Source organism: Caretta caretta, chromosome 3 (genome assembly GCF_965140235.1).
Source record: "Caretta caretta isolate rCarCar2 chromosome 3, rCarCar1.hap1, whole genome shotgun sequence".
Lineage (NCBI taxonomy): Eukaryota > Metazoa > Chordata > Testudines > Cheloniidae > Caretta > Caretta caretta.
The window spans coordinates 14,665,460-14,737,548 of record NC_134208.1 but is presented as its reverse complement, the minus strand read 5'-3'; the positions used below and the strand labels follow the sequence as shown (position 1 = coordinate 14,737,548).

The 72,089-nt window shown below is 43.6% G+C and overlaps 1 long non-coding RNA gene across 1 annotated transcript; it reads left to right on the top strand.

Moving 5' to 3' along the window:
- The first annotated feature begins 26,851 nt into the window (after positions 1-26,851).
- LOC142071380 (uncharacterized) lies at positions 26,852-58,210 on the top strand. Its single transcript, XR_012667412.1, has 3 exons — positions 26,852-26,959; positions 53,244-53,351; positions 58,016-58,210. It is a non-coding gene; the product is annotated as an uncharacterized LOC142071380 (long non-coding RNA).
- The last annotated feature ends 13,879 nt before the right edge of the window (positions 58,211-72,089 follow it).

Genomic DNA, 72,089 nt, shown 5'->3' with positions numbered 1-72,089 from the left:
GATATGCCGAATCAATGTGCAGTTTATGGCACTCACTTCAGTTGCTTATGTGGCTGGAAAAGCTAGTGACATAAATCATTGATGGATTTTTCACAGTCCGGGGCTTGTAGCTTGGCCTTGTACCCTGAAAGCTCCTGAGCATTCTCACCTCCCATTAACTTAGTTGAGCAGGGCTGAGGTGAAAGTCAATGAGTCCTTAGGAGAGGCTCAGTAAAGAGGTAGTTCCTCTTTCTGTCACAGAAAATTATATGTATGTTCATGTGAATGGGCCAGCTCTCACTGATTAAGCCCCAAATGCTCCTGCCTTTGAGTTCAACGCTTGGGAATTTTGCAAGAAGAACAGTTTACTATTAGCACTGTAATGGTCTGAGGGGCGATTTATCTTTCTAAACACTCTGTAACAATGTATCCAGATGGTGCCATTGTAGATAAGCTCTGTAGACTTATACTCCTGTTTATAGAATTCTATAGGTTGGTTGAAAAATCCTCTAGAAAGGAGCTCATTCACTATTCAATGTGACAGTGCTTTAGAGTAATTTTAGTCAAATTATATTGTATTAACCCCTTATCAAATTCTATGGAACTTTTAAGGAAAAGCCTAAATTTTTCCATATATAGGCACATATATAAACATACATAAGTACGTAAATCAAAATAGCCTGGTTTTCAGAGGTGCTCACTGAAGTCATGAAGTTAAAGACTGCAACGGGAGGGTGATGCCAGGCCACTTCTATATGGCTGCTGAAATTAAGGGCAATCCATATTACCCCACTGAGGGATCAGGACCTTAACATTTAAGGCCTTAGTGAGCTATATTCCTGGCATTCTTGAAGCCATAGGTTCAAATCCTGTCTGTGTCATCTTAGTCCTCACTCTTTCAAGATGAGCAAACAGACACGGCAATTTGGCACATGTCTGTCTGTCTGTCTGTCTGTCTTTCAAATAGAAGCATACGGTATTGCCTCCTTTCATGTAAAGAGGGATAATAATTATTCTCTCTTATCATCTTAGATCATGAGCTCTTTGGGGTAGTGATTGTCTCTTATTGTGTTTGTCTAGCACCTAGTGCAACCTCACATGGCTCTCCCTAGTGCTACTGTAATGCAAATAATAATAATTGCCCTCAAAGTTAGCTACTGAAAGAACAGGACAGATGGTATAAATTGGCATTTTTATCTTAAGGTCCTGATCTCTTCGGGTACATCTACACAGCCAGCTGCAGCCTGTGGCAGTGAGTCTCAGAGCCCAGGTCGACAGACTCCGTCTCATGGCGCTTGGGCTACCGTGTTAAAAATAGCTGTGTAGACATTGCGGGTTGGGCTGGAGCTCAGGCTCTGGAGCCTAGAGATGGGGGTGGTTTTCAGAGCTGAGTTCCAGCCAGAGCTAAAATGTCTGCCCAGCTATTTTTAGCCCTGTAGCCTGACCTGAGCTCTGAGACTTGTTACCATGGGCAGCCGCTTGCTGTGTAGATATACCATCAGTGGGGCTATATGAATTTGACTGCAAGATCAGGTCTTCATGATCATTGTCTGGGCAAGGAGACTACCATCTTTTATTATAGAGACTATGGGTCAATTCCATTGGTGTCACAAGTGTTGATGATTCCACTGAAATCAAGAACCAAACAACAGGTAACTGATGTTAGTCATATCACTTAATGTGGGAATTGTTTAGATACTGAGGTGATGAGGCCGGTATAAAAATCTATGTAGAATAGAATAAAATGGAGTTGAGTCCACTTATGTCAAATGTGAGCTAGGCCATGTGTATTTAAATGAGAACAGTTCTCTCATTGTTGCTGCTGTCTTTCTATTCCGATGGGTTAGTTAAACAACTCTTCCTCCCATTAATATTAGCTCACAGCAAAAGTACCAAGTAGTTTACCCCCAAAATAAACAAGTTTGCAACACTGTGGGTAAAAATAGATACTTGAATGTGACTGGTTAAGATTTGTGATGTCAAATTATGAAATTAATGCGACAGGTTTTTCTCTGGTTGATTAGTCTGAGAATAGTTTATATTCCTAAAACTGGTCTCAATTAGCTGTGTTTCTGGAGTAAGTGTCAAGTTTCTGGTAATAATCTTAAAATAATAAACAAAAAACCTCATTTAAAGAAAATATGTATTGTGTGTCCTGACAACTTGTCCTCTGTCCAGCCAGCATCACTAGGAAAATAACTTTTCTTGTGGTGAAGAAGAAAGGAGATTCATAGAGGTTAAGGGCAGAAGGAACCTTTAGTCTGACTCCTGTATGTCACAGGCCCTTGAATTTCACCCAGTTATCCCTGCACTGAACTCAATAATTTGTGTTTGACTAAAGCAAATCAAAGACTAAAGATAAGTCAAAGACTGTAAGCAAAGGCTAGCATGTGAAAAATACCACAGTGTGTGCAATCTCTGGTAGCTCTTGTGACAGACAGACCTGTGTCACACTCTAATGAGGGTAACAAAATGGAGGCTGAGTTTTTCAAAAGCAACCAGTGAATTCTGGGAGCCCCATTTGAGACAGCCTGAAGAGGGGGAACCTGACTTTCAAAGGTGTAGGCTCAGCACTTTCTGAAAATTGGAGACTCTTTAAGGTCTTTGAAATTGGATACCCAAAAGTCACTAGACACTTCTGAAAATCTTGACCAGCGTATTTTGGCAATACTGCATTAAATCATCATGTTATTTGTTCTTCTGTCTTTTCTTTCCCATCGTTGCTTACAGCCAATATATTCCTTTGCAAATAGAAGCTGACTTCCCTCTTCTCCGCTTACACCTCTTTCTGGTGCCTCCTATGGCCCAGTCCTGTGGGATACTGAGCTCCCCTAACTCTTGTTGAAGGCCATGTGAGACAAGGATGCTCACCACTCAAGCTCGCTGGGGAATAATCGTTTATTTCCCATGAAACTTTTAGACTAAAAAAAATCAGCAGGTTTAATTAAAAAACAGAACTCCCAAAAACTAAAAAATGTTGATCAGTCAGTCAATTTTTTTTGCTTCTCAATGAAAATAATGAAAAATGTTGTTGAAACCCCACGGTAATTTCTGTTTTGACAAAAAAGCCATTTTAATTAAAAACAAAAATATTTGGAAGGAAAAATCTCAACTAGCTCTATCCAGCACCTTGCAAGACTGAGCCCTTAATGCCATAACAGTGGTTTCACAATCACTTCCATGATGGTGAATAGTGATGTTAAAATTATGTCCTTTGTGATGAATTCTGATGTCATAGAAACCACAGCACTGAATTTTCCTCTATGAAAGGAGACAAAGTGGGCAAATACCATCCCTGAATTTCTCATGACATTGGTGGAGTTATCTCAGGGGTGAATTTGGTCCAGTATCTTTACACAACTTTTGTTAATCACATTTTCCTATTTTTCTCTCCCTGATGCTGTGCAAAAGAACCATTCATCCAACAAGAGAAACTGACATTATATGGTAAAGAAGGAAAGTGACTGGGCACAAAGAAAACTAATTTTTCTCCAGTCTTTTTCCATTATAGTAATCTTGGGTGTCACTAATAATAATAATAGGTGGAAAAAAATCTGTCAGGGGGATGTATGAGTTCTTAAATTGATGTCCTATTAAATAAAAAAAGTAAGAATGCAACGCTTGGTTACTCTTTCACTGCAAAGAAATCACTTTTAGGATTATAAACTTGTATTTTTTACTAATTTCCATGTCCAAACCTTGCACAAACTCTCTGATTAGACTTTAATCCTTTCACAGATATGGGGAGAGAAAAAAAATCATACTCAGGAGTTCTCCTTAATAACATTAGCTTTATAACTCATGCAGCTTGGGGATATAAAAAAATCTCTCACCTGGGGTTTTTGTTTGTTGTTTCAAATTTACTGCCAGAAACTTGACACTTACTCCAGAAACACAGTTGGCTGAAATGGGTTCCAGAGATGAAAAAACTGATTTTAGTCAAGCAGTTTAAACTTAAGATCTGGAGGCTGCTTTCTATTTTTTAACTTTCATTTTAAATGTAATTTATTTATGCCTATGCTCATGATTTAAATAGGGATCTTCTTGGTCAACAAAGTGGAATGTAGAAAACATCGATATGTTTATATCTTGGTTTAGAGACATTTAGGAACTTCTACTGATCTGTCTTACACTTGTGTCTATCAGGTCTAATTCCAATGCAGTTTCATCAGTGTAAAAATGGTGTAAAACTGGAATCAGACCCTGTTGTTCCCACCAAGAATAATCTTGCTTTTAATAAGAAAAGGCAAGAGGCAGTGTTGTGTATAGCTGTTATAACAAGGGCACTTGGTATCAGAACTTAACAGCTCAGGAATTTCTCAACTAAATTATTTTTTCATAAAATGTCAATTCGTCAAAACTGTTCACAGGAAAGGGTCGGCTGGAACAAATTTCCAGTTTCAAAAAAAAAAAAAATTGAACAGTTTTGAAATTCTTGAACATCCAGTTTTGACATGAATAAAGTTATGGGGGTTTTGAGGTTGAAACAACAGTTTGTTTTGAAATTTAAGTTAACTTTTTTTTAAAAAAAATGTAAATTAAGATGAAATCAAAACATTTTGAAGTTATCAGAACAAAAGGTTTTTGACTCTTCGTTCCCGTTCAAGATGGGAATTTTTTTCAAAATCTTGAAAATTCTCACAGGGCGCGCAAACCGTTTGCCATCCAGCTCTCGTTCCCAGCGATGCCACTGAGTTGCTGGATGCTCTTAGGCCAGTTTCTAAGATTAAAAAATTTCAAAAGTGGCACTTAGTTTGGGGTGCCTCAAACTTTTTGAGTGCCCAGTTTGAGACACTTATAAAATTGAGGCACCCAAAGCTAGTGTTAGTTTTCTAACCTCTCTGCTTCATTTCACTTGGGTGGTAATAATCCTCTCTCTCACTGGGTTAAAGCTGCTCATGTACCAACAAAGGGTGGTGAGGCCTAACTCAGCTCTGGGAGTTGTCGGTATGCCATAAATTATCATCCTCTTTGTAAGTAACTACCCAAAAGCAGGGGGATTTCTCCAAGTTGACTACAAATAGCTGTTCAAAATCCTCTCCAGTTCCAAGGAAGAAAGAGTTATGTCTGGAAGATTTCGTTTTGGCTTTGAGAGAATAATGTTGTGTATTCCTCCATGTGCGAGAGAGAGTCAGATGAATGGCAACAGCAGTTCAAACTGTTTATTCCTTTCTTAGCAACAATGTTTAGGTTCAAGAAAACCTTCCAAGATGTATAGAGTTCCTCATGCTGAGTCAGGGCTCCTTCGCTTATTGCTGCTGTTCACTATGGCCCATTATTATTATCCCTCCCTCCCATTTATACCACTATATTTAGGGGACTCAGTGCTGTCACTATAAGCCCCTTATTTTTCAAGGTGTATAATTCAGCTGTAAAAAATGGCCCTGAGCTGAAACTTGGCACATGAATACTGGAGAGGGGATTTTTGAGTTGGTTATTTTTTAAAGCAAGTTTTTAAAATATAATAATAATAATAATAAAATCAGTTCAGCCATATTATGTTGTAAAAATGCAGGAAAAAAATAGAAGTTAGTGGTTTCAGATGCGTTTTTCCAGGCTTCTCCTGTGTAACTCAAAGCCAGCTTTGTTTTTTAAACTAAAATTTTCCAGGCTATTAGTCCATAACATGAACTTGTGCCTTTCAGCTTTTCTGTTTAAAAGAAGAGCTGAGTTATTTCAGTTAGGAACGTGGGTTGCTGTAATTTATTTTGCATTAAGTTTTTCACAAGTTTTCTTTTTTTTTAAAGGACCCTGGAATTGATGAGTGTCTGTAACACCTGAACAATATTGGGTGATCTCACCAGTCCCCTCTCCATGCTTGATAGTGATTGTGTCTCTGCATGGGTCTGCTAGTTGTTCACTGACTTATCGAATGTGGGTTCTTTAGCTGCTCTGCTTCACCATACAGCATAAATGTTTAGTAAGCATTTCAGGTTCCCAGCCCAAAGGCAAAATTCCCAGTCGATTCCAAAGGGCAGCAAGCAGGTCCAAAACTTGGCTTATTAATAAATCCCAAACCAGGGATTTAAATCTCTAGTTTGGTCTCTGTTTCCGTTGTAGTTGAGTCACTCACTATGTAGTTATCCTCAGAAAATCCCTGTGAAATAGGGAAGCATTATTACCCTCATTTTACATATGGGGAACTAAAGCACGGAGGGATCAATTGACTCCCGAAGATTATACAGGAAATCTGTGGCAGAACCAGAACTGAACCCAGGTCTTCTGGATCCTGGTCCAATGTCTTAACCACAGATTCATCTTCCCTTCTCTGATGGGGATAGGCAATGCATAGGCTGGGTTCCTATTGGTCAAGTCAAGCACAGGGGAAGTTGAGCGTACTCAGAATTTCCAGGAACCCTTTCAGCTTTGTGCGCATGACTTTAAATCCTGCCTTAAATTACAACTTAAAATATGTTCAGTAGCTTCTGCCTACTCCCCAGTTTGTTCACGTTCACAAAATCACAAAGGCCTCTCTCTCTCTTTAAGAGAGCTCCAGGACTGGGCTAGCAGTGGGTGAGCATAGTGCATCGACAGAGCTGTGTGGAGAAAGCTTTCACGATATCTTTGAGCAGGGGGTTGGACGAGATGACCTCCTGAGGTCCCTTCCAACCCTGAGATTCTATGATTGTATGACATATCCTGCTCTGTGCCTGACTATTAGACCCTCACTTTCAATAGAACTCAACTCCCTTAGAAATTTAATAAAGGAAAAACTGTTCCAAAGACATACCAGATAGAGCTGGTCAAAAATAATTTTCTCTTGTTTAAATTTTTTTCCCCAATGGGGGAAAAAAATTCAGTGTTACTTTGTACCTTTTGCCACTTAAAGAGACAGTTAAAAATGAGTTACTTCTAAAAGTGAAAGTGTTTCTTTCTCTCAGTTTTAAACTTTTACTTTTTCCTCATTTTTTTTAATAGAAAAAGTCAGGAAAAGTTACAAACTGGAGAGAAGATGGGCATTTTCCAACAATTTTGAAATGGAAAATATTGAAAACCTGTTATTTTTCCTGAAATGTTTTGTTTAGAATTAGTTAAATATTTTTTTTTACAGAAAATACATTTTGAATGAAAATCCATTTTTGTACATGAAAGCTTTTTTCTCAAAAACAAATTCAATCTCCTCTAGTAGCATTTACACAACAGTACACAAAAGTAAAGGTGCTAAATACATACGGTGTTATCATCCTTTTAACAAACACCTTCAGAGGGATGTGCCTTCTGTTTGTTATAGCTAAGTACCCATTTACAGTGAAGCTCGGGCATGTGGGGTCTGCTCCTGCCTGGTTCATAGAGGTCGATCAGCAGTCGAGTGGGTTCTGTAATAAGCACAGCCAAACAGCTGCCAGAGCCAAAAGCCCAGTATATGAAACATGACATCTGAGCCATTAGCACTGTATGCCCTGTAAAAGTGGCTGCTGCCATATGAAAGAGGAAGAGAAGGTACTGAGAGGCTCCGCCATTGGGAGTCTTATACAGCAGCCCCTGCTACAGAAAGTGAATGGACTTTGGAGTGGGTAAGGGCACTTAATGTGCTGATGCTTCTTCAGTTGCTCACTGGAACATTGTTCTAGCTTGGTTATACCAGGACACAGTATTTATACTCATTAGCATCCAGTCTGTTGGGCCCAGTCTACACTACCACGGTAAATCGATCTAAGCAACGCTACTTCAGTTACGTGAATAACGTAACTGAAGTCGACATAGCTAGATCTACTTAGCATGGTGACTACATCACGCTGTGTTGATGGGAGACGCTCTCCTGCCGACTTACCTTATGTTTCTTGGGGAGATGGAACATGGTAAATCAATGCAGAACTTGGCAGAAAGAAACTTACCTTTCTTGTGTGTGTGTGAGGGGATGGGGGGAAAGGATCTCCACAATTGCCTCTCATCCTGTTGTGAACCCAACAGGATTGATCACAGATCCCAACCAAACCAATGAACAATATGTTACTGCAAAGTTAAGGTCTAAACACACAAGGGCTATGAAAGTCAGAGATGAATCTGAAGTTCACTCAGCCCTGGGCCTATGATGAAGTTACCCATGTGAATCAAAAGAAGAAAGGTTCCTCAATCCTTATTTTGCCTGCTTGTGCTTGCAGTACATGGGGTTATCTCTTCTCAGCTTTTAGTCCTGGGTGGTCTTAAGTATCATGTGCCTGGGCACATCAAAACAGTGAATTTTAAGGGTGGAGTTTTGATGGGTGGAATTTCCTTGACTTTGGATTTACTGGCTTGTGTTTAAATCAGTTAACATGGGCTTCAGGCAGGTTTTTCTTCCAAACCCTTAGTGAAGCCTTGAAAGTGTGGGTGTGCCATGCTCAGGCATGGGATCCTTCTTGCATTCCATGGTCCAGCCAGTTTTCCTTCAGGCAAGGAAACCTGGACTCCCTTGAGAGCCATCATACTCCTCCCTGAGTAGCTGGAAGGGTTCCTGCAGAGCAACGGGAATCACCGCTCCTCCATGGACTCTCCCCTGTGGGCACAGAGGACGCGGCGGGGGTGGTTTTTGGTGTGTGACTATATTTAGAATTTAAATCGTAACAGCAGCAAAGAAACCGAAGGGTCTAATATTGGGTCAAGCCAACGTCTATAAATCAGTGTCTGTGAATGCATAAACGGTTCATGAACGTAAGTGCTTTTTGGAGAGCTGTTTGTTATTATGTGAGGGCTGGGGGAGGGAGCGGGAAGTACTTATTCTCGCTTACTGTCTTCTGCTCCTGACTCATTCCTATATTGTTCAAGTAAGCAATAAAGAACAGAAAACATGAATCAGCAGGTTCAAATAAAACATCTGTGGGCTGATTGCTCCATTCTGCCCAAGAAGCCTTAGTACAATATCTCATGTGTGGATGGGGGTGAGGGAATGCAAGTGACCTTAAGCTATTTTGTGCCGGCTGTATAATAGGTCTGTTCAGTGGCTTCCCCAGTCGCCAGCAAGCTAGAGCAGCTCCAGTCTTCTTGTCGTGTCTTCATACTGCTTCCTGCCACATCTGTGCGCATGCAACTGCCTGATCATTGCCCCCAATCAGGGTAACTGGAAGAGCATTTATGCTCAAGCAGCTGGCATCACAGGAGATGCTTCATATTTTGAGGCTCTCTGGAGAAGTCACAGGTATTGGGGCCAATGATGTAGGCCCACTAGATCATTGCATCATGAGACTGGCCAACTCCAGTGCAGAGTTGATTAAGGCAGTACCACATAGTCCAGGGCTGATCTGCAACAAGTGGTAGTAGGCGTCCAAATGACAGGAACTGGAGCGCACAGGCTGTGGTTCTTCTCTACTTTTGTTTGCCGTAACTGAACCTTTGTCTGTTTAGGTGACAATGTGAGAGGTCTAAGGGTGGCAAGAGAACTTTGTTGTAACTTCCGTGAATTCAGTATTGGTGCTATATCATATAATAGATGTCTTGGATCCGTTCATTGCCCCATGTGCTCAATTCTACTAGCAACCTCCTGGCATATATCAGGAGGAGCAATATCTGCCAAGATAGAGAGGCTGTTGATATGGGTAGGCTTCAGGCATTGTGTAATATAGCAGCAGGGTCTAGCTTCTTTGGGTGAGGGGATCATGTCCACACTGCACAGCATATTCGGCAGAGGAGTAGCAAAGGGCCAGTGCTGCTGATCGTAGAGTGGATGGGTCTGCCCCCCACTTTGTTGTACTCAGCTTGCTGAGAATGCTGTTTTGTGTGCTACTCTTGGCTTTAGTTTCCTCTGCGTGGGCATTACAAGGGCGTGTATGGGTTGCGAGTAACACCACAGTATATGGGATTTATGAAATGAGTCTGTTTCATCCCGAGCAGCTCTGAAGAACAGCCGGGAATGCCTGGGTAAGAGTGCTCCAGCCAAAACCTCCGTCTTCACTAATGCGCCCTCTGTGCTGGGACTATGTGAAGAGTGGAATAGGGCCATCCTTGAAACTCTACATCCCCAGGACGTGTAGTTATAGTCCCCAGGGACTATTTCTGCAATGTTTACTGCCCCTTTTCAGCACTGGAACATGGGTAGGGACCGAATGGCTAGGCAGCAGTTCTGCGGAAAAGGACCTAGGGGTGACAGTGGACGAGAAGCTGGATATGAGTCAGCAGTGTGCCCTTGTTGCCAAGAAGGCCAATGGCATTTTGGGATGTATAAGTAGGGGCATAGCGAGCAGATCGAGGGACGTGATCGTTCCCCTCTATTCGACATTGGTGAGGCCTCATCTGGAGTACTGTGTCCAGTTTTGGGCCCCACACTACAAGAAGGATGTGGAAAAATTGGAGAGAGTCCAGCGAAGGGCAACAAAAATGATTAGGGGTCTGGAACACATGACTTATGAGGAGAGGCTGAGGGAGCTGGGATTGTTTAGCCTGCAGAAGAGAAGAATGAGGGGGGATTTGATAGCTGCTTTCAACTACCTGAAAGGGGGTTCCAAAGAGGATGGCTCTAGACTGTTCTCAATGGTAGCAGATGACAGAACGAGGAGTAATGGTCTCAAGTTGCAGTGGGGGAGGTTTAGATTGGATATTAGGAAAAACTTTTTCACTAAGAGGGTGGTGAAACACTGGAATGCGTTACCTAGGGAGGTGGTAGAATCTCCTTCCTTAGAGGTTTTTAAGGTCAGGCTTGACAAAGCCCTGGCTGGGATGATTTAACTGGGAATTGGTCCTGCTTCGAGCAGGGGGTTGGACTAGATGACCTTCTGGGGTCCCTTCCAACCCTGATATTCTATGATTCTAAGATTCTATGATTCTATGAAAATTAGGCCTAACATTTGTGACTAGGAACAGGTAAACTTACCCTCTGCACCTCTGAAACCTTTCCTGAGGTTCAAGTGTACTTGGATAATTTTCATTCCCAACTCTATTCATTGTTGTGCATTTCAGCACCTCCTGGTATTGCAATCAGGATAGGCAGGAAAAGAGCCACAAAGGGGGGCTTTTCCAGCCAGGGTAGAAACAGGAAGTAGTGTAAGCCAGTGTGTAGTCAATACCGAGTAGAGAATCCAGAGCTTGTAAAATTTCAGGTGCTTATTTCACTTTTATTCAATTTATCTGAGCCTCTTAAGACTGTAAAACTACCCTGGAAATTCATCTTGCTTCTGATCCATCTAAAAATACTATCAGAAGAACTTTCTTCTAGGAGCCTGGAAGCTTAAAGGTGGCTGCAGTGCAAATCAGTGTATTATATGAGGACAAGGGGAAATTAATCAAACATTTTCAAATCTCAAAAAAAAAAAAAAAAAAGTTCTGGTCGAGTAGTTTTGGTCAAAGGTTTGGGTTAGTTCCTACTTCATATGACCCTTACTTGAGGATAAAATTCTCAGTTCTGCATTTCATCCCCTGGGTTGACCTTTCTTCACTTACAGTACATTTCAAAGCGTAACAACTTTTAGATTCATTTTTTGTTGATGCCTGTTGTGGAGTTGACGTGCCAAGGCCAGTTGGGTGGTGTTTACACCATTTCTCTTTGTTACAGTGTTCATGTGACCGGATAGATGTGATTCCACCTTTCCATTAGGCATTTTGCAATTTGGGAATCCCTTTGTCAAAGTCACCAATCCATATGCAAATGACATTTTCTCTCAATTCAATAAAGGTTTTATTAATGTCATCACAGGATTTATAGTGGCTCTTTCACCAGCTGCACTTGCTGTTAGGCAATCTTGCCCTTCCTGGGTTTAAAAAGCATGGATTGGTTTTAGTCCGGTGCTGGGGATCTAGGTCTCAAAACAGGTGTTCACATCTCAAGAACTACCACCATGACTGACCCTAACTGGAACCACAGTTGGCACTTGCACTGGAAAGACCAAGGACTTGAATGAGGATGTAGATGGACCCACTTTTTCACCCTAGAGGAGGTCTCTCCAGGCTAGGACGAACGCATGTTGGTGGACAGTGTGGGGAAAAGTTGTCCCAGCTGCATATATTCATATAATACACCCCCCCCCTTCCCTGTCTCTGTCCTGTAGATAAAGTGAGGACCTTGCTGCTCTGTAACATGCTTGATTATTATACTGTACACAATAGGGGTGGATGCACTTGTAAACAGAAGAGAGCTAGGAAAGGACATGTTCCATTTGCTTATATGTGGGCTGCATCCACCACCCTGGTACATTATCCAGGGTTCTATGCCCACCCTCCAAGGACGTGCCCTTAGCCATGACCCTGCACTGTTGCCTTATCCCCTGCCCTGGCCTTACCCCTGCTGGGAGTGGGAATGGGCTACTCCCACAACATAAGTCATCTGCTCCCCTCTATGGACAGACTGAGGTCTCCCCAATCCCAAGAGCACTATATTGTCTCTTCAGAAGAGCTGTGTGTGGCAGGGTGACAGAAGGACTCCATACACATAGTCTTTTGATGGGGTGACATGGGTGAGGACTCTTGTGACAATTGGGCTATAATTTTTGCCTGCTCGGGAATTAACAATGGAAAGTAGGTCAAGTTGTTTTCAGTAACACATTATAAACAGGTGCAAGAGAATGAGACCGAGAGACTGAACAGCCCAGGGGGTTCTCAAACATAATTGCCCCGCAACTCCCTTCTGACAACAAAAATTAATACATGACACCAGAGGGGAGACTGAAGGTTGAGCCTGTCCCTGCCCCGCATCGCGAGGGGTGACCCAAAGCCCAAGCCTGAGCCCCACTGCCCCAGGGCAGTGGGGCCAAAGCCAAAGCCCAAGGGCTTCAGCCCCTGGAGGGGGGCCTGTATCCTGAGCCCCGCCACCCAGGGCTGAAGCCCTTTCGCTTCGGCCCTGGCCCTGGGTGGTGGGGCTCGGGCTTCAACCTTGGGCTCCCTCAAGCCTAACACCAGCCCTGGCGACCCCATTAAAACAGGGTGGCGACCCACTTTGGGGTCCTGACCCACAGTTTGAGAACGGCTGGAATAGTCCAAATGAAAAAGGCCTACTGACATAGCTCATGGACTGTGTTGAGGTTGGGCTTAATAAATAAGAAAATATGGGAATGAAGTCATTTATGCTAAGTCTGGCCTTACAGAAATGGGTTTAATTGGTGGACAAAATAATGAGGGGATGGGCTGTGCCAGCCACCATTCCCTTTGTGGGGCCTTAAAGAAAGAGACTTTCAAGGGAAAAGACGGAAGCTACTGAGGCAAGCTTTGCCATCATTGGTGCCTCCACCCCCATCTCCTGGGATCCCAGCCTTTGTCCTGACCTGACCAGACCATGCCAGAGATAGGGACCTAAATGACCCCCATCCCCCCGCCAACAGCTTCAGCTGAATCCCAAATGCAGCCTGAGATTAAATGGAATTGGACTTTAACAACAGCAGCAGCTACAATCCATCTCAACTAACTTATTCTCTTTTACCCAAAAGTTATTACCATACTTGATACCATCTAAGAGACCAGCAAAGAAGGGATTTTTCCTTCTAAAACTCTCTCAAGAGAAAAGGAACAAAGGATGTTGGTAAAATGAAAGCCTTATTTAATACTTTGCATATCAAATACTTTAACTGTTTGTCTGTATCTTTAATAAAAAGGTTAAAATGATGTTTAAGGATGTGTTTGCCATGGTGTTAAGCAGGCTGAGGTCTCTGTAAACCCAAATCCTGGACCTTGTTAAATGCTGTTTCACGTTGGACAGTGAGTATGTTAACACCTTTGGCTCATTTATTCTATCTAGATTAGTACCATAGGACCCATCCAGAGCAGTGGGTTTCCCAGAGTTAAGTGGAGTCCAACTGAGATGAATGGGACAGTTCACTCCCCTCAGAACTATTGTTTCCTGCTGTCTGCAGACTCAGGTAGACGTCACTGTCTCAGTCATACCCGAGTCTCATTTTCAAACTTCTTTTAACAGGATGGCTAGAAACATTTTCATTTCAATGAAAAGGGAGATTCTTATGTTATGACATGAATCCTGGAGCCAAGGCACTACGTCTGTGTCTATAATATCTGTGCTTTAATCCATTCTGGTGATATCATCACAGCTTGAGAGGCAACGGCAGATACTGATTTCATGTCATTTAAACAGTCCCATGGAAGTCTGAAAAATGCAGGCCGGAATTAAGGCACTTCTGGTAGATTCCCACTTCTGATAGATAGATTCTGCTACTGGCTTAACTAGTAACACACGACAGTGCATGATTTTTCATTAAATAGCTGCCTGTAAACTAAGTAGAAAGTGGCTTGAGGCAAAGACAGAGAGACAGCTGTTTACAGGGATTTCCGAGTGACACTAACATCTAGTGAATATATCCAAGGAGATAATATTTAAAAAGTATAAAGCTCCTGACCACTAAGTGCATTTCCGTGCAATCTTATTTGCTAAGCACAGTCATTACTAACTTCCACTGGAATAAAAGGTGAGTCAAGAGAAAATGGTGTCCAGAAGTTTGAAGCAACCAGACAGCTTTAACCACATGACAGAGCCAGAGGGAAGTCTTGAGCCACCCACCCAATGGCTTCAGAAGCTTGCCAAGAAGTTGGATCTCTTAGCTGGGGAAAAATAGCTTGCATCTGGATCTTGTGTTTGAAGCCCATTGTAGAGGAAGAGGAGAATGAGGAGGAGGAGTGAGAAATGTGTTCTCCGCAGACCAGATTGCATTTTGATTTGAAGCATAAAAGCAAGGAGTTTATTTTTATAACAGTAATACGTTATTTCTCCTTACAAACATAGTAGAGTTTTCCACAACCAGCCGATCAGCCAAAAACAGAACTAGGGACATTCCTACTTCTGTGTCAATCCAGCCTGCTTTTTATTTTTAAAAGAAACAAATACAGCTCAGTGTTTATTTGACTGGCTAGAGAAGAGGAGGAGGAGGAGTTCATTGACTCCTAATCACTGGGGATAAAAGAACAGAATACTTGGAAACCAAGACGGATACAGGGGGATAGCCTGTGAAATGAGGTAGGCTTCTAAACGCAGTGGACTGGGGTCTACATACAATGTGGAGCCAAGGGGGGGCTACCCAGGCCACAGACTGACCACTTTTTAGCCTGCCACAGTGCCCAGTTTGGAGCAGGTGATCTGGTAATGATCTGGGGGGAGGGCCTTGACTGCACACTTCGGTGAGAGCCAGTGGGCTAGAATGGAGCTGCTGCGCAGTGATTGTGGGCTGGGATTGCTCTTTAACCTTGTCTCCCCAGATCCTTCCACTTGTTGGGGGCAGGACTTTTCCCCTCCTGCAGGACCTCCCACTCCAGGGGCATCATCCCCCCAGTTTATATGATGCTCTATAGCTCCTGGAAGTCTGTCTGCAGGAAAAGCAGTGTAGTCTAGTGTGTAGGGCCCTGAACAGTTATTCAGGAGTCCTGAGTTCTGTTCCTGGCCTGCTGTGTGACCCAGAGCCAGTTACAACCCCTGGCTTTGCTTCACATCTCCCATTTGCAAAACTGGTGCTACTGATACTTACCCACCTTCAGGGAAGTCCTTGCGAGCTCAGGATGAAAAGCTGTGTATAAACCAGCTCAGTATCACAGTCGCAACTGGCATTTTTAATGTGAGTACTATAGTCCCACTTTCTATACAGGATCTTTCACGCACACAGTTCCTAATAGAGGGGCCAAAGACTGAATGGGAATCCAACCCAATCCATCCTTTTTACCTCTCTCTACCACACTCATGTAAAGAAAATAAATGCGTTTGGAATATGCAGGGCTTTGTAACCCAGATCATAGCATTGCCAAAGGAGGAGGTCTGGCCTTGCAGAGGACTCCGAGTTCTGCTTACGGATCTGACACCATCTCTTTGGGCGAATTTCTGTGGGCAAATTTCTTAACCTCTCTGCTTCAATTTCCCTGTCGGCAACATGGGGATAATAATCCTGTCATAGGAGTGTTGGGAGGATTCATTAGCGCACGTAAAGCACTTTGAAGATGAAAAGCTCTTAATAACTGCTGGGGATTATTAAAGCGGGTCATATTTAATAAGAGTTATTACAAAGAAACCAAACCGGGATGTTCTGTGCTGAACCTTGTCAGGTCTTGGGGCTTGTATACTTGCTGCCTGGTGGAAGGGGGCCTCTACCACACTATAATTCCTCGGTAAATTGCCCAGGGGCTGAATTTATCACTGGAAACCACAATCCTGCAAGCTAGCCAGGAGAGTGGAGCATCACTGCCATGACTCACTCCACCTCCTTGAGAAAAGGCCTCTGTGTAGTTGCATTTGGGTTCTGAATTAACTTTAGCGAAACTCTCTGTATAAAGCCCATAAAACCATGTAGTAGGACAGGTCTCCCACCTAGCTGATTATTCTGACACCTCTTCTTTATATTTCTATGGCAGCTGTTCAAGTGAGAGATGGCTCTTCCTGCTGGGTAGAAGATGAGAGATGTTAGTCACGTCACTCAATGCACTTTTGGAAGGCACGCAGAGACTACCGTGATGACAGCAGTTTACAAACCTATACAGAATAGAATAGAAAGGCAGACTGCCTATAAAAAGGTTCTTGGAATTGCCCACACATGAGTGAAAGACTATTAGAGTACAAGAAAGAAACAGGGTGGCGATCTCCTATAAATACGTGGTAAGGTGTTGAAACCCACACCACCACGTTAATGCAGTGGGCAAGGGGGAAGAAAATAACAATCTCTGTTTTTCTACTCTTGCTTTTACTGGTGAAATGGCATGTCTGAACGGCTGTCTTTTGCTTTTGGTGTCTCTTCTTAAATATGGAAATACTGTTTTGCACAAGGAAGAAAGGTTATGTAGCTATGCCTCAGGATGGGGAGGGTGGCAGTCTGGGTTTGACTCCTAGATCTGCCACATACTCCCAGTGTGACTGTGGATACAACGCTTAATCTCTCTGGACCGCAGTTTTCTCCTCTGTCAAATGAGGATAAAATGTATTAACTATACAGGATATGGCTTTTTTCTGCCTCTCTTCTCCTGGTGTGCCAAAATGCTTTCATGTGTTGTGTGGGTGATGCCAAGAGATGTTCACTTGTTTTGCATGGTTAATTATCGAGGGTCAGATCTGGATACCCATACTCACTGAGTAGGAACCAGCTCCAGGAGCTAGTCCCATTGCAGGTTTGGTTTTCAGTAATTTTTTTCAGTTTTTGAAAACCGAAATACATTTTTTTAAACTGAAAACTATCAACTTTTGGGGTTTCAGTTTCCATCCTTTCACTGCAAAACCAAAAAATGTCAACCAAGATGAAATTTTCCCTCTTAGTCAAAAAAAGTTGGGGGGTGAGGGGCTGGGTTTGACAAAGAAGTGTTGACCAGCTGTGATTAGAAGGGCAAATTGGAGCAAGTCCATGGAGAGCTTTGAAAAACCGCAGGAATTTCCAGCTTTGAATTGAAGAAGGAGGTGGATCAGGAATTGTTTGGCCTGGTACTGTCCCACTTCACGGAATGGTAGTCAGACCCCCTGGTAATGGTGATCTGAGATCATGTTCTGTTATGGAATATGGGGTTTGTTCTCTTTGTTTCCCCCGCAGGGAATCTTCCAAATCCTTAAAAACAAAACAACCCTGCCCACCAAAGTGTCCCTCATTTAAATCCCCCTCTCCCCCCAGGCCCACTTCATAGAGACTATCCATCTATTTTATGGCAACAGGATAGGATTCTCCTTCAAAGCCTGCCTGTATCATTTCTGGTTGGCAGAGCTGGTAAATGTGAATTGAATCCAGGTCTTGCATGTCTCCACAGCAAAGAAAAAACCCATGGTTGGCCCATTCCAGCTGACTTGGGCTCACATGGGGCTTGGGCTATGGGGTTGTTTCATTTCTGTGTAGACTTCCAGGCTTGGGCTGGAGCCTGAGCTCTGGGACCTTCTCACCCCACAGGTCCTAGGGCCTGGGCTCCAGTCCGAGCAAGGGAACAGCCTCGCAACCCAAGCCCCGCAAGCCTGAGTCAGCTGGCACGGGCCAGCCAGGGGGTTTTCTTTGCTGTGTAGATGTACCCTCACATGACAATGCTGAGCTCTGCCACTGGGCCACCCTGAAAGAAAAGTTTTGTTAACTCTTCAAATGGCTGACCCCATGTTCCTCTGGCCAGCTCTCTAGGGTGTTAGAATTAAAGCTTCCAGCTGAAAGCCCATGCAGCCTTCTGGAGAGGTGCCTTGATGTGCCTGCTGGCATATGTGCCTTTCTACCATTGCATCCCTCAGCCAGAATTCCTTCACTCCTGAGCTCTTTGGGGATGACTGAGTCATGCTGGAAGAGGAAAACAGGACTCTGGGGCTCAGAACAGGAGGTGCTTTGTTGCTCCTCTCTTGTCACTTCCAATGGCCAGCATACCTTTGGTCCCATAATTCCATCTGGTAGCAACCCAGATGATTTCTCTCTTTTTTTTTTTTCTGTAAATGCTGTTCAGCCAGCAGAGCAGCAGGGTAAACTACTATCCTACTACCTTGTACCCTTTGTTTTTCATTCTCTTGCATCTCTTTCCCCTTTCTCATCTGATCTTGCACTCTTAGGCGAGCTGCGAATAAGAAGGAAAAGGCTGATCTTTCACTCCACAGAAACTTTCTGAAAGATAATACACTCTCAGGGGGTAAGGGGCTATGTTAATGCAGGAGCTGTTATACTCAGCGGCAGATGCAGTAAAGCAGCTAAAGAAATTTCAGCTGCGAGAGTGTTAAATTTAAGGAGCCTGATCGTGATCTCACTCACACCCATTTTCCACAGGTATAACTCCACTAGAGTTATTCCTGATGTTCATTACTGTAAGCCAGAGGAGCATCAGGCTGGTTTAATCACAGGCTTTAGCAAGACCCCTCACTTTCTGTCATGAAAGGAGAACCTTTTCATTAGGTTCTCAAATATTATAGTGATGGGTGACCAGGCAGATGTTATGTAATGGCAGCAAGTGCTGTGCTTTATAAACGTGGAAATTGCATGTTAATCACGGTATTAGGCAGATTCCACAAGACAGCATGGAAGGCACGAAGACTCAAATACCAGAGCAATCTGGATTGTGTTACCACCTCATTGATCTAACAGTGTGATGCAATAATAGTAATTTTAGGAATATCTCTGTAAAAATATACTCCGAGTTACCATGGAAAAAAACAAAGTGAAAGGCTGTTCAGCTACCAACATGGGAGTAGGTTAGTTTTCCCCACTCACAGCCAGCATCATTCTCCTCTTTCTCCTTCAGTAGCATCAGTCAGGAGACAGTAACAGGGTTAAGCAAGGAGAATCAGAAGCACATTCTCCATTTATTTATGGATATAAAAATGGATCAGATGCTCATTATCAAGGCACCCGAGCTTCTCAGCCAGTTTTAAAACAAAAACAAAACAAACTACAGACATTATTGGAAATCACTGGAAAGACTCCCATTAATGTTTGAGTGACATGAGACTTTGTGATTATAGAAGGGTTAAAGAATGACATGATAGGCTGGATTCTGGTCTCACTTAGATTGGCACAAATGGGTAGTGATTCTGTCAAAGTCAATGGTGTTACACTGATGTAAAATGGGTTTAAATGTGATCAGAATCAGGCCTTATATTGCCAAAAGACCTTTGATGCTGGAATGGTCATGTGACTTGGAACGTTTTAGAGGCATTCATTCTGAGACACCAAACAAACAAGATGAGGCCAAAGCAGCTTCTATGAGACCCACTGGTGCAACAGAGCCAAAGTTCCAAGTTCAGGGAGCTTATAAACCAGTGAAGCTGCCAGAGCTTGTAAGATCCTTGGGCCTGATTTTCTACTTCCTTGTCTCTTGAGAAGTCATTTAAGCCTGTGCAAAGTGGCTGCAAAACACCGCCATTCTGATTCAAAGGGACTACTCCTGTGTAGTTAGTCACATGCAGCAGCATTAGCAGGGTAGGAGCATAAATGATCAAAAGTGAGAACATATTATGCAGTGTGGTTGAGTTGACATTATTGTGAAGCCCTTTTGCTTTTTCATTTCCTAACTTCACGGTGTTTAAAGGTATTCAGTGTTGTTGTGGGCCATGTTGGGCCCAAGATATTAGAAAGACAAGGTGGGTGAGGTAACATCTTTTACTGGACCAACTTCTGTTGGTGAAAGAGACACGCTTGTTTCTCTCACCAACAGAAACTGATCCAGTAAAAGATGTTACCTCACCCACCTTGTCTCTCCAGTGTTTAAATGTGTAACTTTAGTGTTACATTAATGGAAACACAAATCACTTCATTCCCCGTTGAAAAGCAGCCACCTCTGTGATAGAACACAGCTGCTGTTTAATAGAGCAGAGTCATACTGTACAACAGTTTAAGGCAGGAAACAGTAGTAAAGAATATAAAGAAGATACAATATTAAAACATCTCCTGTGAGGGAGATAGTTTGGCTTCTACGAAATTACATAAAAATAAAGTTGGGCCCTAGACGAAAACTGAATTCAGATCTGGATTTTGATGACCTCAAAGTTTTTGTTTGGTCCCATTTCTCCTTAAAGTCACTCCATTTATGGGTGTGATTAGGAACTCTAGCTGGAAAAAAGTGGCTATTAAAGCAATCATCCTGTATGTTAAAATGCTTTGGAAAGCTATAGCAAATGGGATTATATATGTAATATAGATAAAATATGCAAAAGACAGCAAATTTTATTTTAAATCATGTTTAGAAAACATAACGAGAGAAAATAAGAGCAATAGTGTTTTTTTAATAGCATGTTTAAACAGCTTAAAAGGTACAAAGTATGTAACTTAACTGGCCTGGCTTTTCGCAATATGCAGTGAGATCTGAAGCTATGTTGCCACCTTGTGGTTTAGGAGCTGATGAAGTTACATTTTAAAGTCGGTTTTAGCCTGTATCCTTCGCACCAAACTATAATGAGAAATGACTGTGTGTTTATGTCAACAACGCAAAGCAAGCCCCAGGAACTTATGGGCATTATGGAAAGAGTTTGTGATTAATATTAAAGCCTGTATCTTAATACTTTCATCACTTTGAACACAGTAAACTCACTATTGATTTGATTTTCCATCTCTCTTCCCTCCTGTATTTAATCTTTCCTCTTGAGGGGCTGGTAATTTTGAAGATGCTTGGTAAAGTCTGCTTCTTTCCTGTTCCCCTTCCCTCACCACGTACAGATTATCTGTATGTAAAGGTCAAGACAGACTCATCTACACTTAGTGTATTTGGATTCTGCAGTCCCTGCATAGGCAAAACTCCCATTGACTAAATGCAGATTATTTTCGTTTCGTGTTTCTTGAGCCATGCTTCTATGGGAGAGTCCAAAAAAACCCAAACAAACAAAAACAAAATACCCAATCCCCAACCAAACAAAAAAACCCAACCCTCAAAACCTTGTGGGCAATGTACAGTCAGTGTATGGGCCAAAGTTTAGTGCATTACATATACACTCGGGAAATCGAAGCTGGGCATAGGGAAATGATCACTTCAGCTTTTAAAAGGACTGAGTGCTTGACCAGGAATTTGCAGTATTTCATTTCAGCTCAATTCTAGATGTGGGAGGGTTTTTTTATTGCGTTCAACAGAAGGAACAAAATGGTATGTACAATACAACTGCTGTATCATGCACACTGTCCCTGGTAACACTTGCCCTCTTGTTTTCTAATAACATCAGCAGATAATTTGCACAGTGGGGATGGAATAAAGATGCCCAGAAGACGTTTTACAGCATGGTGGAAGGTGAATGCACATGCCCCCCAAAATGTTTGGACTCCAATTCTGATTTCCTCTCACTGGCTTTACCCTGGTCTCACTCTTTTGGCTTTACTCAAGTTGTTTCTGGTGTTTTTGATGGGGTGAGAACAGAATTAGATCCTGATCCTATAACCTAGAATGACAAACCAGAGCATCATATTTATTATCACTACTGTTTTAAAAAAATCCTTAGGGAGCACCTGGGCATCTAGGAGCAGTGACTTATGTAGGGATCTGGTACGAATTTTCTTTTTCATACAAAAATAGGCTTTTTTCCATCCAAAATGGAAATTTTCATGAAAAAAATTAATTTTTTTGTTTGTGTTTTCAACAAAATCCAAAAATGGTAAGGGTTTTGTCTGGTTTTTAGTTTTCAGTCTTTTCTTTTTTCCCTTCCCCCGTTTTTTTCTTTTCCTCTTTCAGTGGCAAAATGAAAAAAGGGGAAAAAAGAGGGGAGAAAAATGGAAATTTTTATTTAAAAAAGTCCACAATTTTTAAAATCTTTTTTCAAAACCTGCAAAAACAAAAATGATTTTTGAAATGTTTAGTGGAAACTACCATTCATTTTTCTACCAGCGTTACTTATAAGTGATCAGGGATGGATCCTTCCGCCTGTGGCATCTGCAGGAGCTAGCCCTCAGTGAGTAAACAGTTACTGCTATAATATAACCGGAATAACCAATACTTTCATTTTTAAAAGTGTTTACTCCACTGTGTGCTTGGGCTATGAATACTACCTCTTTTTTTAGGTACTGACTCTGTCCCTTATAGAGGAATTTTCTTCCTCAAGGTAGTTGATTGTAAGGTGTTTGTTTATGGGCTTATATAATTACCAATGTGCATATATGACTGCTCTCTCTCACACACATGCTCATTCTCTGACCAGAAAAAGTTCTGAGGCAGAGTGTCTTCTACTTTCTCTCCCTTGGATACACTTTAAATACTTATAGAAAGTGATACACGCTCTGACAAACAAGGCCTGACCAAGGTGAAAAACAGACTTTGTTGTACTAATGCTGTCCAAGTCTAAGGAACGCACCTCTAATAGCTTTCTCACCAGGGCCCCAAGGTACAGAGGGCTAGGTTTTGAGAGTTGTTTTGGCCACAGGCAGAGTTCTGGGAGATGCTCTCCATCACCAAACATTGGGTCGAACCCTGTTCCAGCTGAGATAGATAATAAAATTCCCATTGACTTCATTGGCAGTGTGATCAAGCTCATTTTACAGACTTCCATTAGAGTGTTGGACTAAGTAGCCTTCTTCCTGCATGAAACGTCATTGTGCATCTTGCAATATTGCACCCCGAGCAAGGGTACAGAAGGTACCTATTCAAAAGGCCAGCTCTCAGTATACCAGCTACTCTGATGTACACCTCTATGATGTTGCTAATGTTTCCAGCACTGGCTAAGCTGGGCATCAGTCCATTCCCATTTAGCATTAGGATAAATACTGTATATCCAATGAATGAAGTAAGACTAGTCAAGAAAGGAAAATGTGCTTTACCTTGCATGTTCCATGTACCACATCATTTTTATAGGTCCTCTTATTCTGGAACACACTGGTCCAAATTCTTCTCTGGTGTAACTCCACTGAACTCAATAGAGTTATACCATGGGTGACCTGGAGCACATTTTAATAATGGCAATTTATTGCAGGCCACATTTTAACTGAAACCAAGTACAAATGTCAGTGGCTATAAAATGCTCTAATCTACTAATAATCATAGATTTCACTCCCCCTTCCCACACACTTATTCTATTACACTTCACACATGGGGCCAAATTGTATTCTCTTATGTGGGTGCAGCTCCTGTTGACTCTGCTGCCATCTGTATCTAAGGACATGATTAACCTTTGCAGCCAGCCTCATGCATCAGTAACGTGCGTGCATTTTAAAATCACGCTGGAGACCGAAGAAAATTATGTGAGCAACATTTTCAGGTTACAGTAAAAATACTTCTTGTGAGTTGAAGAGGCCTGAAATGAAACTCATGCTGAGGAGATTTGATGCAAGTTATTTATTTGTAATTCCCCAGCAGGTGTGATAGGGAATAGCAGGGGGAACTATAATATCAGGCAAAGCAAGACGTGAGTTTTAGCACCCCCCAAATACTGTTTTACAGGGGCCTGGTGGGTGCATTTTAAAATCTCAGCACTGTCTAAGTGTTAATTACTTTGGTTTTGAACTGCTATTTCTGAGTTTTACAATCTTTCCTCTCTTCCACCCCTACCCCAGCCCTCCTTTAAAAACATGACAATCCCTTGGTGACCCAAATTGCTACCACCCTGAAAATGCTTAAGTTTGCACTATCGGATTTTGCTTTGGATTACTGAAGTGTAAGAAAAAATACCATCTACTATTAGATGAGGAAAATTTCAATCATCAAAATGAAATAAAACAGAAGCAGAGCAGAGCTGTTTTTAATGAAGACCATTTCAGTGAGAGATGGCTTTTTTCCTCTTTCTCTCTCTCTCTGTGCACCAAGCCCCTTTCCATCCGGTCACAATCAGGGAGTTGAAAAATCTGTATTTAATTGCAGATGTTGTAAAAATAATCACATAGAAGACTAAACTAGCATTAAAAATGTGGATTCCTGACTTGTTGCCTGAGTGTGGGACATCTTTCTACTGAAATGCTTATAAAGCAGTAAACTATGAGTCAAAATTTCTTCAAGAAGATGTCTTTTCTTGTTACAGTTATTTTATTTCTGAGGGTGTTTCCTGGCTTTGCCAGGAAAAGGAGATGGTGGGGAGCATTGCTGTGTCTTAAAAGACAGCTTTGTTTTTAATTATCCTTGCTATGGCGCACAGTGAGATCTTTCTGCTTTTAGGATTTTTTTTTCCAGCTCAGATAAAATTCTCTGCATTTCAGCTCCCCCCGCACCCCACCCCCTGCGAGCAGCTTTTTCCCATTTGAACTGTTATTTATTGCTTCTTTACTACCTTTCAATACCATGCTTAATGTCGAAAGCACCCCAGAGGAATTTAATTTTATCTTAAGTGGAACATCATCTTCACGAACAATCTACCTCTAAATAATGATACATTTTCTCCACGTTCTCCCCCCAGTCCTTGACTCTTCTGTCAAGTTTCAGTTCCGCCAGGGGAAATAGGTATTTTATTTGTTTGAAATCAGATTGCTATTGCCTTTTTAGTACCTTTATAAATCCAGGAACATTCGCCGAAATAAAGTCTAGTGAAAAATGTTTCCTTTCTGTGGGCCCTAACACATGGGAAGGTGCCAGTAGGTGGTCATCGTTCATAGACTTTAAAATGCAGATTAAGCCCAGTTGAACTGTGCCAAACCTTTTTCAATGCTGGCCAAGTCCAAAATAAATTCACACCTCCTCATTTCTGTCTTATTAATCAATCAATTCAAGAAACTGCAGTCTGTGGTGGGTATCAGTCAGAGACATGTCTGTTCTCTTGGGCTGATGCACAGAATAAATGTTTTCATATATTTTAAAATTAATTTTATTTCCTGTGTCTATATTTTTAATTTTGTTTTCTTTTGCAAGAATGCAACTGTGACTACCTGTTGTAAGGAAGACCATAAATTTCAAAGTTAAAATAACTATATTCCACTGTTTGTTTAAAAAAAATCAAAATAGCAATCTAATAAAAATAAAGAGGAAACTGTGAACCCAGCTTGGTATAAATGTACAATAATAAGATTTATTTTTCATTTGGCTGTTTGGAACGTCTCTAAGTTTATGCCAACAAACATAGCTAGAATCCTAAAATGATCATAATCCATCCACACCAAGCACAAAGAAGGGTTTCTGTTTTGTGGAGCCTTTGCCAAAGTTCAATTATTGTGTGAGGGTGACAGCAGCATTAGATACTAACAAAATCTAATTCTTTGCACCTTTAATCTGCAGATCTGTCAGTGTTTTACAAATAGTAATTAATTAAATCTCCCAACAGGCCTGTGAAAGAACTAAGGGTCCTTTCAGGGAAACTGAGGCACAGAGATGTTTAAGTGATTTGCCCAAAAATCAAACTGTGAGGTTGTGGCAGGGCAAGGAACAGAATTCCAGAGTCCTGACTCCCAGCCCTTTGCTCTAACCACTAGACACACTCCCTCCATCTGTAGCGCTCTAATGTGGCATTTTCAGTTACTGAGAGTATATATATTGCTAATTAGTACGAATCATAGGCATAGTTTGACTCCTATATTGGGTGTGTGTGGCTGCAGCCCGGCCAATGAGGCCACATTTTGGGGGAAAGGGGGGGGCAAATTCTGCATCTGCCTGAGGCTTGCAGTTTGCGGGGGGTAATACTTCCCCCTGTCCCCCCAAACTATGCCCATGGTAGAGATGGACTGCAGAGGTGTCTGGAACTGAATCAGGTTCAGGGTTTGGGCTTTTGTCTGAAAAGTACCTGGGATTAGGATGTGACAGCCATAGAATCTCAAAAGCTGCTCTTGTGGAGTGTTGGCAGGACATGACAGAAAGCTCATGAGATTTCACCTGCATCTGAATGGTAACTGGAAAATAAGCCCTTTCCAGTTTTAGACCTGACCCAGTGCCTAAACATGGCATCAGGGTTGGAGCTGGGGGAATCAACTTGTGTAATTAGCCAGAGCTTTTACATCATTCTAGTACATAGGTGCCAGATTAGGATTTTAATTACTGATACTCACGCCCTCAAAAAAAAAATTGTTTTTTTAAGAGTTGAGATTCAGGGTTCAGGTCTCAGCCTATCTTTGATACTCACTGGATGCTCCAGTCTTCTAAAATGAATAGCGAAGGACTCTGTAACAGTGTGCTGGCCTATTAAAGGAGGCTACAGGCCCAGCACAATGTGTTCATGATTTCAGCTCAGATGGAGGGTGGGGATAGCAAGGAATGCTGGGAAAGGCATAATGGCAGCCTTCTTTTCCATCCTTAGGGAGCTACCAAGGACTGGGTAAAATCTGAAGTATGGCTCTCTGTAAAGAGATTGAGACCTGAAGAGGCAGGAGATGGGGGATGTGCAAATTGTTCAGTGGAAGAAAAGACTGGTCGCAATCCCTGTGCTGAGGGGTGAAGATTTAGGTATGTGAGGGGAAAAGAGAAACAAAATGACCTGGGATGAGAGAAGTGGTGTGGACGTCAGGCCTAGTATGTGCACCAAATTTTTATTTAGGAATGGAGGCTGGGACCTCCAGAGGTGGTGGGAGGAAGACCCACCCTTTGCTTCCCTCTTCTCTAGGGAGAAGACTTGGGTGGAACTTGGGCAAAGGGCTGACCAGCTAGGAAAGGGTGAAGGGTTGGGTTTTATTTTTTGCTTGGATGTTTTTGTTACCAGGGAAGAGGAGGACACTGGGATCTGACTGTAGGACTAAACCACATCAAACTGGCTACCCAGCCAGAGGAGAAACTGAGACACAAACTACACTACCATACTGGCTGTGGACCAAAGGCATAGCTACCTCCTGACACCGGAAAGGTAAGAGATCCATTGCATAGTGATGTATAAGTAGTCTGCATAGAAGAGTACAGACTGAATTACCTTTTTACTCAATAGCGGCAGTCTTCAAGGTGAGGCATCTTGTCAGGACAACAAGAGGAAGCTTGTGCTTCTACTTCCTTCCAGATAACTATCATTCAGGCCTGCCTTTTGCAATTTTTTGCTAGGCCTGCAAAACATTTTGCCACTGACTCCTCCACACTCAAGAAAAACTTCCCCAAACAAACCTAACTCTTGTCCACTCAGCTACACACCGCCATGCTTCATTGTGAATAAACAACAGAGTATCAGCTCTTGCAAAGAATTTTTCATTTCAAACAAAAGCAGCGTCTCATCAGTACATCTATTGTACACTTTGCAACAACTCAAAGTTTTAGCTTTATTTCGGGAAACACATTCAGCTATCAGACTGCCATACTGAAGGCTTTTGACAATTCATGTTCTGCTGCTATCATTGCAAATCATGAGAGCCTTTCTCAACTGTCTAAAGACCTCCACGGGGCCTTGAATAGAGCTGGTCAAAAAATGTGTGATAAATGGCCAAAATGCGGAACACCGATGCTTTGCTGCACATCATAATGGCCAGACTAGAATGCTTTATTAACTATAAAGTTAAGTTAAGGATGCTTGTCTACACTTACTGGAGGATGGACGCTGCGGTGATCGATGCATTGGCAGTCAATTTAGCTGGTCTAGTGAAGACCTCCTAAATCGACCGCTGATCGCTCTCCCGTCGACTCCTGTATTCCACCTGATCGAGAAGAGTAAAGGGAGTTGATGGGAGACCATCTCTCGTCGACATCGCATAATGTGGACCCCATGGTAAGTAGATCTAAGCTATGTTGATTTGAGTTACGCTATTCACGTAACTCAAATTGCGTAGCTTAGATCAACTTTTCCTGTTAGCGTAGACAAGGCATAAGTGTGTGGATTTGATAAACCAGTAGTTTAAAAAGAAAATGTGAAATATAGAAAATCAGTCACATGCATCTGTAAGGACTAACCCTGCATCAGCACTGGCTTTGCAATGGAAAGGGCTTTTTTTAATGAAAGCTGAGATGCTCCTTTGCATTTCCAGGTGCTCCAAGTAGCAGGGCGCGACAGTCAAAAGGCCTGCTTTGCTGTTTCATGGCTAAAGGCTTGTCCTCATGGGGAAAAAGCCTGGAGTGGATAATGTGCACTAGCTCCGTTGCATTGACTCCCTATATGAACACTCTGACTCTGCACTGAGTGCCTTTATGCACTTTAGCTTAATATGCTTTGGAGTGTATTAAGCTGAGCTACCCAAAGCCATTCTTAGTGAGGAGTAAGAGTGTCCAAATGGAGTGTTAATGCAGAGTAGCTAGTGTGTTTTACATTCTCACCTTAGATTATTTCACACTAACTTCGCCATGTAGACAAGCCCTAAATTTCAGATTTAGTCTCCTTGTGGCTCCACTATAGCAAAATGTATTAGTATCAAATTCACTTTAAAAAAACCAAAACAAACAAAAAGGGGGCAAATCATGAGTTGGTGTAAGTGGGGGCAAATTTATTTACAGCATTTTAATATTAGAATGGGCATCAGCAAGGACTTCTTTGCGTTAAAGGAGTAACTCTACTAGCTGGCAACTATAGTAGGCTCTTATCTTCTTATATGAGATGGCCACTAGAGGGAGAATGAGAGCCACACTCATCCAGTATGGTTTATGTTGAGTTTTGTGAACCTTTTTATGTATATTTTTTCTCATTTTAAAGAATTGGGGAATACACTGCAGAATCCTCCCTCCCTCATTGTTATTCAAGGGCTGGCATTGACTTGAATGAATTCACAGCACAATATTCATATAATCTCTGGCCAGTGTTGCTCATTGGGTTAATTTCAACCCTAACACAAAGAGAACACTTACTGTCACTTTGATTTTTTTAAATTTTATTTTAAAGTAAACTGTATGTGAGGCATGAACTGTGTGAGTGTGGGGAGAGGGAATCTCTCCTTAAATATTCCTTGTGCTGAAAAATTTAGAAGAAAATGAAATAAAAATTGTGAAAATTTTAATTTCCTCTGAAAAGCCATTTTTGACTAAAAGTTCACAGTGTTCCAGCCATGCAGGGCTCTTCCATTGATCTTTATGAATATGCAGCAGCTCATCAAAATCCCCACTCCATTCAGTTAGCTGTAAATAGTTAATTAATAATCCCCAAAGGCCATGATTAATTGTTTACTAGGGCTTGCTGTTGCTAAGCTGAGTTAATTTACCACAATCTCTCTTAATTGCACTTCACATGTAACCACAAAAGGTGACCTAATTACTCCCTTCAGAGCTCAGCTCTGTAAAGCTGATGAAAGGATCGCACTTACCAGCAGGGAACTCAGTTTGACTTTAGAGAAGAAACATTCACATACACAAATGCCCCCCGGTGTTATTCATCATCACCCTGCTGAGTTTCACCCTCCACCTCCCTTTTAGAATGAAAACTCAGACACAGATCCCCTAGGGGGTTTAAAGGACCTGGGATTGGCATCTAGCCAGTAAAGGATATTGTGTGTTGCAGCATGACCTGGGAAAGGAAGTGATCTCTGGAGAAAAGAAGGGATGAGGTGTATGAACTGGGAATCTAAGGATGCATGTGTGTGAGTGGCAAACTATGGAGACAGCTGGCTGCAGAGAGAAGGCCAGTTAAAAGGGCTGGTGGAATGCATGAGCATGCAGGAAAGCTCCGGCCAGGAGGTGAAGCTCTTCTAGGGTTGATGGAAGAATTTGGCCAGGGGCAGGACTAAGAAAGGGAGAGCAGCCCATCAGGGAGAGGGCTGTGCAGCTGTAACATCAACGACTGCATAGGATCGAACCTGGGATCTCTGGAGCTTAGTGCATGAGCCTCTACAGCCTGAGCCAAAAGCCAACTGGCTGTTAGCTCAGGCTGTAGAGCAGGTTACACAGTCACATGGTGGGGCTGGAAGAGGCAAAAGGAACCAAGCATAATTCGTGCTGATACAGTGGGTACATCTACACTGCAATAAAAACCTTGAGACACTGAGTCTCAGAGCCACGGTCAATTGGCTCGTGCTCAGGCTATGGGGCTAAAAATAGCAGTGTAGATACTTGGGCTGGGGCTGGAGCCCAGGCTCCCAGATCCACCTTCTCATAGGATTTCAGAGCCCGGGCTCCAGCCCGAGCTCGAATGTCTGCACTGCAATTTTTAACTCCCCAGCTTGAGCCCCGCGAGCCTAAGTCAGGATCAGGGCCAGTGTTGCAAGTCTTTTTTTGCAGCGCACATGGACCCAGTGTGGCTCTGGTGCTCTCTAGTGAATAGACCACACAAAAAGTTTTATAAGTCAGCCGCCACTCCACGCTAAGGGAGCCTGGTCCTTCTGCTCAACCAGCAGAGGCTCATGCTTTTAGATTCAGGGATCTGGGGTTCTTTCCCCACAGATGACCCAGCCAGGGGCATTGTTACACAAGCATAGCTAGTGTTGGGGAAGAAGCAGCCTGAGAGTGGCCCAAGGAGATGAGCCAGCAGCAGCAGCAAAGAAGGAAGAGGTGACAAGGTGTGGGAGGAGACTTGCATAATACTTTGGGGAGCGTGGGGAACTCTTGTCCTCTGTCAACTACAGAGAGGTAAAAAGAAAAGGAGGACTTGTGGCACCTTAGAGACTAACCAATTTATTTGAGCATGAGCTTTCGTGAGCTACAGCTCACTTCATCAGAGAGGTAGACTCCTAGTTTTACAGGAGTGCTCTATATTTTATTTAGGTGAGTAGTTAATAGATATGGTGCCTGTAGGTGGTGCTCCAGAATATGCTGTATAGTTTTGGGGGTTTGTAGGACCAATAAAACTTGCTGTGCTTTGCAAATGCCTTCCTTTTCACAACGGCTCTGAACACCTAGAAGAGGATGTGGACCAATGGCACGGCAAGGTAGCAAGGGGATTATGTGAAGGGCAGCATGAGCACTGCTGTCACCCAGGAACCCAGAGGTAGAGCAAACCTGTGCCTGTGAGATCAAGATTCAAGTTTTCAAAAAAGGGTGCCTAAAGTAAGCCGCCTAAATCCATTAGGGTTGCCAACTCTCCAGGATTGTTCTGGAGTCTCCAGGAACTAAAGATTAATCTTTCATTAAAGATTATGCCATGGAATGAAACCTCCAGGAATGTGTCCAACCTAAAATTCATATTTAGGCATCTGAATAAGTGGCCTAATGATTTTCAAAAATGTTTAACACCCAACATCAATGGAAGCTGCTGGATGCTCAACACTTTAAAAAAATCAAACCACTTAGGCTTGTAAATTAGGCATCTAAGCTTAGGCACCCATTTTTGAAATTCTTGGCCTATGACTGTATCTCCCTCCCATAGAAGGATGAACTTCAAGAGGCAACTTGGGTATGAGACCCAGGGAACCCTGGGAGTTTACCCATGTACCCCCTCCTTTTGGACTGCCTCTGGGAAGGTAGCTGGGAAATTCTCCACCTTGCTTTTATCTCTAGGATTTTGTACCCACATCCTTTCTTTTCTGCCAGCCCTAGTAAAGAATCTTTGTTTACTTATTAGAAGTGCAGCTGTGGCCTGGTGGCGTCTGGCAGATTAGCAACCAAGTTGGTCGTGTTATCAGAGCTGTGGGGATAGGGGAGGACGGGGAGAACATGTAGGGAGAGCCTTTCCAAGCAGCTTTGGCCTCTGTTGATTCTTGGCCTCTGCTCTTTTATAGGCCATGCCTTTGTACTTGCAGGGCTCTCATGAGCTTATAGAGAGGATGCAACCAAATGGCAGATCTTTCAAAGCCATTATTGTACATGTAGAGGGACCACAGGGGTCTGTTTGAAGTAAGTTTAAACCCAGAGGGCCAAGTGTTCTGCTGGTGCCAATTGGTGGAGCTCCATCAACTTCAGTAAAGTTCCATCAATTTACACCAGCCAAGATGTAGGCCTGCGGCTTCATTGGGAAACTGAGTTGTTGTTTGTTGAAACGTGCAGGCAAAAATTCAGGAGAGCAATGGAAAGGCTATTTGGGGTGAAGATCATAGTAACCCAGTACCTTCCTGTGATTGCCTATTCAGCAATATTCACTAGGGATCAACTCAGTTTGAGTACATATGCCTGGCATGTATGTGGCATATACAGGAATGCCATTGTAGTCAAGCATTATCAGAAGCAGCTCTTGCTGATATGATTGTGGTCAAGTTAGAGAAGTGATAGATGCTAAAAATTAAAGTTATCCCTATTTAACCTTTTAAAGAGCTTCTATTGTGGTAGAACAAAAATCCTCGGGAAGGATTTGTACAGAACTGAATGGGGTGCAAAGTTACCACTGTTATCAACCCTTTATATACTTCTATTGGCTAGAGTGCATAGTTCTATACCGACATGAGAAGACCTTGTCCCAAAAATCCATGATCCAATCCCTCTCCCATTGTAATCAATGGAAGTTTTGCCATTGGCTTCAGTGGAAGAAGAATCAGGCCTTCAACTAGAGAAATAACAAAATAATGGGTGCACAGATCTTGGCAATTCATCATAACTAATTAACATCTAAGGTACTGATATGGGCCCCATTATTGTAGTATTTAAGCACCTCAAAATCTTTAATGTATTTATATTCACAATGTCCCTGAGCGATAGGGATGTGCTGTTATCCCCCTTTTACAGGTGTGGAACTGAAGCATAGAAAGACTAAATGACTTTCCCAAGGTCACATGGGAAATCAGTGGCAGAGCAGAGAATTGACTCTGGCTCTCCTAACTCTCAGGCCAATGCCCTGACCACTGGACCATCCTTCCTTCTCTTGTGAAGATGAGGTGGCCCACTAATCCACCTTACCTAAGAACAGTCTCAGATTACGTCTTTCCTTTCCTAGTAAAGAAACCAGCCAGAGGTGTTTGCAGCACTGCCAACCACAAGCACCAATATCCTGAGACTTGGCAATGATCACTGCCAAAGAACCCGGCAACAGACATAAATGTACCACAGATATAGTTTGAGTGTGTTCAGCATTTGCTCATTCTACATCATCTGTGGATCCAGCTGCTGCCTCAGTATCCTGAAAAGAACGAAGGAAGAAAATGCAAATACATTGCCAACATTTAAGATATAGAGGACCTGAATCTCTTCTCACATACGCCACCTTTACACAGGTGTAACTCCACTGGAGTCAGTAGAGTTTCTCTGGACTCGCACTGGGGTGAGAGGAGAATCTGTTTCACCCTTCCCCTTTCAGTCATGTTCACGTCTTTTGTCATTTTTAAAGTTGAGTTTATTAAGATAGTGCCCAAGGGCCAACCACAAATGGGGACCCATTGTGCTAAGCACTGTACACACCCATAGTAGTAGATGGTCGCTGCCATGAGGAGCTTACAATCTAAATAGACAAGACAAATACAGGTGGGGGAAGGGGTTGAACACACAAGCAGAGTGAACAATATGATGGCACGAACATAGTGTTAATTCCATGATTTTGGGGGGTGAGTTTACTTAGGAGAGGATGAGTCAATTGGAAAGAAAAGGGAAAGGAAGGGTGGTGAGAGGGGCAAGTCCAGGGAGAAGAGAATAAGGCTATGTCTACACTAGTACTTTTGTTGATATAACTTATGTCGCTCAGGGATGTGAAAAAACATCCCCCAACTGACGTAAGTTATACCAACAGAATTGGCAGTGTGGACAGTGCTGTGTTGGCGGGACAGCATATCCTGCTGACATAGCTACTGCTGCTCGTTAGGGGACGTTTAATTATGCCAACAGGGAGACCTTACAGCAGTACAGCTGTGCCACTGTACGCTCTCTAGTGTAGACATGCCCTTCGAGGGGCTGGTGTGGAGTGAGGTTGAGGCGAAGAGACTGAGGGAGAGGAAGCGGGAGGGTTGGAGGAAGCAGCCAATCAGCACAGGGCAGAGAAAGTCCAGTCAAAATTACACTAAGGAAGGTCTCAGCCCACCATGCAAATTGATGTCCAGCCTTTGACTCCAAACCTGGGGATAACCCCTTAAGGAAAAGTCTTGTAGGGAAGAATTTGATACGAAAAGATAACACATATATTTATTGACCACCCTATAGAACTTAATACAGAATTGTTTCCTGGCCATAGAGTTCTATGGGATGGTTTACAAACACCATAGAATGGATCTCATTCTCTGTTAAATACTATTGGTTTCTAGGGTGATTATATAGAACTCTATTAGCTTCATTACTATTAAAATATATCAGACATTTCCATAATGGGTAGAATAAGCTTCTTTCCAAGCATCACATGCCTTCTCAGTGAACATGACCATTGAACGCTCGGATGTTCCACTGAAGCTGTCTTTCATGATGAGGTTTTTTAATAACTTGGACACCTATTCACTGAAACGAGATCACCAATTCATTTCAAAGAAGCCCCAGTGCAGCCTGGTCTGGTTGTGAACCACTGGTCTACAAGCAAAGGGCTTTGTAAATCATTACCATGTTCAGGAGTCATGTTTGCCAATCTACCACTATTACCTCACTCTTGTCTGGTCTGAGTCTCAGCCGTCTAACTCTCATCCAATCACCAATGATAAGTAGGTCTCATGGAACTACTCAGAAAAAGCTTAAGTACATGCCAGAAATTAAAACAAAGGACATTGAAAGCCAGAACAATTTGGGGGTCAGACAAAAAAATCACTGAAGAGAGAGACAGTTTTAGGACTTGACTGGTTACACCCCAGTCTCACGAAAGAGATGACGGAAAAGGATACCGGTCCAATAAAGAAGTCTTAATAGCTTCTTGGAAATAGCGGAGGTACTAAGGGACTGAAACAAAGCAAATGTAACCCCATTCCCTAAGAAGAGGACTAAGGTGAAGTCAGAGAATTACAGATTTGCAGTAAAGTTTCATTTTGACAGTAGACAAGATCTTGGAGACATTAGTAAGGGATGAGATCACAAAACATCTGGAAAAATATGAGCTGATAGAAAGTAGCCGGCATGGTTTCTGGAAAGGACAAATCTGGTGGAATTGTTTGAAAATGTAAAGCAAAGAGCAGACAAAGGGTGACATGGTGAGTGGAATCTCCTTGGGTTTCACAAAGCCCTTTAATACTCCACTAGACAGTAGATGCAGATGTATATTTATGTGTTTGGCAAACCCTGTACAGTGTGGACACCTTCACCGAATGAATAAGAGTCTTACTCAGTGATAATTAGCAGATCAAAATGGGAACAGGTGGAGGGAGGGAGTTGATGCATGAAGTACCACCAGGACTGTTGTGGGGAATAATGCTGTTTATCATGCATGTGTGTGAATTAAACAATGTTGCGTCTGCTATCCATATTCTTGATTTACATTAATGTAGTATGGCTAATGGACTAAACCTAGGGAGCACTAGATAGTTATCTAGGCTTTGATACTGCAATTTGCATTATTAATCCTTCGAGTATCCAGTCCACTTCTTTAAAATTTCTAACAGATGTAATCGTGATTTCCTTGTAACTCTGTCCTGGGATAACCACTTCATCAAACTAAGGTATAAATGTAGTTTTGTATTTTGGAGTACAATGACTGCTAGACTCTGAGCAGTTTATTATTTGCTGTACCAGTTCCCTACATTCAGTATGTGGAAATAAATTATGCACTCACAGACTAAAGAAGATAATCAGGAGGACTGAATGAACAGCAAAACCTAGATATTTGAGTTGTTAACCATAGAATCTTGAGAACATTCTTATTGCCTAGGGGCCGAGTTTCATTCAATCCACGGCATCCAAGTAGTTTATAATGTTTTTCCTAACTTATCGGCATCCCTTAAAGGTTGGTAATGGCCCAGGACCAGTCTTTTCTCACACATTTCCCACCACTGCCTACATTTGGTCGTGCTGGAAATAACACAAGAGCAGCCTTTGTTGCAGTATTACAACATTTCAATTTCCAGGATTGTGTAAAAGCAGGAAGTGCAAGGGGCATTTGAAAATTATATTCTAAACTTTCTCTGTCCTTAGAGAGATTCTAGTTTGGTTCAATCTGAGAGTTGAATGGGGAAGATTCAAGAGTGTTCTTATTTTTCCAAACTGGTTTGTCTATCTCTTATGAAATTAACTCCTGATTTGTTGCCACCCTACCCTCCTCAACTGACTATTCAGTTCCATGTAGAACAGATATAGGTTTTTAAACCTAATGGAAGTGAATTGTTGCCAGGATTTTCTTCTCTCTCACCCCCATCAAGCTGCATTAAGTTCTGTTTAAGGCTCTTTGAGTTTGATCTCGCTGTGGTGTAAATGATCTTTGGCTGAGGTACTAGAGATGGGCCCAAGTGGCAAAATGCAGATCCGGATCTGAATTTTTTCTAAGAGTTGGGGTTGAGTTGGATCTGGAGTGTTTGTTAAGGGTCATATATAAAATAAATTAATATTGGTTGGATTTGAAAGATTTTTTTTAGATAGATAAAGGTCTTCCAACATATTTTTAGAAGATGTGGGAGGAATGTAGGAGACATTATTTTCATTAATTCTCCCACTGTCCCCCAGTATCTCTTGCACTTTGCCCCAGCTCATCGGCATACTCCTTAAATCAAAGCGGAGAATCAGCCAAGTGCTGGATAAATGCAGAACTTTATTGATCTTGGCTGTACAGTGGGTGAAATTAATTTTAGGGTGTAAGTGGCACTTCAGTGGTACTCAGGCCTTACACTGGCCCTCTGCACAAGGGTAATTTTCACCCTCTGTGAGTATTTAGATGACCCCCATGTTCTAGTGGATGCAGCACTGGACTGGGGCTCAGGAGAGTTGGGTTCTATCTCTGACTCTGAATAACTGTGACTTTGGGCAAATGGCTTCCACTCTTGTGCTTCCCCTCCCACCCTTTGTCTGTCTCGTCTATTTAAATTGTAAGCTTTCTGGGGCAGGGACTCTCTCTCACTATGTGTGTGTACACTGCCTTGCACAACAGGGTCCTTAACTTAGTTGGGGCCTCTAGCTACTGCTGTAAAGGGAGTGAGGGGGAGAACCCACCTCCCGTGCACTGGCTTTAGTGTAAAACCTGGGAAGGGTATTTTTGGGGAGGGAGGTAGCCTCATCTTTGTCTGAACATCCTGCTAGGAATCATCTCCCAAATGCCTCTTCCTCCCACTTGAGGTTCCTAATGTTTGCTCTCTGTCCCAGAGTCACCAGCCATTCTCAACCCTTCTGTTTCTTTTTGACATTAAAAAAGAGAAGTGTCCTGATGCTTGCTACCCCTCCTAGCCCCATGCTTCAGCCTCAGAGCAGGTGCCATGGCCAAGGGAGAATAGGGTGACCAGATAGCAAGTGTACAAAATTGGGACAGGAAGTGGTGGGTAATAGGTGCCTATATAAGACAAAGCCCCAAATATTGGGACTGTCCCTATAAAATCAGGACATCTGGTCACCCTAAGGGAGCACCTCCTGCAACCTGAGTCCTTGCATTCCTTCGATCGGCTCTGCCAAGGCAACAATCAAAGTTTAGATCTGAGCATTTGCCAGAGTTGGAGATTGTTAGTATCTGTAATATTTTCCCCCAAGGGCTGTAAATAAAAAAGGATCAGAAACCAAATGTCCACCCCCCCACCTTCCTAAACCTGAATCTTCCCCCCATCCCCTGTTTTTATTCTTGTCTTTAAAAATGGTTTGATTTGATTTCCTTCAAATATTGCAACACAGAAGGAAAAAAAATTGCTCCCCAGCTGAGAACCTTGATATCAAGTTTCAGCCTTTGTGCTATTGGATTTTTTCAGCAAAAGTTACAAAACTCTGAAAACAGGAGGGTTTATAATGAAAGTGCTGGCAGGGCCTTAGCTGTAGCATTTCCAGATGTGCTGTTGCAATTAGGGATGGGCAAATCGGTTTGGATAAAAGAAGTAGTGACCCAAACTCTTCTTCCAAACCTTGAACAGAACCTGAAACTCTCTGGGGGGGGGAATTTGAAAATGTTTGGTTACCTTTTGTCTTTATTTGCTTTGGGCCATAGTCCCAGGCACACGGGTCCCATTGAACTTGGAAAGCTTTTTTGTGGTATGGTGTTTCTGCTTCCAGTCCCAGCTGAAAACAGGAAGTGCAGAGGCGTGCAAAAAATGGTGTTCTCCATGGAGCTGAATCAAGCAACCCCTAAATCTGAACCCCCCCAAACTTTGGGAACTTTACAGGAACTTCCTGTTTCTGTAATGGGCCAAAACAAAACCATGGATCCAAATGCCCCAGCAGTTTGGATCCGAATTTGGCTCTGCATCCGAGTCCTGCAATTCAAGCCCATCACTTACAATAATTAAAGGAGCTTATTATGACTTCAGATATACACAGGCAGAAATCCAACTCAAGCCAATGGGAGCCATGTATGTGTATCCAAAGCAAAATTATGGGTCTGGAATTATTTTCTTGTGTCTGCACTTCCTAGTTTTAGTCTAGAGGGCAAGTATATGATTAAAAAACAAAGGCTCCATAGAAGGTGCTTTGGTTGTACAATAGATTCACGTTTGTTGTGACAAACACAGCCAGATAGTGTGGGTACGTGAGTGTGGCAGCAATCAGTCTATGGAATGGATACTGTATGTTCCCAGTGTGGGGGAAGGGTATTGTCATTGAAATAGGCTTTCATGTATCAAGTTCTACAGGAAACAAGAAAAACAAACCCACCAGTCCTGGAAAACAACAACAAATGTCAAGCAAAGGAGTCTTGTCACTCTGCTCCTTTTCACAGGTGTTTTGATTTTCTGCACTGTACCAGAATTAAAACCTTTATTGGAATTAAAGTCTCTATTTTAGGTTTCAAAGGGGACTTTTACTGTCTAACAAGGGTACTGCATCTCAGCATCTCCTCAGTGAAAAAAAAGCACATAGTTTCCCCTTTCCAGGTCTTGAAGGTGGGTGGAGAAGAGCCCCCTTGTAACTTCAAATGCTCACACCCTTCTTTCCAGCCTCCACCCGGTGGCCCTTCATACTGAATGCAAGTCTCCATTTAGCCAGGGCTTCTTTCCCACTTCTGCCAGCTAGTGGTCTTTTTCCACCCTTGTAGAACACAACAGCTGTAAATATTAAAGGCGAATTAGTAAGTACTTGGATTGGAGATCTTCAAGAAACACCCAGATGCTGAGAAGATGGTGTTGGGGTCTCAGTAGGTGGCTTTTCCCCCATAGAATCAATACTCAGTAGTGCTGCAGCCTGGAGTTAGGTGAGCATGGTGCTGCTGGAGGAACCATCGTTCAGAGAAGACTGAAGTCTGACATCCTGCCTATTTGGAGTCAGTGCTTGAATTCAATGTGGTGGTGGGAGTGAGGGAATATGGGAGGTATGGTGAGGAACATGTAGTTCTCTTACTGTATGCTGCCCCCAACTTGGGCTACAATTGACCCACAACTTCTATTTCATTCCTTTTTACACCTTTTTGTTCAAATCCTGCCCTGTACTTAAAGTGGTCTCGTTGTGTCTGTTAAGCGTCCCCCAGTTCTGTCAGGAAATACTCAAGTTCCTATAAAAAGAACAGGAGTACTTGTGGCACCTTAGAGACTAACAAATGTATTTGAGCATAAGCTTTCGTGAGCTACAGCTCACTTCATCGGATGTATTCAGTGGAAAATACAGTGGGGAGATTTACAGTAGTGGCGGCTGGAGCTCCGGGGCCCTTTAAATCCTGGCCTGAGCCCCGCTGCCCAAGCCCTGGGGTAGTGGCAACGGGGCTCTGGCGGGGATTTAAAGGGCCCCGGAGCTCCAGCCACCGCTACCCCCTCTGGGTCCTTTAAATCCCGGCCTGAGCCCTTCTGCCTGAGCCCCGGGGTAGCGGCAGCGGGGCTCTGGTGGGGATTTAAAGGGCCCCGGGGCAGTAGCGGCGGCTGGAGCTCTAGGGCCCTTTAAATCCCCACCGCAGCCCTGCCGCCGCTACCCCAGGGCTTTAAATTGCCCTTTCGGAAAGCCCGTCCTAGTATGGTGCACCGGCTCTTAACGGTACGTCGTACTGGGGCGTACTGGCTTACTTTCACCTCTGGGTGTCCTTAAGCAGTTAGTCCATTGGAGCCAGCATGGGAGGCTTGTCAAGCTCAAGGAACATGACTCTTTTTTGCGTGGTCCTCTGCAAAAAAAACTTGGAAGTCAGCCCAGCTACACAACCTTTCTCTCCCTCCCACCAGACCACCTTGGCTTCTGTCTCCCTTTCTGTCCCCCTCACAATTCTTCCTCACTTTTCTCTCTTCTGCACAAGCTGCAGTGTTTCCTGAAGGTGGCGCTTCAAAGCCCAGTTTGACACATCAGCTCCCTCCTGTGAGGCTCCAAAGGGGCTCTGAGCCAGCACCTCAGCTCCCAGTAGTGGGCCAGGGCTCTTTTTTCCCAATGGCAACTCAACTTCCAGACCTGTGCAGTGCCCTCAAGCACTGAAAGGGCAGGATTTACCCCAATATTGGGCAACAATCTCCAAACCTGGAAGACAGTTGGATCTTCATCTGGATTATGACCATATTACATCTTGTGACAGTGTCGGGTCAGATGGCTATAGGAGAGTAATAGAAGGCAGATATATTAGCCCCAGGCTAAGTAGGTCCCTTTTCCCTGGGTAAGGTAACAGGGAAGGTTCCAGAACAATCAGGATCCTTCTGGAGACAATTAAGACAGGCTGATTAGAACACCTGCTGCCAATCAAGAAGCTGCTCAAATCAATTAAGGCAAGCTAATCAGGGCACCTGGGTTTTAAAAAGGAGCTCACTTCAGTTTGTGGTGTGCGTGTGAGGAGCTGGGAGCAAGAGGCGCTAGGAGCTGAGAGTGAGAACGCAGACTGTTGGAGGACTGAGGAGTACAAGCATTCTCAGACACCAGGAGGAAGGTCCTATGGTGAGGGTAAAGAAGGTGTTGGGAGGAGGCCATGGGGAAGTAGCCCAGGGAGTTGTAGCTGTCACACAGCTGTTCCAGGAGGCACTCTAGACAGCTGCATTCCACAGGGCCCTGGGCTGGAACCCGGAGTACAGGGCGGGCCCGGGTTCCCCCCAAATCCTCCCAACTCCTGGTCAGACACAGGAGGAGTCGACCTGGACTGTGGGTTCAGAAAAACGGCCAACCTGAGGGCTGCCGTGAAGCTCCAAGCCGAGCAAATGCGCCAATAAGCGCAAGACCCACCAAAGTAGAGCAGGAACTTTGTCACAATCTCTAGTGATTACTTCCTGCTTACTAAAATGTCCCCTCTGCATTTTGAGCCGGAGAGAGTACTTTTTGTCCTAAACCATTGTGTAGTGTCTCTGTGCACCTTCAAACTGCTGCTATGTTTTTCCCCAGAGGTGGCTGCCTGTCAGTGGTGGCTGACATCTGGGGGACTGCCTGGCTCAGGGAACTGGAAATGTGTCACAGGCATTTTAACTTCTAGGGTAGTGTCCTCTCCTAGGACTGCTGTGGATACATAATTCCCTGCTTTTTTCTGCTCAATGGCCTGTCTGAAGAGAGTTTGAGGTCCGGTTCTATGCCATTGTTATATAGGAGATCAGACTTGATGATCACAGTGGTCTCTTCAGGCCTGAAAAAAAATCTATGAAGGGTATGCAAAATTAGTTATGTTTGTAAAGTAATGTTTCTTTGGGATCCTTCAGAAAGAAAGATGCTATAGAAATGCAGAACATCCTTATGCTATTCTTTATTCATTATTTTATTAAGGAATAGTATTACTGATTGTCGTCTAACTGTGGTGGGAGAAACCCAGAAAATTGAACTCACATATCAACAGGAAAAGGGGTTAATAGTTCTATTTACAATATATAAGCTTAATTTACAACTCATATATAGGCCTGGCAGAACTCAATTTTTGATATTATCCATCAAAATTATGTTAAAAAATGTTGATTTTTCAGCATTTTTAAATTTGTATTGATGTAAATGTTCATAGTTGTGCATAATTATGGGTTTTAATAATTTTTTTCAATTTTAATCTAGTTTAATTTTCCCAGTTGTGGGAAGTCATGCAGGGAGTGTCAGACAATAATTATTTAATGACAGTAGATGCTGACATTGAAAAAGTTAAAGCTTTAGAACTGTTAAAGTACAAATTGTCAACATCACATGTCAAAGTAAAAAGAAAAGGAGACTAACCAATTTATTTGAGCATGAGCTTTCATGAGCTACAGCTCACTCTGAAACATGTCAAAGTAAATAGCCTTAAATCAAGCTTTCTTAAATTCTCAGGTAACATTGTTCTTACTTTGTCTATCTGTAATTTGCATTATTATCAATGGAAATATTTTTTCATTGCCTTGAGTATGTACCAATTAAAAATCTAATCCTTCCAAATTCTAATCCTTCCAAACCTACTCATAAATATGATATGAGTGAAGGCAATAATAAAAAAGATATTTAAAAATGGGGGGAACATGGGTGAGGAGGAGAAACCACAAATGAAAATCTCACTTTCATACCACCAAGCTAGAATAATCTCTGCATACTAAAGCTTCTAGTGACCTGGCTTTTCAGAGGTCTTGAGTACTCCTAACTCCCTTTGAGTTCAGTGGCTGCTAAGGGTGCATGACACTTAAGAAGATCAGATCATAGTTATTCCATAGTTATACCACTGCAAGGCCCTTTAATGTTCTGCTGTTCTTGAATGTATTTGGACAAGTTGCCCTTTTTCTGAGAATTACGTTTCTAACTATATTTTTCTAATTATATTTCTCTATTTCCTAATTATATTTAGCTGAAACTAAACTCCATACATAAATAATAATTGGTAGCATTCACCTAGTGCTTTCTGTCTTCAATGCTCTTAATACACATTAGTGAATTAATTAATCATAACACTTGCCAGGTAGCTAAGTAGCATTAGCTCCATTTTACAGATGGGAAAACTAAGGCACAGAGCAGTGAAGTGACCTGCCCATGCTCACAGAATGAGACAACAGATCTGCAACTAGATTTCAGAAGTTCCTGGTTCCTACTCTTGTACTCAGACCAAAAATGCTTGTATTGCATCATATTCCTTTGGGTTGGGATTTTCAGAAGTGCCCAGCACTGGCCTAACTGTACTCCCACGGAAGGCAAATATGGGTTTTAGCACTGACATTACTGAGTGCTGTGGAAGATTCCACTCTTGCTTGTAATGGGTGTGTTTGTGTGTGCAGTGGCAGCCGGATAGGACCAGTACATTTACCACATATTCATCGCTATGGAGTCTGAGTGTCTGGTATCTGTGTGGACAGCTATGAGTATATAAGAGATTCTTTTCATCGTGAATCCCAACATTTTCCAGCAATGAATCCCTCCCATACACCTTATTACAATAGAGCAGAGGTCCCCAAAGTGTGGGGCACACCCTTTAGGGGGGCATGGAGGAACATCTGGGGAGTGCAGCAGGGCCTGGGCCTGTCCTCATGGGGGTGGGGAGGGAGGGCCAGGGCCAAGGCTGGGGGTAAGGCTGGGAGCAGAGCCACACCTGGCCATGGGCCCGGTTACTGGTCCTCACCGCAGCCCGGTTGCAGCTCTGCTCCCACATCCCCCCTCCCCGAGCTGCGGCCCCAGCCTCAGCCCCCTTACTCCTGTCCATGTCCTCCCCCCAAGCCATGGCCCTGTTCCCAGTCCCGGGGTGTGGGGGAGGCGCGGACAGGGGTAAGGGGGGGGTGCGACTCTCAAAAGTTTGGGGACCGCTGCTGTAGAGTGAATTATGCTGTTTCTAGTCCATCTCTAAATAGTGATAATTGCGGATCCCTCCATAACAGAGTAGTAGGAGTATTTTTCAAAAAGTCTAAAGTTGAGGTTTGGATTAACTGAGGATGCTACCCTGAACTTTCAGAACATGTGGGCCCTGCAACAGTGGGAAGAAAATTATGTGATAATGAGCTTTCCTACAGGACACCTGTCAGTTCTGCTTCTTACCCCATCCAAGGCCCTCATGTGCCCTCTGTGGTATATTATTAACTGCAGAGAGACCACTCAGATACTGCAGAGGGTGAATTGGACCCCTGCCTGGAAATACTTTTCTTCTGGTATTTCCAGTTTCAGAGTCTGAGGGGGTGGGAGAGGGGGGAATTATTGGCACACACCAGAGCATGAGATGGAAGCAAACCAAAATTCTGGTCCAAAGACCTTTGAGAGAGTTCAGATCCTGATCCACATCCCAACTTCAGGAGATACTGAACTTATCTCCGTAAACAAGCCAAATCAAACTCGCATCTGAATAGCCCCCACAGTTGGCGAAAGTTTGGATAGGAATCAGAATCCAGTTCTGGACTTGTAGCTTTGGCCTATATCTTCTCAGACCCATGCCCCATTTTCTTGCCCATAAAACCCAACATATAGGATGGGAATCTGGTTCTAAAAATACATTGTTTGTTGTTTCCTTTTGGGGGGTTGGGGCTTCTTTTTTTGCAAGCCTGGAGAATAACACAACATAAATGTAATTTTAAGGTCAGAAGAGACCGTTATGACCTTCTAGTCTGACTCCCTGCATAAGACCCAGAACTTGGCCAGTGATTCTTGAACTGATGCCAATTTCTTAGGTTCAATTTCACCTGCTTCTCTGGAAGATTCCCTTTTTCTTTGGGGGGCGGGGCAGGAGGAATTTACAGCAATTTACATCAGAACAGACTTTTATCAACCACGGTTTAATATAAATACCAACCAAGAAACAACCAGGGCTCTTTCTGTCGGCTCCTGCTTGCAGTACTGCTTCCCTGAAGCTGAGATGACTTGTTATGTTTTGCAGATTTTAATGGCTTCCAAGGTATATGAACATTAGTAACAGCAAGTAGGCTCTGAGCACTGAAGGTCTCCAGTGTAAGGTTATAGTAAAAACTTGGCTGTTTGTAATGTTAATCATTTTTTTATTTAAGTGAAACATTTAATACTTGTGAATGGAGTGACAGCACAGAAGACTTAGGAGTAAGGAACCTGGAATTTTCAGTGGAAATCTTACTTAATATAATTCTGAAACCTGCCTATTTTGATGTTTAGGTAGTTTCTCATATATCCTGTGGTGCTATTCAGACTGGCTGTAAACTTGTCCATTAATTCAGTGACAACTTGGTCAAAGGGAAAACATGACATGGGCAGAATTTCAATGCTTTCAAGGTACTTGTGACTTTTACAAACCGTCCAGACACCTCTTGGTGGTTTAAAGATGTGTTTATTTCCTGAACTACTTTTTTTGACGAAAGCAGTTCCTCTTGCAGTGTTTGAAAGGTATTTTTTAAATGGTGACCCGACATTAGGAGTTTTAGATCCAGTTACATTGTTGTTTTCATCTTTCTTTTATAAGTCTGGCATGCAAAGCTGCTGTGGGCTAGATCCATAAATGGGACTTAAACTCACCATTGCAACATCTAACTGTAGGTGCCCTACCACGTATTGTAATCCAGTACACCATGAGGGAGTGCAGGCCTCAGAGCCAGGCTTAAAGGTCCCAAATTAGTACGCAGACCAGGGACACCACCCAGCAGTGCATCTGAACCACTGGAGAAGAGGACCAGTGAAACTCTAGCTTGCAAAGGGCCCCTCCCACAAAGCTCCTGGTTGGGGTAGACATCCACTCCCACTGATTGGCTGGACGTACTACTTAACCCAGAAGGAGGCACAAGAAGTTCTGTGAGCAACTAGCTGAATCCGTGGCTGGGTGTTACTATGGTCTCTGTCTACGTGCCTGCCGCCCACGCGCTGCCTCCTAGCCTGTTCCTCTCCTCCTTACCCCAGCCCTCTGTCTGTTCCTGGCTCCAGCTTTCATGCCTCACTCCAGGTCCCTGCTCCTGTGCTCTACCCCTGACGGTCTCCAGCGCTGAACTTCGGCTTGGCACCTGACTCTGGCCCTGGCTCCAGTTCCAGGCTCTTGACTCTAGCCGTTCGGCCTGACCGCCGACACCCTGGTCCTTACATGCACAGGATGGTGCTTTGGGGATGAATCTGGGTTGGGTATGATCCCTGCCTGTTTTATGTGTTGCTGCTGCTGGAAGGTGTGTAGTAAAATGGCCCCCATCCTGCAAGCTGTTTTTGCTAAGCTTAGCTGCATGGGATGCATAGAAAAGCTCTTTCCCTTCAATTAAAGGCTGGAAAATCTCAGAGTACACATCTGAGGCCACTTATACCCAGGGCCTGGATATTCTGTGGAATTTAGAACAGGCTCCACCCCTTACCAAGGGCCTTTTTTGAAAATGTACAATTTTAGCCCTAAGGGCTGCGAAGAACACCTTTCAAACCTGGGCAGAATGTCAAGTGCAGCAGTGCTGTTAACATGAAATAATAGCTCTGGGAGGTGTAAATTCCACTGTTGACCTCAGTGATCTTAACTCTGAAACCAAATGATGGAAATTTAAATGCACCGTTAACTATTTCAACGTAGATCATTTTGTGCAAGACATCAAACCAATGTGCTTGACCCCCAATACAAAGCTATTTTCCATACCTTTCCCTTTACTGAAAGGCCCCGTTGTCCTCTCTCCATCTGCCAAAATCTCCAGTTTCTCTCATGATAACTTGTCCATTTTTGTCAATACAGAAATCTGTGGCACGCTGCAAACTGAACATGTGGGGACAACATATAATTGCCTTCACATCAAAATTAAGAACACAAGGGGTACTGTGCTGATAGCATCATTTATTTTTGTATTTAATTTAAAAAAAAAACTTCCAATTTTAATTTATTGGAGGCTGCCCCAAATTTCCAATCTGTTGCAGACACCAGAAGGCTTTAATTAATTATTTGTACTAAAGTAGGGCCTAGAGAGGCCCTTGTGAGTTTGGAGCCCCATTGTTCTAGGCACTATACAAACACATAGGAAGAGAGAATCCTTGCTTTAAAGAGGTAACGGTCTAAAGGAACAAGACAAACATTGGATGGAAAAAAGGAAGTATTTTAGTCCTATTTTACAGATGAAGAACAGAGAAATTAAGCAATTTGCCCAAGGTTATGCAGGAAGGCTCTGGAAGAACGAGGAATAGAACTCAGGTCTCCCATACCTTCATGATCTCGTGTTTGAACTCAGATTCAGCTTGCCATAACATATATGGGTCCTGCTTATACCAAGAAAAACTGATTCACTCCTAACCTTTTCTCCTCTTTGCTCTTTGTAGACTGTAGCTATTCTACAAATCACTTGGCCAAACAACCTGCTGGATTACTTCTAGGAAGCACTGAGACATATCCACCAAATTATCAGTCTAAATAACACTTTCACCACATATTCATATGGGTTGGAGAGCCGTCAAAAGGCAATAGAGAAGATTTTCTCTGATGCTGATTTCTGCACCCTTCCCCCCCCAAAACCCCCCCAGTGCTTGACCTTGCCCCATAGGAATCACCATAATTATCCACATGCTTCCTTGTCTCCAGCCTCTGCAGAGAAACTGATTTGGCTAAATCACAAAAAGCAAAGGGGCGGGGTGGAAGTAATTGCTATACATCCAAGAGTGCCCCACCAGGTTTGTATGCTGGAGCACTCCAAAGAATCTCTCATTTTTTTGGAAGTAGTAGTTTACTCCCATTGCTTTGTACTTGTGCTAACTGCTCTAATAAATTAGCTCCCTACTCATATGGCTCGAGGTGGCTTGGTCCTGTGGGTTCATGAATGTGAGATTTGTTTGGCTTATTTTTTTTTCTTCAGGGGGTGATCTAGGTTAGAAAGTGAAATGATATTTGGGCAGAGAGTGAGATGCTGCTAAAGGGCAAACTGAGCAGACACCGTGCATATCTCTATATTTAGATGTTTGTATTTACGTGCAGTTGTAAAAAAAAAAAAGAGATATTGGATTCCGGCATATGAATTATATACTAACTGCTAATATATACACACATACACTCACACACACACAGAGAGAATGAGGTCTTATAACAGAAACTCATTCCACCAGAGTCAGTTTTTCAACAAACACATGGCCTGGCATGCGGAGCATGTTGTACTAAAAAGATTGAAGCTTGATTGTCGTATTTGGCATTCCTGATTGAACGGAGAACCTCAGTGCTCATTACTAATATTGGGGGGTGGGGATGGGAGAGGGGACACTGCCATGCAGAATGGATCTTGGTGTTGCGAGAGCAGTACCAAGCATGAGGAATGGCCAGTGCTGCTTTTCTTCGCTTTAACCCTTTATATCCTGCGGCTCTCTTCCAAGTCACAGCCCCTACATGAAATGCCAAAAGAAAACGAAGAAGTTTCTCATTCTAAATTATATCCAGTCAATTAATAATGAGTTAAACAGTTCTAAACAAATATAATTGGAGAAGACAGTCTTTTCAGTTTCAACAGCTTGATTGAATTTTACTAGGAGAAAGTAGGAGTTAGGCTTGAAACCCATGTCAGGCCAGGCTTGCAAGTTTTATACTCACCTTATTTTCATTGAAGTCACTGGGTGCCTGGTGTGTGCAGTGGCTGTAGGACAGTGTCCCTGTTGAGCAACCCCGGCTTCTCCACTACCACTAGAGCTGGTCAGGGATTTTCTGACAGAAAATGCTGATTTGTCAAACATGAAATGTATTGCAGAAATGTTTCTGGTTTGACAAGCTTTCATGAAATCATAGATTCATAGATTCTAAGGCCAGACGGGATCATTGTGATCATCAAGTCTGGCCTCCTGCATAGCACAGGCCAGAGAACTGCCCTCAAAATAATTTCTCGAGCAGATCTTTCAGAAAAACATCCAATCTTGATTGAAAAATTGTCAGTGATGGAGAATCCACCATGACCCTCGGTAAGTTGTTCCAGTGGTTAATTACCATCCCTGTAAAAATATACGCCTCATTTCCAGTCTGAATTTGTTTAGCTTCAACTTACAGCCATTGGATGGCGTTATACCTTGACTCAGCTAGGCTGCAGAGCCCATCATTAAATATTTGTTCACCATGTAGGTACTTACAGATTGTAATCAAATCACTTCCTGGCCTTCTCTTTGTGAAGCTAAACAGACTGAGCTCTTGGAATCGGTTACTATAAGGCATGTTTTCTAATCGTTTAATCATTCCCAGGTCTCTTCTCTGCACCCTTTTCAATTTGTCAACAGCCAAATCACAGCCAGATTACCTGGCAGTTTCCCTGATAGGCTGCTGGGGAGCCCAGGCTTCTGAGATCTATGGCCCTGGGACAACCCTGCCAGGAGGACGGCCCCAGTGCTGGAGACCTCAGGCTTTCACCGTCTGCCACTCCAGGGCAGTGTGTCTGAGTAGCTGTCGCAAAACTGACCAGAAACATGTCCATTTCTATCAGCAGCAGTCCTGGCTTCAGAAATGATTTGCTGGAAATTAAACAAAAAAAAAGTCAGTGAGGGGGGAGGGAGGTTTGGTTTGAATTGGAACCAAACCAAATTCTGAAATGAAAAAATGTCCTATAAGCCAGAAATTCCCAGTTTCATCCAGCTCTTGCCACCCCCCTTTCTTTTTTTTCCCTTAATTGCTGGACCATACCCCTGTTCATTCCAACTCCTATGAATCTGCACACCGTGTTTTGGCTATTCTTTATTTTACAGCATCCAAAAGCGTGTTGGGCCCTTTACAGAACACACACACACACCCCCCAGTGATGCAAAGCCAGCCATACACCTGGTTGAAACAGCTGGTAGATTGACTTTACAGAGGCTTTGCATGGTGCTGCTCCAAACAGCCAGAGCAAACCAATAAACTTGGCCCAAAAGTTTGCTGCCTTGATTAACATCAGTTTCACAATCACTAAATGTGACACCAGTGTCAGAGATTTTGGAATATTTTGCACTGTGCAAACCAAAAATAGTTTAATCTTGGATCAGGCTATATTAACACCCACAGAGTGAAAGATTTGTGAAGAGAATAGTACAGTCTCTTTGGAAAGTGGCTCAAAAATGCCTGCAAAAAATCTAGGTTGCTGATAGATCGACACTAATGGGTGTGTAGCCGAGAAAGAGTTGGTATGTGGTTTAGATTTATGCCGGATGAGAAACTTTCTTTGCTAACACAGCCTGTATCGTACCACAGTGGAGGCAACTTCAGGAATTGTGGGGATGAAGGGAGAAGAGCGCAAAGCAAAACTGGTTGGCCTGAGTTTTGATGGTGCAGCAGAGAATATGGTCTGTTCAAAAGGTGTGCAGGACAAGATTAGCTAATGTATTGTTATGTGTTCTCCACAGACTTCTTATTGTAATGTCGTGTGTTATCCACAAACTTATGCTTCCTGTTCTGGATCTTGATGAAAAAATCTCTCTTCAACCTCTTGTTGGTATCTCTCCGGGAACTGAACATTTCAGTGATGCTTCAGCTGCCCTGTGTGTATTGCTAGTCAGGCCAGATTATCGAAGGGGATAAGCTAATGTTATTATTTAGCTGCTGTTCGTTATTTGAAACATATTGCAGAAACTGAGTCAGGTGCTGGTTTAAAGCAAGTTAAGGTCTTTTTCAAGAGTTATAAACATTTGTGGGCCTATTTCATGATGAACTCGATCATTGTGACTTACCTTTCAAAGACAGTGTCTCTTGTTGTTTGAGCTTTTCCAAATACTAGGAAGTGCTATGCTGGAACTTCATCCTGTGGCCTGTATGTTCAAAAATGCAGGGATGGCAAACACGAAGGGGTAAACTTCTGAAAAATTAGATCAATATGCCTGAGGCTGCCCTGGAACATGTGGATACCAGATTGCAACGGCAGTCACCATTTGTGTGGTTCGAATGCTTTGACTCTGTACAGTGGTTTGATGATGAATAAGAATTGGCCCATTACAACAGAGTCCAAATTGATAATTAACTACTTTGCCTCAGTACTGAGTGAGGAGGAAAAGGAGAGTGCCCTATGTTAGTTGCTTCATCTGCAAAGATGGTTTTTGAGCATGGGGCTGTCTGCATTTCAAGATCTATTGGTAGAAATACCATCATCCTTGGTCGCTGCAGTGAAATAACATGATTTTTCCATAATGAACTTAATCACAATAAGCTAGATCCACAAAGGGACTTCGATATTGCAGTGCTCAGCGTTGCAGCCCCTAGTTTTTAAATGTCTTGGACTACATCCACAAAAGGATTTAGGGCCCTACTGAGCAGCAGCAGCTAATTGGGGGTTTTGAGGGTCTCAATGGTACCTAAATGTTAGATTTAGGCACCTAAAATGGCAGGTGCTTAAATCCTTTTGTGGATCTATCCCAGCAAGCCTACTTACATATGCACTCCAAGACTTGACAAAGCTATGAGCGAACGGTCCAAGTGTAGGCACTTTCTAGCTCCAGCTGGCTATTTTCTACTCAGATGAGTTATGTAGTCACAAGGAGCACTCAGCAGCAACAGCAGGCAGCATTAGTGGAGGATTAGACGAGTTTTAACAGTTTTACACCTCAGACATTGCAGGGCGGCTTCAGCCATCTTCAGGATGTGCCTTTGTGGAAAAACAACTTTAGAAAGGCAGAATGTGTTGCTGATCTGCCCCTGGCGTGGCCTTGTGGTAATTGTGAGTCATAAATTCCAGTTTCTTTCCCCTTTAAAATAAAAATTGACAAGACTGTTGCCCACCCACACAGCTGAGTTTAATAACAGTTTTTTTTTTAATCTTGCTTTTAGTCAAACCAAGTTATAAAATGGTTTGGTTGGGGCCAGAGACCGAGAGGTACAGCTTACCTGGATTCCTTTTGATTTAATGAATGTGAGTGCTGGGGAAGAGATCAGAATAAACCGTCGTAGCTGAAGGTCAGCAGAGGTGATGTAATAGGTATAGGCCTGGAGTAGCCAAGGTAGAGCTCTGACAGATCTGGAGAAGATCAGAGACCTGAAACAAGCTGTGATCAAAGAGTTTAGGAATGTCCAACTACCTGCTGGAAATGGGCCATCCTGATTATCACTACAAAAGTGTTTTTTTCTCTTGCTGATAATAGCCCACCTTAACTGATCACTCTCGTTATAGTGGGTATGGCAACACCTATTTTTTCATGTTCTCTGTGTGTGTATATATATATATATATCTCCTCCTACTGTATTTTCCACTGCATGCATCTGATGAAGTGGGTTTTAGCCCACGAAAGTTTATGCTTAAATAAATTTGTCAATCTCTATGGTGCCACAAGTACTCCTTGGGGTTTTTTTGTGCTGATATAGACTAACACAGCTACCACTCTGATACCTGAGGAGTGTAGGTGAGGTGAAGAGGTGAGGCACTTACTCATCTGCTTTTACTGATACAGTGGGCATTTTTCAGGAGAAGTGGACAGGGCCCATCATAGAGGTTCAGATGGAGTTGAACATGAGAATACCTGTAGACTCATGGTCTGATGCGTAGTTCTTTCTCTGTTTAGCCTCTGGCTCTGAACATTTTGGACATCACCTCCATTTGGCTTCTATCATTTGGTCTAAAAAGCTGGCTTTGCTTTATGGCTCTGTGCGTTCAGTTTCATCAGCTAGTAGTAAGTATTTGGTGCCAAGTAATTGGCTTTGAATACTCCACTCTGAACCGCTAGGTCTCTGCACTGGGCCTATTTCTTGAAACTCTCTCCACAACTTTGATATTGAGACGATGGCAGCAGACATCGGTGGATTACTACATTTGTGCTGGAGCAGGTAGCTAGCGCTATGTTCTCCATTTATGAGAGCTAGGTCTTTATAGCCAGCGCTGGAAAGGTGGCACTATTCCATGACTGCTGAGCAGCTGGTTCCAAGTGCTTAGCTCAGGGTAGCTGGCCTTATGGCCAGAACAGCCAGCTTCATACGTTTGCTCTCTGCCTCTGCTCCCTGAGCTTCTCGAACCTCAGTAGGCCCACAATAGTTGACTCTGCTCCATGAACTCCAATGTTCACCCTAAGCAGCCAGCTTTAAGCACCAACCAGCCTATCCCCGAGTGAACAGCTCAGAACAGTTGGCTCTCTCCAGCAGCTGGCTTTATACTTTCAGCTCCCAAATGACCAGCTCTGTGCATTTGACTTTGAGCATCTGCCTCTGGGTATTCTGGACAGCTTGCTCTGTACTATTTAACTTGCAGCTCCATTTAAGCTGTGCTTCTTAAATACCTCCCAAGAGCCACTACTGAAGTGGAGTTGGAGTGGGATTGACGTCTGATATGAAAATCCCTCCTCCACTGAACCTCATTCCTCTCCTTGCATGTGTCTGCCAAAAAATAAATTAACCCCGATCTCCCCAATGAAATATGCATATAAATATGCCCCCCAAAATGTGTGGTGCCTGACCATATTATAGTAATGAGCACAGTAAAACCCAGGAATCAAAAAGGTGCTTTCAGTGACCCTGACAGAGATGATACCCCATTCGGGAAATTAGTATACAGAATAGGTCTAGACAAGATTCAGGTGGGCTTTTGTTACGGGTGTTTCACATCTTTGGAAAGTGTGCTACAGCTCTACTCCTTTAAAATATTTAGCATGCTTGATAAACATTTGCGGTTCATAGATAGTGCATGTTTATATATACTTACACTATTCCAATCTCTTAATAGAAATTACAGTTAGCAACTGAAGAAGACTGGTCTTGTGGTTAAGGCAGTGGACTCGGAAGATTGGGATTCACTTCCTAGCTCAGCCACGGACTTGCTGTCTGACTCTGGGTAAGTCACTTAACCTCCCTGTGCCTCAGTTGCCCATTTGTAGGATGGAGTAACACTTCCTTTCTATACTGAAGGTGATGGGAATGCTCACAGTCCTCTCAGGATCAGGCCCTTACTTCTTTTAAACTTTCCCTGGAGGTCAGTCACTCCTGCCTCTTAATTATTACAATACAATAGCGTTTTGAGACAATTTGGGAGTAAATGCCTGATGCTTAAGTGGAATGGACATGCAAGTAGAGACAACTAATGATTATGAATATTATTGCTTATATTACAGTAACACCTAGGAACCCTTACTGAGATTGGGACCTGCTATGCTAGGCACCGTACATACATATAATAAGATTTATTATTATTATCATAACACCTAGGGGGCCTAATGATGGACCCAGCCCGATTGTGCTAAGCGCTGTAAAAACACAGTACAAAAAGACAGTCCCTGATCCAAAAAGCTTATTATCCAAATAGACCATACAGAAAAAGGAAATATTATTATTATTATTATTGTTATTTTAGAGATGTAAGCAGGGTCTGAATGAATGCTTCCCTGACAGCTAGCTGGGAGGGGAAGAGACTCTGGGTGTGGTTATGTAAATACAGTTTTCTCCTGCTTTGCTTAGATTTACTTAGATATTCAGCAGCTGGAGCGGTGTTTTGCACATTGTAATCAACTTGGCTGGTGTTGGGTCACAAATCACGTTAGTACTGAATGCAGGGGTAGTGAAATGCTGTTGTCAATGTTGTGATTATTGTGGGAATGCAGGAAAGCAGGACTGTGCTTAACCAGTTCCATATGGGGAGGGGGTGGGTCACCCTTAGCAGAGAGGACCTCATTGAGCCAGGGGCTTGACTGCCAAAGTCCTGTGAAAGTAAGAGGGATGGGAATCCTGGTCAGGAGACTGCACAACTCTTTGTTTCCCACAGGGGTCCTCTGTAGATGGGCTTAACCTGTTCTTCCCCACTGTTCAAAGAATAGCGCTAAATAGGCTTCATTAGGAGCCTCTTTGGTATTTTCATTGCTCAATCAGAGCTGAAACCAGTTGTGGTAGGACTGTGTTTCTGCCCTGCCTGCTAAGAGCTAAAATCACTGAGAGCTGAAATCACTTGAGATGGGGAAGTGTTTCTGCTCAGCTTGCAAAAGAGCTGAAAATCACGGAGAGACTGATGGGGAGAGGTCACAGCAGAGAGGCAGAAGGTGATTGGCAGTCAGCTGGCGAATGTGTGACCAGTAGGGCAGCAGTGAAGAGGCACGATGCATGGCCAGCAGGGTGGCAGCAGAGAGGCGTGATGTGCAGCCAGTAGGGTGGCGACAGAGAGGCGTGACGTGCAGCCAGCAGGGCAGCAGCAGTGGAGAGGAGCAATGAGCAGCCAGCTGGGTGGCTGGTGGAGGAGTGCAACAAGAGCGGTGAGCGGGTGGCCGGTGAGCAGCCAGCGGAGTGAGTAAGATGCCTCTTTGTCTCCCCACCCCGGGTGGGGAGGTGAACTCTGCAGATGCACCTCTGAACTTTGGGTCTGCACTGACCAAGGACAGCAACTGTGGGTGGGGTGCAGAAAAGGGTCGGGCATGTGAAAAGGACTTTTGGGTTGCTGGACTTAAGAGCCTGAGGGGAAAAGGGCACTGCCCAACCTACTTGGGGGTGGGTCTTTTACTTTTGGTTTATGTTTATGAATGCTGTTTGCAGTGTTTTCCCAAATTAACACCCAGCTACTTCCCTCCCTTTATTAAAAGTTTCTTTTCTACACTCAGACTCTGTGCTTGCGAGTGGGGAAGTATTACCTCTCAGAGGCGCCCGGGGTGGTGTGTAATTTTCCCAGGTTACTGGGTGGGGGCTCGAGCTGGTTCTGTGTTCTGTCAATGGAAAGAAACCCCTAGATATTGAACCCGGCCTGGTTGCTGCTGGCTCCACCTGGCAGAAGGATTACACAGATAAAGAACTGAGGCACAGAGAAGTTAGATAAAAGCATAAAATACTCTTGCTGAAAGGATGCAATGTTAGCTTTTTTTCTTAAAATCCAGAATTCTAACACACAAGCACCAAACACAGAGAGAAAGAAAGCAGGCTGCTCTCTTTGGCAGGGAGGCATGGCTCACCACACCTTGCTCTAGGATAGCTCTTTGCAGACTGGCTCTGTCTAATCACACACTTCCCTACAGTGCTTATTAGTCTTCAAGCAAGGCCAGAAAACCCCTTCCACTTAAAGTGGTAGCTTGTAACTTTCACACTGTTTTCAGTACACCACACAGGCAACTTGCTCAAGATCACAGAGAAAATTTGAAGTAGACCCAGGATCTGAACCCAGATCTCCTGCATCCTAGTATGGTGCCTTAACAAGATTATCCTTTCTCTCTCTCGGTGAAGATGATTTTCCATTAAAAGATGTATTTGTTTGTGATATCTGATCTCCATCAAAGAGGAGAAAAGACTTTTGTCAGCATAAGATAAAGGGTGCATTGGCAGAGCAATGTCTGGGAAAAGAAGAAAGGGAAGCCTGAATAGCCTTCCTTCACTATGTCTGTCACTAGCCACTGTTATTACTACCTCATTGTCCAGTGAATGGGAGATTTACCCAAAACTCTCTATCTCAAAGCTCTTTAGCAGCCTACATAATGCAGCATCTGCATAATACATCAGCCTTAATAAAACCAGCGGAGACAGTGTCAACATAGCCACTTAATAACAGATCTGTGGATAAACGCTTGACTGTATACGTGTGTGTGTGAGTTTAATGGGTACCATGCCAAAAAGCAGCTGTGTCATCTATTTGGCAGTGACTTCTGAAAACAAGTAGCGTGCTGCATCTCTGACTCTCGCAACCATTGCACAGCAGCTAGCTTGCTATCAAAGCTCTAAGAGAGAAGATCATTGCCTGGCTAATCACCCAGCTTTATTACTGCTGACTAGAGCTGTGTGGATAGCATTGTTCATATAAATTTGAATTTTGTGATTGTTTAAATTATTTTTAAATATGATTTTGTTCCAACTATGGAACCAGGCTGATAATTCAATGAGTGTGTTTGTGCACAATTTAATTAATAAATTTGCAATCTTTCTTGAAGAATCTATTTTTAAAAAATCTACCAGCTGTATTGAAGTCAATGGAGCAGCACTCATTTACCCCAAGAGAGACATCAGCCCAGTGAGGCTATGTCTACACTACAGACCGTATCGAGGGACAACTGAATCGCTGCAGCTGCTATAACGTCTCCTGTAAAGCTGCTCTATGCCAGAGGGAGAGAGCTCTCCGGCCGGCGTAATTAAGGCACTCCCAATGAGGGGCGGTGTTTTTTTCACACCCCTGACTGACAAAAGTTTTACCGACAAAAGTGCAAATGTAGACAAAGCCTGAGTCATTGGAACAGGTTATCCATCTGTTAGTTGAGGTTTGTCTAGCCTAGGGAAAAAGGTGCAATTTAAAACTGAGTTAACTAACGAGTTTTGAAACTCCATGTAGCACTGAGCATAGACACAATTTCACACCTTTAAAATCATGGTCATGGTCATGGTCATGTTGTAACCTAGACTTTCCTGGAATCATCCTTCTCGCAGTTAAATCCAAGTAAAAGGTGCTAATCCTGTATCTACATGAGGGAAAAGGTCATGGTTTGGTGAGTGTTTGCTAATCTGTGGTAGTGAAACCTGAGCTAACCTTGACCTCTTTTCCTAAGCTAGACAAACTCTCAGGCTTACTTAATGTTATAAAATCACTCTCAGATCTTCAGGTGAAACGTATTATACGGCGCTGCTCGGAAATTACCATCAAAACTGTTTTATGATAGAAAATTGGGGTTTTGACTTATCTTAATTCTTCATGAAAAGAAGGCTTTGCCACAGAACATTTTGATTTTTCATCAGAAAACGGAACCTCTGAAAATCAAAATACTTTGTCTGCACAATGAAATATTTTGGTTTGACTATGTTGCTTCAGTGCCTCAGAGTTGTGGTTTGGTTACTTCATGTCCCCATTCTCCTCTATGGGTTGGACTTAATCTCCCACAAAGCATCATGGCCAAGGGACTCCCATGATGCATTGCCTCTTCTCAGCAAGAGGGAAGACTGGGGTGCATCATGGAAGATGTAGTGTGACCAGGGATCCCAGCCTATCTAGAAGAATGGAAGTATGGGGCACCTAAACTACAACTCCCATGAAGCACACAACAGCATTTCCAAATTGAAATATTTCAGATTTTGTACTGCCACCCACCACAGTGGAATCTTAGCTCCTTCTATGCAAACTAGATTGACAATAGCAAGGCCCCTGGTAAATTTCATGGAGACTCTGGTTCTTTACTCTGGTAGGTTTAGGGAAAGTTCTGCTACAGAGATCTCACCAATTTCAGCTTCATTCTGCAAAAATGTGCACATTCTAAGATTTCTATCTCCCTTATTTATTGTGATGATAAAGCCATCACCTTGTAAACAGAGTATCAACACATCTTTCAACCCTCACTTACAGAAAATTGTCTCTAGCCAAAACAAAAATAGCAACTGCAAATTTGAGAACTCTCCCCTTCCCTCACCCCATTCCCTTCAGCAGTGGGTAAATTGTGACCACTTACATTGAGCAAGGTGGGTATTTTTAGAGTGCTCTGTGTCCAAGTGTTAATTTAAATTGCATTAAACACAGGCAATTTCTCCTTTTTTTTTCTTTTTTAAAAAACCTAGGAAATGCCTCAATGCAACATATAATGACAGAGTTTAAATCACAGAAAAGTCAAGAAATGTAAAAGCTGATGGTCCAACAGCACAGTAAAGGCACCATTGTTGCAAGGACACAACGCTTGCCAACTCCTGTTCTTCTGGATAATTCTGTAGCAGCACTTTGTGATTCAAAGCCCTGCACCGACACTCCTTAACCAATCCTCACAACACCCCTTGCAGGTAAGCGGGAATGTATTGTTATCCTCAGTTTGCTGATGGGAAGGTGGAACAAATTCCTGATGATCACTCATGAAATAAGTGGCAGGGCCAATATTAGTACTCAGGATCTGCTGATTCCCAAGCATGCGCACATTCCTCCAGGCGACAATGCACCCTATAAAATATAAAGGAGCTGGCTGAATTAAATGTTGTTGTTGGATGTTAATATCAACTTTTTCATTCCTGGCTTTTTGTGATTTTAACTGTGTTGCATTAACATGGATCTAGAGCCCTCTCTTTTTTTTTTTTTTTTTTTTTTTTTTGCATTTCTCTGGGATAGATGATTTATAGGACAAGCACAAAAGTGTCCTCAGTTCAGTGGGGTGACATCTGGCAAGTCTAATTATGCAGCTTTCCTGGAGAAAGCTGTTCTGGAAAAAAACCCAAACCCTGCTGCTGGCAGGCATCTGCAAAGTAGGGGGATGTTTTCTGGTCGACAGTGACATAAGAATTTCCAAGATGAAGGAACCTTCTCAGTTCTGCCCACCTACCAGAACTTCACAATAACATTCCAGCCTGATTTCCTACGATGCCAGCCTGGAAAATCTGAAGGGAGTGCGGATAGATGGAGCTGCTAGTTCAATGCCCCGTAAATCACAATGCGGCAAGGAAACAGGGGAGGGAACAGCCAATACAAACCATCCTTGTCCTGTTTCCTTAGCAGTCTCTCCTCTAAAGCATGACTTGGAGGTGAGCATGATGGAAATGCTATTATTACCAGACTCCAACAAGAAAGGCCTGCTAGTGTGACTCCGCCAGCTACTTGTGCTGCAGCAGCCAACTTAAATGACAATAAAATAAAATACTTGGCAGCCCTGAATCTTCTCCTTTTGCCTATTGGTTTCTGAAAACAGAAAGCAAGGCCTGAGTGCTGGACTCCTGCTCCTTGTGGCACCATCTGTTTGAAAGACATTTTTCACATAATCTGGGAATATTGTCTTTAGCTCTGACAAAAAAGTCTCAGCTCCAGTGTGGCTGAAGACAAAGGGGCCTCCTCTTTTGTTTGATAAAATCCACATTCCTAATGAAATACAGAAACTTGGATTACAGGGAGCTCAGTGGATCTTCCATTGTTGCAACTCCACTGACTTTTGTTTGAGCAGTACCTGTTTTACGCTGGCAAAAGTCAAATCAGAATCAGGCCCAGGATGTCATATGTGGGAGGAAGGATGGTCTTGTGGTTAAGGCACTAGCATGGGACTTGGGAGATTTGAGTTCATGTCCAAGCTCGTCTACAGACCTGCTGTGTGACCTTGTGAAAGCCATTTAATCTCTCCGTGCCTCAGTTTCCCATCTGTAAAATGGGGATAATACTCCCTTTGCCATTTGTGTCTGTTTTTAATGTAAGCTCTTCAGGGCAGAGACTGTCTCTTATTGTTTGTATGTAATGCACAACGGGGCCCTGATTAATGTTGTTGCTAGGTGTTACTGTAATATAAATATAACAATAATAAAATGGGCAAGATTCTGAGCAGTGCAGAGCACCTGTAACACCTACTGATCTCAGGGGAAGCTTTGCCCAAGTAAAGCCAGAAGCTGGGACTGGATGGTAGGGGATTGATCACACAATAATTGCCCTCCGAAGCATCTGGCATTGGCCACTGTCAGAAGACAGGATATTGGGCTAGCTGGACTCAGTATGGCCATTCTTATGTAAAGACTGCAGGATTTTGGCCTGATGAATGTCCCCATAGTTAGAACTGAGTGAGGATGTCCGGGTTTGGCTCCAGGTTATCAGTGTGACATGCAGTTCCAGCTGTTTATAAATGTATGGCACCAAACCCTGCAACCTGTACTCATAGGAGTTTTGAACGGAGCCCCCTGATCCTGAAGAATCTTTGCTGATGGCAGCACAGACACCAGGACTGTGTCTGGTCCAGGAAGCACAAGGGGGTGTTTACTTATAATCGCACCCAGCTTTCTGTACCTGTTCAGATGCCAGTTATGATCTAGCCTCTAGGATCTGACCTGGAGAGGTGATGAGCATCAGCAATTCAATCAGAGGTGTGGGTGCTCTTCATCTGTCTAGAACAGGGGTTCCCAAACTTGAGTCGCAGCTTGTTCAGGGTAAGCCCCTGGTGGGCCGCGAGATGCTTTGTTTACCTGAACATCCGCAGGTACGGCCAGTCGCACCTTCTATTGGCCGGGAACTGCGAACCACGGCCATTGGGAGCTGTGAGCAGCCGTACCTGCGGACGCTCAGGTAAACAAAGCGTCTTGTGGCCCACCAGGGGCTTACCCTGAACAAGCCACGAACCAAGTTTGGGAACCCCTTGTCTAGAAGAAGCCCTGAGGGTCTGATCCAATGCTCAGCGAACTCTGTGTGAGTATATCTGCTGACTTCAGAAGTGATTGGATTGGCCCCTTTATTGCATAGACTTGTGTCCCTGTTATTTCATACCTCATTTCCTTCAGTCTGTTTGGATGAAGACCGTCCAGTTCTAGTGATTTACTGCACTTGAGCTTCTCAGTTTACTCCATAGATTTTTCTTTAGAAACATCAATTTCTCTCAAAACCACCTTCTCATTCAGCCATAATAATTTCCTTGGAACAGGCATTTCCCCATCATCTCCAGTAAAGAATGATGCAAAAAACAACTCCCAAAACAAAAAACAGCCCTTCTCTGCTACTTTACTATCTTCTTTAACTGACCTACCTGCTTTTCCTTGCTTCTTCCATGTGGATGATTCACAATTACACAAGCAACCTTGTTTTCTCCTCATTGCTCAATGTGTGGCCCCAGGCCTTATTTACTGCACATAATTCAAGCCCTGCTCTGCAGAGTTATTCATTCCCTCCCAGGCTTTTCTATGATGCTCATAACTCTAATATCTGAGTGCTTCACAACTATTAATTAATTGCTTTTCACAAAACCTTGTGAGATGAGAGTCAAGTACTGTCCCTGTTTTATTGATGGGGCACTGAGGCACAGAGACAAAAGTATTCATTATTTTTGGGTGCCCAATCTGAGATGATGAGGACCTGATTTTTCAGAGTAGTTAGTACATAGCACTTACCTGTCCAAAGCACAGCTCCCATTGACTTCAGTTGCCACTGTCTGAACTCAGCACTTCTGCAAATCAGACTCAAGTCAGGCACCCAGAAGATGAGGCACACACAACCAGTGACATCTCTGAGAAGTTTGGTTTTAAGTGACTTGACTAGCATCACACAGGAACTGTGTGGCAGAGGCAGGGATCAAGTCAAGTTCTCCAGAGCAGCATTCAACCATCTCAGTTATGAGCTCATCCTTTCTTATCCTGCCTCATTTACTATACACCATCCAACAGCTGCAGCAAATGGGGCAGGGGTCCTACAGATGACAGAAGGAAAAGACTGGAAACCTTCTTTTGCTTGTTCTTGTAGGTTTATTGGTGGCCATTCCATGGCCAATATCCTTTTAACGTGCTGAATAGATTTTACTCCGAATGCAGTAGCTCTGAAATAACAGCAGTTCACTAACTTCCCTCTGCATGTAACTGAAAACATGTGGTTTGCCACATTCTGTCCCTGAAGTTGGGTTTTGCTCTGTGGCTAACAAAGTGACAAAGGAAATAGTGGCCATATTTTAGTCACTCTCCTCCACCCTGGGGGTGAGTGGTGCCCCTCTAGTTGACATATTGGAATGGCTTAGGCAAATTGTTTAAAGGCTGACTCGTTAACAGGCACTTGCAATGATAGATCAAGCCAGGTGTCTTTGCAGAACCCAAAATGTGGGGTTTAGACAGATGGGGCCCTGGAGTGGAAATGAGCATGTGGTGTCTCAGAAGAAATGGCATCTAAACTAGAGATTGGCCTGAACCACAACTCTAGTAGCAGCCGTGTTAGTCTGTATCCGCAAAAAGAACAGGAGGACTTGTGGCACCTTAGAGACCAACAAATTTATTTGAGCATAAGCTTTTGTGAGCTACAGCTCACTTCATTGGATGCCACCCTAGATATGAATCCCTGCAAGCCTTCCAAGTGGCTCCTTGCTCTGACCAAAGCCCTGGATATCTGACCACCCTCTTTGGGAAGTCATATCTGGATGTCAGCTTTGACCGCAGCCTCCTTAAAGGGTCTAGCTAATAGCTCACACTTCGGGGAAGTTTGGCTGTGGCTCCAAACTTTGAGGCTCAGTCCTATTTTCATTTGAAACAGAACTCAGCTGCTCAGCTGTAGAGCAGAAGCACTCCATGGCCAGTGTACATGCAAAATGTGAAGTGTTAACAGCTGCTAATGTGCTGCAGTTCTGATTTTGAGTTCAGAGCATTGTGTGTAAAAAAAAAAAAATTGCCATTAGCAGTTGATAACAAGTGAATATTTCAGCATTTTCTCATTTTACATAATGGAACAGGTCTGGTGAACTGGGAAGGGCTCCATGCAGTGACATCATCAGGTTGATACGTAGCAGAGAACAGATGCATTAATTTATAGTACATTTTATTAAGTGAAACAGATTTACTAAGTGAAAATATAACTATCAGGGTTACAATTATAAAAGCACTTAACTCAGAAAACCAGATGCAGGACTCATGTTTAAGTTGCGAGGACCTGAGAGTGCACCCAGAGCTTCCTGTTTCTATGGTCCTCTCCTTTCCGTATTTTAAAGGCATTCAGTTCCCTGTGTCTCTGCGGATGGGTGGCAAAGCGGGGAATAGCTATAAAGGTTTTGTAGCACTGTCCTTTGGAGAGGTGAACATCTGCAGCGCTCCCACCGAAGAACCACTTACCACTCTTGTACGCTAACAGTGGATGTCACGGAGATAAACTTTCAAAACCAGCCGAAGAGCTGTCAGTTGTAGAGATATCCCAAAATATCTGATTTGACCACGAAAGCAGCATGAGACTCTAAGGATGTGGACTCTTACGTAGGTTCACACCTTCAAAATACAGTGGGTATGGCGGCCCGGCACAAGGCCAGCTCATTATCAGGCTATGCCAACTTGGGCTGTGATATTTGGTCCTGAAAGAGGATTGGGTCTGTTTTGAATAGGAGCCCTGCAAGGAAAATGCAGGGTGCTACAGAATGTGGGTTTGATGGTGCTGTGGGTGGCACTTTTCCCCTGAGTCAGTGTGCTGGCGAGAATGATTGTGAGGCTAGAGGTGCTTTAGGATGAGCATTTCTGTGAAAGCGAGGCCCTGCCCACTTGTAACCTTTGACAATAGCCAGAACTCAGGGAGTATTATCTGTAGGAAAGGGGACTTGCTAGCAGCACAGGAGTTTGGAAGTTGGATCTGGAGCAGGTTGCACTGGGGAAATGAAGTCAAACATGACGGTGGGTGCCCCTCAGATGGGGAAGTGGGTGCCCCTCAGATGGGGAACCTATGTAATGGGACTGGGGGGGGGTGTCTATGGCAGGGTTTTGCTGTTGGGTTAGCTATACTGGGGGGGGAGGGATAGCTCAGTGGTTTGAGCATTGGCCTGCTAAACCCAAGGTTGTGAGTTCAATCCTTGAGGGGGCCATTTGGGATCTGGTACAAAAATTGGGGATTGGCCCTGCTTTGAGCAGGGGGTTGGACTAGATGATCTCCTGAGGTCTCTTCCAACCCTGATATTCTATGATTCTATCAGCAGTTACTGGAACCCTGCAAGGAGGTAAAGATTCACTGTGGCCGGGTACAAGCAGGTGGGAATGGGTGTTTGATCAGAGGAACTCTGGGAACAGCCAAACCTGGGACAGGGGAGGGGGAAGGGTTGGGCCAGAATGTATATTGTGCTCCTGTTAGTTACCCCTGTTAAGGAAGACAGTTTCCAGGAAGGACAAAAATCTGACCATGTACAGTGGAGACTTTGGAGCAGGGAGGGAATATCACCTGCTTATAGGAGGCCTAACCCTTCTCTCTCATGCCTGCCCGTAGTGGCATTGTCCCTTGTCACTAGTCTTCTTTTATTTTCCTCCCTACACCTGTCTCCAATAAAGGGTCAATATGCTGCTCCCTCAGTCATATGAGTTTCCCATGGGGATTTGGCTCCAAGGCTCTATTCTCATCTTTTCCTTTCCTTTCTTTTTTCCCCTTTACATTCTGATTCCTTCCCCCACTTTTATTTTCAGTCTTTCCCTGCTTTTCCTCAGCGACTAGAGGAGACAGTACCCTGGAATGCAGTGACAGTGGAAAGGACTAGAACTCACGGTAGATAGCCAGGTGAACGTGGGCTCCCAGCATGGTGCTGTAGGTTAGGGCGTGAATGTGATTCTTGGATCCATAAGCAGGGGAATATCGAGTCCGAGGGAAGTGTGATTTAGTTGGGGATTGGTCCTGCTTTGAGCAGGGGGTTGGACTAGATGACCTCCTGAGGTCCCTTCCAACCCTGATATTCTATGATTCTATTACCTCTGTAAACGGCATAGTGAGACCGTTACTGGAATATTGTGTCCCTTTCTGGTGTCCACACTTCAAAAAGGATGTTGAAATATTGAAACGGGGTCAGAAAAGAGCTCTCTGAATGATTCAAGGCCTGGAAAACATACCTTTTAGTGGGAGGCTTTAGAAGTTATTTAGTTTACCCAAGAGAAGGTTAAGAAGTGATTTAATCATGGTCTATAAGTATGTGCCTAGGCAGAAGATATCTGATATTAGAGAACTCTTTAATTTACAAGACAAAGGCATAACAAGATACAATGACTGGACGTTGAAGCTAGACAACTTCTGAGATTATTATAACCTTAAAATTGTGCCTTATGTATCCACTGGAACAGCTTATCTCAAGATGTGATGGATTCTCCATCACTTAAAGTCTTTAAATCAAGTCTGGATGTCTTTCTGAAAGTGTGCTCTAGCTCAAGCACAAGATATGGGCTTGGTGCGGAAAATGTAGGGTGAAATTCTATGACTTGTGTTATGCAGGAGGTCAGATCTAGCTGACCATAATGGTCCCTTCTGGCTTTAAAAACCTATGAGCTTCTCTTCTTTTGCATTTCTGGGGAATCATGATGAACACTTGGTAGGGGCAGAAGGCTGGATCTGATTTGGATCAAGGGGACAGGTTAGAATGGAATGATAAAAGCATACAAAAGAAAAAAAGAGTTGCCAGATTGCTGAATTCTGAAAGAAAAACAAACACAATAAAGCGATACCTCCACTTCTTGGACCAGCTCCTGCTCCAAACCACCTATCATATCTCATTAGAACAATGTGGAGCACTTTGGCAAAGAGGTGCCAGCCTGGTATCTGTTTTCAAAGAAAACAGCTGGGAGTTTACTTGGAGATGAAAAAAAAAATTAGAGCTTTTTATAAAAACCAGAGAGGAGAATTCCTCACTGCAGAGCAATTGTTTTATTTTAAATATTCTTTTAAAGAATCCATTTTCCTCCCCTTTCTTACAGGCTAGGGATATGTTACAACGTACATCTTGAACCGGGCTTTGCAGCATTAGGATTTCCAGTGGCATTTGGTTTTGATAAATCCCCATCCCCCTACCCCGCCCTTCGCCTTGAAGCAGTTTGTTCTCTTGGCAGGCGTACAGAGACTGGCAATTGTAACTCACTTGTTGTTGCCAGCAATAAGGAAGGCTTGAGGTTCTCTCTTTCAGCTGTGGCACGTTTGGAACCAGAGCAGTGAAAAGAGGAGGGAAGGGGGAAGTGTGTGTGTGGGGGGGTCTAAATCTGTTCTCTTCTCTCCTGTAAATTACAACCCTGCTTTTTTAATTTCCTTTCCCAGCACAATGTTATTCATTCGCTTCCAAAATAAACAGGGAGCTTAGAGACTGAACAGCTTGGGAGAACAAACTGTCCTCTTTTTCACAGTCTTTACCTGTCAAGAGTCTGATTAAACACATATATCCTGATGGCAAGTATCAAAAGGTACGGTGGCCCACAAGGAGTTTGGCTGTCCCGAAGGGGGACGTGACACAGCGTTGATCCTTCAACCACGTCTTTGGAGAACTGGGGTGTTCTTGTTTGGTTCAGAGCCTGAATGGGGCTAAAAATATTGATTTTTCTAAGGGGTCTGGACTTTAAACACAAAATCTTAAGGGCTTGATTGGAAGAGATTGTGTAAAGAAAGACTTCCTAGTCACATAAGCCTTTTGAGGGCTCTACTTTGGGATGATAGATGGTTTCCTTCAAGGAAGGTGACTTTTTGGAGATTTAAGCCCTTTATTGTGGAACAGACAATCTGAATCCTGTGTTAAGAATACACAAGTGTGTTTCCCTTCTCCTTTGGTACTGTGGGCCAGATTAGTTCCAGGTGTAAATTGACTGACCTGGTAGAATTACACCAGGAAGGTCTTTGACCCTACATTTCTTGATTAGGGAATCAGATGTCCCTCTCCTATATGTCACACTTTCCCAATAGTTTTTAATATTTTTTTAAGGAGATAGCCTGGTCTAGACTGGAAGCTAAAAGCGGAACATTTGTTTTGCACACGTTACCTATTGTTTAACACCTTGACTGAGTGCACGGGTGGTCCTATACAAATAATAATACAATTAATAAAACATGGTTTATGGAAGCAGATTAGGAAGTGTGAGTTTTAGATTATGCTCATGGCTGTGCTACCAACCTTTGGATAACCTAAGGCAAGTTGCTTAACCTCTCCATGCCTCAGTTTACCCATCTGTAAAAGAGGGGGAGCGGGATATGAGCCTGTTTTTTTAACAATGGGTAGCAAGGAGAAGAGAATAAGAAGAAGTGGAGGTGTCCTTGAGAGGGACAAATCTCAACCTGGATATGCCCAGCATAATTTTCAGTCAAGGGATCCTTAATGACCACAAGGGTCAGGACCTCAGTTTTATGGTCCTAATTCTCCACAGCCTTGCAACCTGTGTCATCATTCACATCTGTGCTAATGGGGGTACAGTAGCATTTTATTCTCACTTTGCAGAGCTGGAGATGGCTACCTGAAGCACAAGGCAGAGTCCAAAATACATTCTGGAGAGCACACAAGGAGCTGTGGGAATATCTATGTATAACATGTGGCTTTAGGCAGATTATCCTTATCTCCTCAGCTTGGGAGGAGTTCATGGGAAAGGGACTTGGGCTGGCAGCTGTATCAGTCTGTACTGTGGTCCCATCAGATCTCACAAGCCACGCAACATAGCGGGCCGGATCAGAAGCTGAATGTTAGACCCAAATCCCTTTTCAAGACCCACTTGTACCATGACACCTGCAAGATGTTAGTCAGCTAGTAATGGCTCAGTACCAGGACAATCAGGGATAATTGATATTGATTATTTTTTAAAAACCAACCTCACAATACACATAAAGCTACATAGCTAGATTGCATCCCTCCCTTATCCTTCCTACAGCATGTTGCTTGTCTTGCTAGATGATAAACCCTTTCTTATTTGAAAGGACTAGATACTTTAGACTATGCATGGAGGGAGGAAGGGCCAGTAATTAGTTTGGCGCCTGGGAGATCAAGGTGCAATTCCATCCTCTGCCACAGACTTCCTGTGTGACTTTTGGCAAGTCACTTAGGCTCCTTGAACCTTAGTTCCCAATTTGTAAATGGGGATAACAGCACTTCCTTACCTCACATGGGTGTTGGGAAGATAAATGCTTTACAAACAGAGGTGCTCAGGCACTATGTAATAAGGGGCATACCTTAGATAGATTTATTGTCTCCTGGGCTTTATGGGAATTTTAGGATTGACTTCAACGGGATTTTGGATCAGACCAATGGTAGACAAAAGGGCGTCTTCTGCCAGTTCTCTTATTGTAGGCTATAGATTCCTAGGAGAATCTATTTTAACTCTGAGGGCAAGAAGAAGAGGAAATGGCCATCTTAGTTTTTCCATTTGCTGTTTCCACTGGGCGCAGCTGACTTTGTAAGGTTGTTTTGTTGATGTTGACTAAGATTCTGGAAAACCTTTTAGATTTTCCTGTTTACATGAGTGGGGTTTTGTTTTGTTTTGTTATAATGCTGGAATACAAAATAATGACTGGTTTGCAGAAAACCATCCGGATGCTCCACTTCATCCAATCCCAGAAGGCAGGAACTAACGGGGGATGCTCAGTCAACTTGACAGGCAGCAAATTTAAAATGGATGCAAGGAAATACTTCTGTTTAAAGCATATAATCAATCTGAGGAATTCCCTGCCACAGGAAATCATTGAGGCAAAGAGTTTAAGGAGTTCAGGGAGATATTTTTAAAGGCTTGAATGTTTATATGAACAAGTACTAAATATCATGTGCAACTTCGCACTGACTAAGAAGCTGGGTCAAAAGTTACAAGGATTCCAAATTTAAAAAAAAATTGTTAATGTCCCAGACAAAAACTATGTAAAGATAGAGTTATGGTTGAGACTATAAATCAGTAATTTAGGGTAAAAACCATTACAGGGGTATTGTAATTATTCCCAAAACAAGCATTATAAAGCCAATAAATTAAAAATTGAACAGTAAATATAGAAGAAATCCAACCATGCTGAAGTATGGAAATGCACAGTTCAGACACCAAACAACCTTAACTCTTCCCCGTAGTGACACCATGCAATGACTGCACAATTATGATTAATGCATAATAGCATTTCCAGTGTCCAATTAGTTTAAACTGATATTTAAAGACATGGTAGCTGTTTTCATTTTTTTCCCCTCATAGTGTCATACTCTGTTCTGCATAGGGTGACCAGACAGCAAATGTGAAAAATCGGGACAGAGGGTGGGGAGTAATAGGAGCCTATATAAGAAAAAGACCGAAAAATCGGGTCTGTCCCTATAAAATCGGGACATCTGGTCACCCTAGTTCTGCATACACAGCAAAGGGGTTGAATCCCTGCTTTTAATGCAAAACTCATCTCATTCTTAACTATGGCATTGTGACCCGTAGCTTTACAATGGAGCTAAGGTTAAGTGCTTGTTGATAATATAAGGGGTAGGGAGGCAGGAATCCTTATTAGAACATAATAGTTTTATAAAATTAAAAGTTAAAAATCCAGGAAATTCTAAATTAGGATTATACTTCAGGAAGAAGGACTGTTTGAACATGAGTAGTTACATAGCTAAAGTTTCTCAGATAACCTTAACTCTGCCTCTGTATCCCATCACTGTTTTTAAAAAATCAACTTTTATGTAATACATTAGCTCTCTGTCTGTCACATGTTTTGGCAACTGTTGTATTTCTAGGTGTACACTGCGGAGCTGTATCTAGTATTTGAAGAATGGATAGTGCCAGTGTAACTAAGTAGTCTCCCTCTTTAAGGAACAGGGGTCCTGTAGCCAGCCAGCCCTATAGTGTGGCAAAGCCCCTTTAAGAGCAGGTATTTGGACCTAGTAGAGAGGATTATCAGACCCAGATGGGAAGTAGGTTTGCCAACCCTCCCAGACTGGCCTGTAGCCTCCCGGAATCAGAATTGATCTCCCGGTGGCTATTGAAACCAATCTTGGAGATTTTAATAGGCCACTAAAAGTCTAGTCAGTGGTGCAGCGGGGCTAAGGCAGGCTCCCTACCTGCCCTGGCTCTGCGCAGTTCCCGGAAGCGACTGGCACGTCCCTCTGGCTCCTAGCAGGGGTGGCCAGGGGGTCTCTGCACACTGCCCCCGTCCCAAGTGCCAACTCCGCAGTTCCCACTGGCCAGGAACCACAGCCAATGGGAGCTGCAGGGGCGGTGCCTGCAGGCACGGGCAGCACACAGACCAGCCTGGGTGCCCCTCCTCTTAGGAGCTAGACATGCCGGTCACTTCTGGGAGTTGCCCAAGGGATGGACCTCCCCTCCAAATTGACACCCGAAAGATCACTGTTCACTCTTTAAAATCTTTGGCCTGGGCTACTTACTCAAATTAACATTGTCTAAGCATGTGACTTACACTTGCTTGAAGTTTCATAGGAACAGGAACAGCTTGTCTGAGTCACCTCCAGAACTGAAGAAAATGTCTCCGTTAGCCACACAGCAGACACTTAAAAACCACCATTTTAGGGACGTTGGGTGGGGAACAAAATCAGGCTTTCAACAGAGAGCTGGTGCCCGTGTTCTCTAGGAAGAGATTACTGTCATTCAGAAATATCAGCGGCGGGAGGGAGGCAAAGGGAACACGTTTGGAGGTAAGAACTTTACTCTGAACATTTTCCTCAAATCCTTACATTTCATTACTTTTCAGTTCTGCTCACAGGCACTGACTTTTGGTTTTGCTGGGGGGGTGCTCTACGCCTGCTCCACCCTGAGGCCCCGCTCCTGCTTGGCCTCTTCCCCCAAGGCCCCTCCCTGCCTGCCCACCACTCAGAGGTGCCAGGACAATTTGTATAGTGGGGGTGCTAAGAGCTGTTGAACCAAATTGTTAACTCTATATATGATGGAAACCACTTCAAGACAAGGGATGCAGCATCACACTTAGTTCCAGCACCTATGCCACCACTCATTCTTCTCCGCCCCCTCCTCTGAGGCCCCCCACCTGTCTGCTGCCCGCTCCTCTCTGCCCCTGGGAGGGGGTTTGGGGTGCGGACCCTGGCTGGGGCAGGGGTTGGGGTGCAGGAGCGGGTGAGGGGTGCGGGCTCTGGGAGGGACTTTGGGTGCAGGAGGGGTTTCTGGTTCTGGGAGGGAGTTTGGGTGCGGGCTCTGGGCTGGGGCAGGGGATTGGGGTGCAGGAGGGGATATGGGGGGTGCGTTCTGGGAGGGAGTTTGGGTGTGGGCTCTGGGATGGGGAAGGGGGTTGGGGTTTAGGAGGGGATATGGGGGTGGGTTCTGGGAGGGAGTTTGGGTGCGGGCTCTGGGATGGGGCAGGCGGTTGGGGTGCAGGAGGGGATCTGGGGATCGGTGCTTCCCTCAGACGGCTCATGAAAGCAACCCGCAAACCCCTCTGACAATGGCTCCTGGGCATGGGGGCTGGGGGATCTCTGTGTGCCGCCTGCAGGTACCTCCCCCGCAACTCCCATTGGTTGCAGTTCCTGGCCAATGGGAGCTGCGGAGTTGGCGCTCAGGGTGGGGGCAGCACGCGGAGACACACACGTCCCAGGGCCGCAGGGACGTGCTGGCCACTTCCGGGAGCGGCACAGAGTGAGGGCAGGCAGGAAGCCGCCTTAGCCCTGCTGCACTGCCACTGGTCGTATCAGCTGCCAGGGACGCTTTTAAATAGCTTGGGGGCAGCAGGTGGGGCTAGGAGATGCTCTGGGGGAGGTGCGTGGGGGCGGCAGGTGGGGGCGGGGGAGAGACCTGGCCCCGAACATTGGTGGAGCTGAGCTCCTGGGCCCTGAATATTCCTGGAGCAGAGGCACCACAGGCCCATATAACTCGCCAGGGCCTCAAGGAGGAGTGAGGGTAGGGCCACGGTCTGTGGGTGCTGAGCACCCCCTATTTTCTTTCATGGATGTTTGAATCCCGGAGCACCCATGGAGTCGGCACCTATGATTCTGCCAATTTCCTTTGTTGTTATTATCATAGTTCCTAAGAGCCTGGTGCTAGGCGCTGTATAATCACAAAACAAAAACACGCTCACTGCCCCCCCCAAGAGCTTACAATGTTTTCAGCCTTGTTAGCAGTCCAAGTGGGAAGGCTAAGGACCAAATGTGCCTGGGTAATGATCAACCTTCTCACTACGAGAGGTGGCCTACCCAGAATAGGGATAAGATACAACAGGCTGTGTGGGGAAGACTACACTAACATTGCACGGCCCATTCTGTGGGTAGATGGAGGACTTCAGTCCTCAGTGCTTGCCGGTCTGGTACCGGTACATTTGCAAGCACTAAAATCAATAACTGGAAAGATAAGTCTACCAGAGAAAGTGGTTTCCTTGTTACATAAAATACGCACTCTATGCTAGTGCGGCCCACTCAGAATTGGTAGTCAATTATAGGTAGATTACTTAGTTGACGGGGCTGAAGTTGCTAAGACTTTGCCTGCACTAGACTTTCTCATTTTCTTCCCACCCCTGTTGGAACTTCACTGGTGGGAGCAGTGGTCA